Raw genomic sequence first — 72089 nt, 5'->3', positions numbered from 1 at the left:
AGTCGACAAAAATGCCTTTGTTGTGTGGACGGGTGCAGGGTTAAATCGATCTAACGCTGCTAAATTCGACCTAAACTCGTGGTGTAGACCAGGACTAAATGTTCTTTAACCTGATTTTTCTCTATTTTGGCTTGTTTTATTTCCCCCTTGTTAATATTAATTGTATTAAACAACTGATCATGAATAACTTTTTTAGTGAAGACAGAAACAAAATAGACACTAAAAACCCTTGCTTTTTTGATGTCATCTGTTATTAGCTCTCTTCCCTGCTAAGTGTAGGACACACACTTTCGTTCTTCTTTTTCTTGCTCCTAATGTGTTTATAGAATCTCTTCTTATTTCTTTTTATGCCCCTTGCTAGGTGTAACTCATTTTGTGCCTTAGCCTTTCTGACTTTGTTCCTACATGCTTGTGCTATTCTTTTGTACTCATTATTCACAATTAGTCCATGTTTCCACTTTTTGTAAGATTCCTTTTAGGTTTTCAGATAGTTAAAGAGATCCTGATGAAGCCATATTGGTCTATTACCATTCTTTCTATTTTTCCTTTGTGTCGGGATAGTTTGTTATTGTGCCTTTAATGCTTGAGAAACTGCCCGCTTTCCTGAACTCCTTTTCCCCTTAGATTCTCCTCACATTGGACCTTACCTACATGTTGCCTGAGTTAGTCAAAGTATGCTTATTTGAAGTCCTGTGTCTTTATTCTGCTGCTCTTATGCCTTCCTATCCATAGAGTCATTAAATCTATCATCTTGTGATCACTTTCACCGAAATGGCCCCCAGCCTTCAGATTTGCATGCAATTCCTCCCACTTAGTCTAAAATGACTGTCCCCCTGGTTACTTCCTCCACTTTCTGAATAAGAAAGTTGTCCCCAACATATTCCAAGAACTTACTGGACATTTTGTGGTTTGCTGCATTATTCTTTCAACAGATGTCTGTTTAGTTGAAGTTCCTCATTACTACCAGGTCTTGTGTTTTGGATATTTCTCTTATTCGTTCTACAAATGCCTCATCCACCTTGTCCTTTTGATTTGGTGGTCTATAATAGACCCCCACCATAACATCACCCCTGCTTTTTCCTCCTTTTGTCTATACCCAAAGATTTTCATCTGGTCTGCTTCTCACCTCTTTCTTTATCTCAGAACAAGTGCATTTATTCTTGGCGTAAAATGCAACACCTCCTCCCTTTTTTCCCGTTGGCCTTTCTTCCTAAACAAGCTATCAATATTGCAGTCATGAGATTTATCCCACCAAGTCTCTTTGATGCCAATTAATTTAGTTCATATATTAATACTTCCAGTTCTTGCTGTTTATTCCCCATAGTCCGTGCATTTGTGTATAGAAATTTAAGATGTTGAGCAGATTCCCCCACTGTTATCCCTCTTCTTGCTCCGATGATATTGTTGTAACTTTCATTCATCACCAAGCTCACCAGCTAGCACCATGTCATGATTTAGCAATGGCATCCCAGTGTGAGAAGATGAGAGACAATTGTTCTAGTTAATGGACATGACATTCAGTTTACATGCCACAAGTGTTACCAAACTCATCACATCAAAAATCATGTCAGGTTCAAGGTTGGGCTTGCAACACTTTGTGTCTATAGCTTGAACCACAACTTCTCTGAGATCACCACCTATAAAACACACATGTGCATCAGACTATGTTAGCACTAGCTAGTATGTTGTGTTTATAATGAGTGCATAAAGAGATTATTATACTGAATGTCTGTCAGCCAGTGCTCACTGGAACAACAACATATCTTTTGTAAATAGGTGACTAGTTAATAGCCCAGATGTGACTAATAGGAATGGGGTTCTCCCACACACTGCATTCTTATGGAAAAGTTCTATAGAATTTAATAAGAATACAAAATTCTTGGTTTCATAGAAATTACTCTAAAAACCTTGAGAAGATGAAACAATGAATTATACAGAGAAAGCCAATGAGTAACCCAACCAAGACAGTGTCCAGTGATAACAAAAGACACTACAAATAAAGTATTGTTTTGTTCAGAATCTAACTAACGGTAGGAACTAACTATCGTGGAAGATTAGTGAGGTTCAAAGGTCAGTTTTTTTTTAATTTGACTGAATAACAGCAGCCACTGCATTAGCTAGAACAAAAAAACGTATAAAGGTATCAGTTGTTGTGCTTCAGGACATAAAGTGATGGCTGCCTATAGTGAGGAACTAAAGTTCTCCCAATGGTAGAATAATAAATAATGAGTTGCCTGGAGGGGGTTCAATTTGCCATGGAGTATCTGGCACTGACCATTTTTCAAGATAGGTAACCAGACTGGAGGAGCAATGGTAGATTTGATTATAGTAATTCCCAGAATCTAACTCTAGGGAAGATTTGTATGGTCCAGTGACTAATTACAAATTATTTTGTAATTATACCAGTGATCTAATTTTCTCTCAGATCTAATAGTAACTCAGATCCCACAGCAATGGAACATAGTACAAAACCCTAAGGCAGACAGACTGAGTTTTTAATTCTCCGATTCTATCGTGAAAGCAAAGCTAAATCTCAAGAATATTGTTATGCCTTGCTATTCTTTCCTGGTTTGCCACCTTCAGTTCCTCGTCTTTTCACTCCTGCATTCATGAAGCAGCCTAAATTCTGATAGGAGTCAGTACAACTTTTAATTCAGAGAATTATACTACATAAAGTGGAGAACTGCCAAGACTGCACCAGGGGAAAGGATTGGGCCCAGACTAGGGAAGGAATCTAGTCTGTGAAAGAAGTTTATTGGAATGTCTTTGAGGGTGAGATATTACCTGTAATCAGTTTCTTAATGTATTAGGTTTAGACGTGCGTGTTTTGTTTTATTTTGCTTTGTGACTTAGTTTGTTCTGGCTGTTATTACTTGAAACCACTTAAATCCTACTTTTTATACTTAATAAAATCACTTTTGTTAATTAATAAACCCAGAGTAAGTGATTAATACCTGGGGGAGCAAACAGCTGTGCATATCTCTCTATCAGTGATATAGGGGGTGAACAATTCACGAATTTACCCTGTATAAGCTTTATACAGAGTAAAACAGATTTATTTGGGGTTTGGATCCCATTGGGAGCTGGGTGTCTGGGTGCTGGAGATAGGTAACCTGCTGAGCTGTTTTTAGTTAAAGTCTGTAGTTTTGGGGGCATGGCCCAGACCCTGGGTCTGTGTTGCCGCAGACTAGCGTGTCTGGCTCAACAAGGCAGGGTTCTGGAGTCCCAAGTTGGCAGGGAAAACAAGCTCAGAGGAAATTTCAGCACATCAGGTGACAGTCCCAAGGAGGTGTCTGTGACCAAACTTGTCACAAGCCCCTTAACTCCCAATACCAGGGGAGGGCACTGGGTTCCCAGCAATTATCTGGGACCTATAGTGGAGGGATGGTGGATGGGGTGATGGCAGCCCTGCACCAGGTGGAAATGATTAAGGATGGACTGATGACTTGCACTGTATGAGTTACTGCTGGACCATTTTCAGCTGAGTTAAGTTAATAAAAGTTGTGACCTAATTAAACCACATCCCTTGCATCCTGTCTCTCTTTCCATTTGTCCGGAATGATGAGTGCCGACTGTCTCAGAGCTAGTGTAACAACATTTCTAGCTTTGTCTGTGAGATGGACACCTTTCACATGTTTGGAAGCAAAAACACTATTCTGTGACTGTTCTTCATTAAAAAAAAAAAAGAAAAGAAAAAAAGAAAACCACTGACAATTGGCTCTTGAGACTTGGACACACGGCCGCGGCCATTTGTCATCATGTTAAATGTTCTTCACCCTGTTCCTGCTGTCTGTCTCTCCTCTATGCTGTTTGAATCAGCTCCAGTGGGAGATGCTTCTCCCAAGTTCTGCTTTCAGTGGGGCAATTTGCACAATGCCTGGTGTCTGTTCATGGCCTGCAGAGTGGTTGCAGCAAGTGTTAAAACAATTTAATATGAGAAAAAAGTCAGGGGAAGAAGAGATTGAACAGGGTCACAGATGTGAACAGCTGCTTTAAAAAAAATTGATGGAGGAGGGAGGGAGAAGGGTTTAAAATACGTAGAACTTCGGAGTTCTGTAGAAACGTTCACAATCACAGAATAGTTTAAAGTTTTCTAGGTTTTGGCTTGTATTTTTGTTTATATTGTAGCCTGGAAGTTAGATGCTATTTAGTTCGGAGTTTCCCTGTAACATCTGCATTGACTGTACCTACAGGATAGATGCTGTTTTGTTTGCAGATAGTCCAATGTGCAGACACTACACTTACTCTGGATCTTAGAGATGTTAAATTGTCCTTTTACCAAGAAATGGAAACCTGTGTCCTACTAAACACTGCACTACAGCAGGTACCATAGGGCCTGACTCTCAGTTATATGAAGGATCCTTTTCACACTCTGGCAATGTAAATGTGCCTTAAAGAGGGTGTAAATTACATTTATCTGCCAGAGTTCTGTAAAGGTTTAAGTGTATAAGGAAAAAAAACCAACTCTCTTCTATGGGTATGCAATAAAACACAAGCAGCTGGCCTGTGTCAGCTGACTCGGGTTCACAGGGCTCATGCTGTGAGGCTATAAAATTGCAGTGTTGACATCCAGGCTCAGGTTAGAGCCTGGGCTCTGGAATCCTCCTGCCTCACAGGGAGCCAGACCTTGGGCTCCAGCCTGAGCCTAGACGTCTACACTATAATTTTATAGCCCCGAGCCCCATGAACCTAAGTCAGCGGACACCTGCCAGCCACAGGTGTTTTATTGCAGTGTAGACCTATCCTAGGAGGCCTTAATTCAGAAAAACAGTTGTGCCCATGCTTAGCTTTAAATAAGTGTATAATCCCATCAAAGTAATCAGGATTGCTTATATACATATACTTAAATTCATGTTACAGAGCATTCTGGGATCAGGACCTATATGTTGTATACTTTCTGGGCCTGATCCAAAGCCCATTGAGTCAATGGATAGAGTCCCATTGATCTCAATGGGCTTTGAATTAGGCTTCATATTCATGAACTGATCATTGTCATGGAGAGAGCTGATTAGAGAGCTTTCTTTGACTAGTTCTCAACTCCTTACCCAGAGCAAGTAGCTTCTTTATATTGTTTCTTTTTTAAATAGAAACTCTCAATGTATATGTTTCATTTTAAGAGGAGAACTGGTAGTGCTATCAAAATGTATGAAATGTTTCCATCAAGTTTGTTGGAGACAGTGAGATGTTTTTATATTTGTTAAAAAATACTGTTTAAAACTTAGAGGAAGGTTCAGTTAGTCTGGGATGATTTTTATGGATTATTTTGTGAAAGTATATCTGAACATATTTAATAAAAAATGAAACTACAATATAAATGTAGGTTTGTAATTAATGGTCAGGGGGCTTTTAAAAATGAAAATTCACATTCTTGGATTTCAGGTCTAAATCTTTTTTAAAAAAATATTTGCAAATATTTTTCAAAGGAAAAATAGGATCATATTACTGCTTTGTAAAAAAAAAGATTATACTATATTTATTGCAGTTTGAGGCTAGATTGAATAGTTGTCTTGGAATTGTTTGGCCTACTTTGAAAAAAAAGTGTGAATTCTATCCCCTTTTCTCCAAAAGAAACTATCCTGCCTGGTTAAATATTGCTGTACATACAGAGATCTGCCATCTTATATTTTAAAAATCAGGACTAGGGTTTTGTATGTAAGGAGAGACAAGCAGTGTAGTGGGTGCTAGTCGAGACAACCGGAAATGTTGTGGAAACCTAAAGATCCCTGTGGTTGTAAACTTTGAGTGATGCCAGCTGGCAATTGTAATGAAGGAACCAGCTTACTATAAAATGTAACTTAGTTTAACATGACATTTCAAGTTACCTAGATTTTTTCTTTTTTAGATTACATTTTGTGAACATTAAGCTTTTGGAAGGTACAGAACTGAGAGCCCTGGAGACTGAAGCTTTCTATTTACTCAGAAAGCTGATACAACATGAGTAACAGCACAGAAAGTTGCTGACCCATTAGTGTGCCTCTGTCTAGACCTGCAGGACTAACATCTAAAGGTAACATGTTAGATTAGTCTCTATGCTTATTTAGTTCTTGGCCTCGCTGATCAGAGTGTCAGTTTTTCCCTATTCAGAGTTTTTTTTTTTAAATGCAGACACATGGCCACTGGAAACTGGGCTGAGACTACTCAACTCATTTTCATGTAGGACACACAACAGCTATCCGATATCAAAAACTTTTGATCTCCATTCTCCACCACCCTGTGATGCATCTCATTGCACAAATTAGAAGCAAAATGTTGAACGTCTATTCCATTCCCAAAGCCCTGAGGCTTCCAGTCCCCCAACTTTTGGAGGTCAGTATGAGTTTACTGATACACAGCCTATGATGCAATTGGCAGGGTTCCTGTGGAGCCCCCGGCCAGAACTTAACTTTCTGTGGCGGTGATCCTCACCTCACATGCAATTACTCCTCACATTTGAGAGATGCAAGTTTACAAAATCCTAGGCTCAGAAGCCCCTGGTTTTCATTTGAGCCTCAATGCACAATTTTGTTCCAACAAAAATTGCATTTGTGTCATCAGTGTCTGATTCAGAATTTTTTTAAATGAGCTCTGGTACCATAAAGAAGTCAAATAACCAGAATGAAAGCAGTAAGTTCAGTGATGGTATTGCTTACACTACCAAAGAACCTGCAGTTCACAGGACTCAGTATAGGTGGATCGACTCCTGGAAATCATTAATTTCCCCACTAGACTGCAACATGCACACATTATCATCCTAATATCTACCCGCACAAGAACCCTACTGTAGGGGCACACTAGCTGGGCTCTTTGATTCAAAAGGACAGGGACTTAACTCAAGCATAATTAACTTCTGATGAACCAAGAAGTTTGCTATGACTAAAACTGAGGTCAGGGACTTGACCTATTGGTACAGCAGTTCACAGTTTTCATAGTCTGGTACAAGGTTCTTAAGCAATGTGTAGCTGCACAGGATGTGTGGCTCATTTTTGGACACTGGTTCATAACCCCTGACTAATAGAGGACATGCAAGGCACATTGCTTGAACAATTGTATGAAATGGTGTAACAGTCCTACAGAAGGTATCTACAAAGCAGAGTTGGGATGACCAGGGATGTCTGGTTCAGGATCCTAATGTCACCAAAATTAAAAATAAAAGTTTTACTTTTAATCTGAACCTCCCTCCCTCCCTCACCCAGAAAGACCTGTTTGCCTCCTGTGACGGGTTGGATCACAGAAACCCCCTTGGCAGTTGCCATCCAATGTGCCAAGACTACTTTTATTCCTGTTTTCCCTGCCAGCTCAGGACTCCAGCACCCTGTCTTGCTGAGCCAGACACTCCCGTCTGCTCCAACACAGACCCAGGGTCTGAATCACTTGCCCCAAAGCTGCAAGTTTACCCGAAAACAGCTCACAGAAGTGTGCTTGTCTTTAGCACTCAGATGCCCAACTGCCAATGGGGTCTAAACCCAAATAAATCCGTTTTACCCTGTATAAAGCTTATACAGGGTAAACTCATAAATTGTTCGCCCTCTATAACACTGATAGAGAGATATGCACAGTTGTTTGCTCCCCCAGGTATTAATACATACTCTGAGTTAATTAATAAGGAAAAAAGTGATTTTATTAAATACAGAAAATAGGATTAAGTGGTTCCAAGTAGTAACAGACAGAACAAAGTAAGTCACCAAGCAAAATAAAATAAAATGTGCAAATCTATGTCTAATCAAACTGAATACAGATAATCTCTCCCTTAGGGTACGTCTATCCGGGATCGATATATCGCGTCTCGTTAAGACGCGATATATCGATCCCTGAACGCGCTCACCGTCGACTCCGGAACTCCACCAGAGCGAGCGGCGGTAGCGCAGTCGACGGGGGAGCCGCGGCCGTTGATCCCGCACCGTGTGGACCCCAGGTAATTCGATCCAAGATACTTCGACTTCAGCTACGCTATTCGTGTAGCTGAAGTTGCGTATCTTGGATCGATTCCCCCCCCCCCCCACAGTGTAGACCAGCCCTTAGAGATGCTTCAGTAAGCTTTTTCTCAGACTGGACACCTTCCAGGCCTGGGCACAATTCTTTCCCCTGGTACAGCTCTTGTTGCAGCTCAGGTGATAGCTAGGGGATTCTTCATGATGGCTCCTCCCTCCTCTTTGTTCTGTTCCACCCCTTTATATATCTTTTGCATAAGGCAGGAACCCTTTGTCCCTCTGGGTTTCCACCCCCCCTCACTGGAAAAGCACCAGGTTAAAGATGGATTCCAGTTCAGGTGACATGATCACATGTCACTGCAAGACTTCATTGCCCACTTGCCAGCACACACATATACAGGAAGACTCACAGGTAAACACAGCCATCTGCGGATAATGGTCCTTGTTAATGGGAGTCATCAAGATTCCAAACCATCATTAATGGCCCACACTTTGCATAATTACAATAGGCCCTCAGAGTTATATTTTATATTTCTAGTTTTAGATACAAGAGTGGTACATTTATACAAATCGGATGATCACACTCAGTAGATTATAAGCTTTGTAATGATACCTTAAAATAGACCTTTTGCATGAAGCATATCCCAGTTACGTTATATTCACTTATTACCATATTTTTCTAAAACTATCCCAGTTACATTATATTCACTTATTATCATGTTTTTATAAAACCATATAGACTGCACAACGTGTCACCTCCAAAACCAGACCCTGAAATAAATGGCCAAAATCTCATGAAAACAGCTATTCTCCTGAGATTCTGCTCCTTTTGCCTGACTCTGACCTCTCATTCTCTCTCCAATTCAGGCTCCCCTTACATCCCTCCCAACCTTTCTTCCCGGCTCCCATTCACCACCACTGTTTCCTGATAAGGTGTTCTCAGGCTTCCAGTCACAGTCTGCCTGCTTTTCCCCACCCCACAGTGTTTTTTGGGGGGACAGAATCTACTATCCCCGACCCCTGCTAATAGGGGTTTTCTGAGGTGTTGACATTCACATGTGAGTCAGCTCAGAGCAACAGCATTCCCTCTGTCAGTAGCCCAGCTCATGGGAAACAGGGTACTACCTGATCCCATATACAAGCAGCTGTTTGCTTTCACATATGGATTCCTAGCTAACTGGAGAGTAAAGTGCTCTTTTGCTTGTCTCACACATACTTCTGCACCCTCTCTCTCCTGCCACCATAGCTAGTAATAAGGAGAAACCTTGCTATTTGTGGATTTCTTGCTAGTCAAGGGTAGTTATACCTATCCAACCATGTTTTTGGAGAAGCTGGATAGGTAAGAGTGCTGTTAAAATGTGCAGTTGGGAGTTAAGTTATATTCTGGTAGAAGTATAAGGAGTGCATACTTAGGTTCTCTCCTGTGGGCCCAATACTAAAATCAGGGAATTAGCAATCACAATGAGTGGTGAGACTGTAACAGCTCTTCCTCAACCAGTGATGGCTGGAAAACAATCTGTCTCAGGCCATATTGGAGAGGAATGTAGGTGCCAAATACTCTAGGGCCAGATCATGCCCTCCCATGGGAAAGGGCTCTGTCTTCTGTCAGGAGCAATTCCATAAGAGGCTACTCCCTGGGAAGGCCAGAGAAAGGATGATTTTCCTACCCTTCTGGCCCATCCAGTCTCCACATGCTCCATCCACACAGACCCCAGACTTAGGGAGCACATGCTGCAGGGTATGGGGACATGCCTGGGGTTACAGGGAAATACCACGGAGAAGGCAGAGTCCCTGTTCCTCAGAGGAGGAGGAAATCTCGGTCATAGTTTGGGAGGAGCAAGGCATTAATTTCATTCAACTGTATTCAAAGTGCTCTCCATGGCTGCAGACAATACATAACCCTACTGTTGGCAAATGACAAAATGGGAGACCTCAGCCATATGTGACCTGCAGAACTGTCACAAACTTCAGAAATATAGCTCTGAGATGACAGAACAGATGAAGGAACACTTTACATCCAGAATATCCAACAATTGCAATTCTGTGTCTTCAACTACCTTGTCATGCCATGCCTGGATAAATATAGAACCACATTTATTCCATAGATACTTCATTGACCATAGTTAAGAGCTGCTTATTACACTGTTTGTAAGAATTTTTTACAGAAAGTTGCAGAATAGAGAAGAGGAATGGGCACATAGCTAAACTGGGAGGCAGAGGGGAAGGGGAGATCTATTCAGAGGTTTGACCAAATACCTTGAAAACCATGGGGCATCCTTCTGGAACTAACTGATAATGGGAGAGGATATGAATTAAGCACCAAAAGACATAATGCCCTGTTGTTCCTGCAACAGATATATAAAAAATATTTCCTGTCCATTGCCTATTCATTCTGAACCCTTCTCTTTATTACTCATAACCATTTCTTTGTCTTTTTAGATGATGTGAAATAATTTTGTTATAAGAAAAATAACAATAAGGAATATTTGTCTAGAACCTTTTGGAAGTCAGTACTTAATATCTGAAAGTCTAGCCTCGCCGCAGAGCAAACTTAGCCATCTAGGTCTTTGTTTGGAGCACTGACTCTTGTAAAAACCACTTATTCAAATCATGACAAAAATATTAAGCAGTGATTAACAGACTGGGGGGGAGCTCACAAATTCTGGTGGCTGTAGGTCATCATGTGTATTGATGTAAGGCAGTGACTTGACATTGCATCAACTTGTGTGATAGGACATGACATGGGGAAGAGAACAGTGATACGGAAAAACAGATATCAGAAAGGAGTCCATGTCCCCAAGTAGGCCCACAGCAAGCCAAGGAAAAGTGTGTGGTTGTGCATCGGGGTACGTCTACACAGCACACTAGTGAGGTGTGTGCAGGGCATGTGTATCTACATATTGCTGTGAAAATCAGGCTGTGTCCACACACGAGTGAAAGGTTCCAGTTGGAGGAAGGCAGCAGGGAAAGGCTCCAGAAATAGGGAGCTCCTGGACACTTTCCCTACTGCCTCCCCCCTGCCAGAGCCTTTCCTTACTGCCGCAGCCTTTCCCTATCATGGTGAAAGGCTCTGGCAGCAGGGAGGAACCGGGACACTATCCAGCTAAAAATATCACACTGCTTGGGGATGGAGAGCTGTGTAGGTTCCTACCCTAATGGTTCACATGTGTCTTTCTCTACTTGCGTATGCCATGTCTCACCATCTACACTGCAGTTTATATCCCTGCTGGGGGAGGTGTATGTAATCTATACGAAGCCATAAGGAGTGTGCCGAGTAGATGTACTCTTAGTGTGGAGCTGTATAATGGAGCGACTGTTGCGCTCCCAACTATCCTCCCCACTATGGAGTTCTAGGAGGGGAGAGGAAACTGGCATAGAGTCCAGAGAAAACTGAATGGCTGACTAGGAAAGAGGATGCCAGCATCAGGATTTCCATTTACCCCTGGAAGGAAGGAAAAACTGGAAGTGGTAAGCTCTCCCATCTTTTCCTCTTTGTGCTTCCTGGAGGGAACCAGGTGGGTCAGATCTTCCTGCAGAAGAAAGGAGGCTGATAGGGTACTCCCACCTTGGACAATTGTTTCTCTAACTGTGCCAGTATTACTCCACCTAAGGAGGCTTGGAACCCTATAAACTCTCCAGCCAGATACCAACTGGTCCTGCTACTCCCACTCTAATCTCCATTTCTCCAGCCAGTGAGGAGGAGGCAGCATGTTGCAGGGATCTCAGTTCCCCCAAAGCCTGGAGGGGAAAAGGAAGGATGGGACACTGTGCTCCTTCACATCCCCCACTTTCCGATAACAAGGAGAAAAAGCTATAACTAATTTAGTACCTTTCACCCCTCTAATAGTTATCAGCGCAATTGTTTTAGGTTTTAGTGGGGGAGGGTGTAAGTTCACCCTGAGGCAAAAGATCAAGATGACAAGTTCAGTTGCCCCACTGTTGACCTGCTGTCCATCAAAATCCTGCTTTGAAATGTTTGTAACCAGCTGATGCAGGTGGACAGAGATTTGACTAGTTGAAATTGCTAAAATGCAGCCAAAATTTTGGTGAATCTAACAGTGACACCTCTGAACAAGGTAAGGCTGCATTATAAACATAAAAAGCTGAGAGCAAAACTAATCATGCATATCAAAATGTTACAACTAAATCATTACCAGTTATTGTGCCCTGTGGTTAATATAAGGAAAGAATTTGACTCCCTAAAATTCCTTCACTGACTCAGATTCAGAAAGGGGATAAATGATCCATACTTTGCCAGTGAAATATGTAAAAGTAGAATATTTTAACATAAAAATATCTGATTACTGCTACTGACTGCAGCAAAAATCTATAAAGGTGAATTGTTCCCCTGTGTCTTTTTCTACCAAGAGAATGCAACGAGAAGATTTTTTTTAAAAACATCTTCTTTTTCAATCAGGCCAAGAGACCGATCTTCAAGTGATTATTGTGATTCTACAAATTCAAAACTTCTTTTCAACATCTTTTCACATTTCACAGACTTTGATTTCAGATTTGCACCTGGTCACAGCCTAAGGGCAAACAGAGAGGGTACAAGTCAAAACAGAGACATAAATCTGCAGTATTTAGACAGAAGAGCCAACAGTATAGTAAATTTACACATGCTCATGTTGCTTTTAGGTTACTAAATAAATATCAGTTATTATATTTGGGCTCCCTTTAGTATATTGGAGTTTTAAAAACAGAGCAGAACTGGATTTCAGCAATTGATGATATTTACATCAAATAAAGCTGCAGATTACTAAATCAACTTATAAATCTAAATAGTGAGCTAGACACATCATTAGTCACATTTGTGTTCTATTAAAGCCCCACTGTAGTACCAAAAATGAGTTTAAGCTAATTTCCTTTCTGGTGAAAATGCACTTTTAAATCTGTTTATATGAAACATTTCTGACCACAAATGTTAAAATCATTCCACTAATTAAAATAATAAGCAACAAGCTTTTCATATACAGTCAGGAATACACTGCAATCTTTTAAAAATGTATGGAATTATATTCTTTAGCTAAACTACTTGGTTCATGCAATGGCTGTAACATTTGCAGAGGCAGGTTAGTATTTGTATAAATAGTTTAACTTAAGGCTATTCAAACTTTTTTTTCTGCTGCTAATCTACATTTTGACTAACTCCAAGATTAATTTTATATCATTTCCTTGAGTTATACAGACTATAAACAAGAAAAATAGCCAACCTATTTTTTCCAGTAAAGTCAATGATTCAGATAAGCATGGTTAAAACAGAAGAAAAAAACTCTGGTAAATATATGTTTTAGGGAAGTTAAGAAAATAAGTAAGATGAATTACAATCGAGCTTCTGTGTTGTACTGTACAAGCAGTTTGGGATCCTAAACAGATGAAAAAGAAATAAAGCAAATGGAAAAAAAAAGGGGGCTGATAAAGATTTTGGCTATAATACAGGAGACATATCATTACCATATGATCTAATGTGGGTGTCAGCCTGGATTGTGTTCATTGAGGGAAACCTTATTTTTTAACTGTGCTGTGGAATAGAAGCAGGAGGGTTTTCCACCAAGTGACAGTCACTGAGCAGTAACCTACCCCCTCCTCCTTTCCACACCTGCAGGTCCTTTGCCGGGGCTGAATATTTAGTTTAATTACATCTCAGCTTTGAGAGCTCCTCTTGCAAATCCCTGGATTAAAAAGGTATGGTTTTCAATCATTGTCCTGAACTATGCTTCAGACTAATAAAACTTCAGTCAAGTCTAAAGCAAAAATGGTTGCATTTTACTGGGAGAAGCAAGAAAAATCCTACTAAATGTTTAGCAATGTTAATGTTGTACCCTGAACTTGTGTTGTTTGAGAACATGAGAAGCAGAATATGTTCTCAAGGACTGAGTACATTTCCTATTGTTCATTTGATTTTTGCTGTCTTTTGTTTTGATGTGTAAAAGTAATGCTATACTCCTTTTTTTCTTACTGTGAACTTTGGCAGCAATATATTCTGTGTTTGTAGGCATATATTTAGAGTATATAATATAGTGTGTATGTGTGTGGGGGAGGGAATGTATGAGTAGTTACATTTCTGGTTGCAAAAGACAGTGAAATTTTGCAGTCTTTCTTTCCATGCATTTTAAACTTTATTCAGAATATTTTCAACTTCAAAACAATGTGATGTACAGTTATACAGACTTGATGAATGTCTTTATAAAATTAGAAAGTGGTATGTTAACATATATAAACAATGGACTACACCTCTTAGAGAAGGTGGCTCTGAAAGAAAGAGTTGAAAAACAAAACTCCTACAGAGCTGGAACTCCTGTCAATGGACATTCAGGCTACTTTGAAATCCCAACTACTGGGTTTTCACACCTATTGTTTTGTATACAGAATAGGTAAGACACGTGGTCCAGGAATTTTTTTTTCATTGTACATTTCATTCAAGTAAAATTTTGTGATGTTATAAGAAACTCTTCTGACAGAAAGTGATCATTTTTTCATTAGTTTTAATGCAGGGTAACAAGACGACCACCAATACAGTGGTTTCTGGTGACGTGAAATGATGTAGCTTTTGTGGAAAAGTCTTCCTCATTGTGTACATATAATTAATGCAAATGTAAACAGTTTTGTGCTCTAAACCCAAATACCACATCACAAACCATTATAAATTCAATCTATCTTTCCCTCTTCCTTTCTAAATGAAGTGTGAACATTTATTAACAGGACAATTTTCTTTTATACGATTTTTAAATGGTTGTTGTTTTGTTATATATATATATTCCTATCTTCTGATTATTTTTCATTAATATGATTTTCCCCCACTGAGTCCTTAATGCAATATATATATTATCTAAGCCCCATAACATCCATTATGGCCCTAACCCTGCAGTTCTCACTCACGCAAGACTCCCATTGAACTCATTAGAAGTCTTGGCTGTGTAGTGATTACAGGATAAGGCCCTATGACAGTATTTAGCTGATATATATGTCATCAGTATATATTAGTGTGCATGAGTAAAATATGAAAAGTGCCTCTGTGTTGTTTGTCTGACAATTTATTTCCAGTAGAGGATCCTGACTCTGCTTTCTTTGAAACTAATGGATGTTTTACCTCTGGGATCAATGGGAACAGGATCAAAATATTAATGGGTCAAAAACAGTTTACTTTATACCCAGGAGAACCTCTTTAAAGCAGCCATAGAATGCCAGTATCATGACATTTCTCTTGTGTATCTGATTCACATGGCATATCGAAGTTAATGAAAATTCAGAACATTTGTTTTTGCTCTGCTAATATTTCTGTTGTTTACAATACAACGTTATGATAAATGGCAATAAATTAGGACTTTAATTCCTTATGCCAAGGTACAGAATATTTTTGGAAACTGTATTGTCATTTTACTATCCTCCACTCCAAAATTATAAATGTGCTGTATTAGATGTAGTAGTACTAAGAAAATTGTCATGGATTAATGCCACTTTGTTATAATTGTGCAGGCTCACCACACACAGTACTCCTTATTACTGGAATACCCGCTATGGGGATAAATTGGATTACTATTGATGGCACGCTACAGAATCTACAGGAAAGGAAAATGCTTCTAATTAAAAGCCATATTGCAATATACATAATCACACTGAATAATACCTTTCTCCAGGTGAACCCTAAGTCCCACTGAAGGCAAAGGGATTATTTACAGAGTAAAATATCCTTACTCATATTTGATAGTATCACAATCTGGTCATAGAATGGCTAAATTAGAGAGGCTTCAGTTATATTTTTAAAATATTAGCATATTTTGTATGGCAGACTTGTCATCTGCTTAAAAAAAAGGGTAAAATGTTTTGTGATGTTGCATTCTGGGAGTTACTCTATGCAAATTACGTAACAGAGGCATAGAGCTAGATACATGCGAATCCATCTAGCCTTAGACTACCACCAGCTCTCTAATAGTACCGTAATTTGAAGTTCTAATATTCTGAAGAGAGGCCTCAATATACAGTGCCTGGTTTCTAGTTAATTCATTTCAGAAATGAATTTTTGTATTGCTGAGTTACTGATTTAAACAATTAAAGGAACACTTATTTTTGTATATAGTTATAACTTCTATCTGGGACTATATTTACTAATGTAAGAAAAGGCTCCTAATCCCATGAGGGATTTTTCAAGATAACTTTCTCTGTATATTGCATATGGTGAAAAGAGAAACTATTCCGGGGTTAACTAATTTGTAATCACCTACCATAAAATATGAAAATTACTCTTAATATATTTCCCTCAATACTGAACAATGCATGCCATATATTCTAGAACTTGCAGAAACTAACTTAGGGCCCAGTCCTAAAACACATACTTATGTAGCTTTCCTCATTGAGTCCAATGGGACTACTCACATGAGCAAAGTTGCTCCTGTGGAAAAAAATGTTTGCAGGATCAGGCCCCTTAAGTCTCATTAGAAAATGTGCTGACAAAAAATAAGCAGGAGTTCAAATGCTTCCGCAGTGCAAAGCAAAAGATTTTTTTACACGATATAGTTATAAAATAACATACCCTAAGCCAAATAATTGGAAAGGAGGCCAAGAAGAAACCAACATGAAATGAAGCTTCATAATATTATTTAAACTGGGAAATAAGTACAACTTAAGCAGCTAAAAGTTTTTTTCCTAATCTCTAGATCTTGTTTCATTTCCCAATCAGCCTCAGTAGGCTATAATTTAAAACACATACAACAGGCTGGCTCTTAAAAAAAATTACAAGACATGAAATATGCATTATGGTGGATTTGAGAATCTCAGGTTCATCCCCAAAGGAACAAACTCATAGCTAACAACTGGTAGTGAAAGCACACACTCAAACTGCTACGGTGGCTAAGTACTGACAAATGGAAAACGTGGCTTATTGTGTTGACTGTTTTGTTTAATAATGTTGACAACGCTTCCTGTTCCTAATAAATGCAAACAGATGTGTTTACAATTACCCTAAACCTCCTCTGTAAAAAGTGTTTTTGACAAGTATTTAACATTCTCCGACCCATGTAATATAAGTGGCCTATCTGTAATGAACAGTCACACATTTATGTAATTGGTAGACATGCTGTGTATCTCCTTAGGAAAGGAGCTTTGCAGAAATGATAGTATGCTACCATTCTTTAAACCTTTGATTTGACTCCTAGGTTCACTGGTTCTGTTCTGAGTAGATGAAGTAAACCATGAAGGTGGCTGTCTTCTTCCTCCTGCTTCTACCAGTATGCTGGGCCAAACCATTCCACCAAAAAGGCTTATTTGAGTTTATGCTAGAAGACGAAGGATCTGCTGATCTTCCGACAGACAGTCCTGACCCAGACCCACCCGGAGCAGTATGTCCATTCCGCTGTCAGTGCCATCTTCGGGTTGTTCAGTGTTCAGATTTAGGTAAGCTGTGAAGTAGCTTCACAGAGAATCTGTCTATGCTTGTTTTATAGCTAACTGTTACTAACTGTTTATAGCAGTTACTTTAGATGGATGGCATAACTAGTGAGTCCTGTCACACTATAATTTGGTTGTTGTTGAAGATTTGCTTTATACAAAAAAACCTTGCTAAGGTTGTTGTTAACTAGAATGAACTGTATGAAGAGGTCTATAAAGTCTAGGCAAGCTGGGGATTTGTGGTGATGACCAGTGAAAGGTTTGTGCTGTATGTATATTTTCTTGCAAAACCACAACCTCTGCAAGCAAAATTACTTTTCCAGGCTCTATAATTTATGTATCTCACATGAATCCAATGGGCTTAGATGGTAGGGATGGGAAAATCTTAAAAAGGCTCTAAATTCTATAGGCCAGATTTTGCTATCCTTACTCACACAGAGAAACCATCCTATTTATGTTTATATGTAATAGGTGTAGGTATATTAGAATACTTGTGTCTGTTGGCTTTATTGTGTGGATGGTTGGATGGTGTTGGTGGCTTGTGACATACAGGAGGTCAGACTAGATGATCTGGTTGTACCTTCTGGCCTTATACTCAATGATTCTATGATGAGTCAATGATTTCAATGGGAATGTTTGTGTAGTAAAGGTTTTACTCAATATGTCCGAAACTGGACCCTTAATTAGACTGGAGGTAGTTACTTAGACAAAAAAGTTCAAACATTTCAAAACATCAAAAAACTTTTAGAGCTATTTATAAAACATTTGGCTACAAATTTATTCAGGTCCAGATTGTGATACCTTACTTACAATAAGTAGCACCTTTAATGGCACTATTTATGGAGTAACTTCAATGGGACTACACATAGCTTATTATTCAATGTGAGTAACGGTATCACAATTTGGCCCTCAAAGGAAATGAAAAGTTGTTTTCTCCAAGGCAATTGGTTAGTCTATTGAGTTGATAATGATTTGATCAAACTCAATAAAGTAATAAACACTTTCAAAACAACCAACAACTCAGCTATTTGAATGGATTGGTATGTTCTTATTGCTTTTCTATACTGCAGCTTTGTTCTTTGTAATTATCAATCATTTGTAGTATGGCAGTGCACAAAGGCACCACTCAGGATTGGGGCCTCCTTGTCTTGGGCATTGCTCAAAGGGTCCCTTCCCTGGAGAGCTTTGTGAATTATTGAGCATGTCACATAATTATGAAACAGTGACAGTTTGGCAAAGAACCGGTAAAGAGAAAAATTCTCCAACCTAAGTTGCAGATGTGAGCACAGACTAACAATCATCAGCATGTGCACCTCTCAGAGTACTGATCCCAGCAGAAAAGTCCTAGCACCAAGACAATAGGTATAAGAAGCACTTGCTAATTTGGATGTTTCACGTGCCATGAAGACCAAGGGTTCTCTACTGTTGTAAAACTGGTTAATATGAAGCTTGAATTTAGGGAATTTGGGGAACTGTGATCTCCCTCAACCTCTTCCTGCTCCATCTTATAAGGAGCCCAGGGATCTGCAGGAGGTTGGAGTCATTCACTCATAGGATCATGTCTGCACTTGTTCTGATTTCCTACTGTCCCCTCAGCTTACTCCCTGGTGATGCGGCTTCAACAGAGCTGTGGTACCAGGGACTCTCCTGAAACACAACTGCTCCTGGGTCCTGTTTTTCTCCCACCCAACCCCAGCAGGTTCCATGCTATTAAGGGGTCTCAGTGGGAAAGGCAATATTACTGGACACATTACTTTTCCCAGATAATCTCAGCAGGACTGATAGCAGAAGATGTGCATCCCATCCCAGCTTGCAGCCCACATAGTGTAGATACTGGGAAGGGTGAGATTGTGCTCTTGAGGTGGCTGACCCAACAACACACAACATCTTAGTTGAGAGGGAGGAGATATGCTCACAGAGGGATCCCTCTATGTGCAGAACATGGAGACAAAATCTGGCCCATTTTAGAGTTTAGACATTTAAGGATATTTAAGCCCTGGCTGGGATGATTTAGTTGGGAATTGGTCCTGCTTTGAGCAAGGGGTTGGACTAGATGACCTCCTGAGGTCCCTTCCAACCCTGATATTCTATGATTCTATGATACACATCTCAAATAACGGAAGCACATCCACATCCAGGGCTGGAACCTTACCAGTGTCCAGTAAGTGCTGGCACAGCTGATGAGGAGCTGCAAAGGAACTGTATGCAGCTCTCCAATCTTATTCCTAGATTTCCTCTATCTCTGTCCCAAGTGTATTTTACAGCAGTCTCTCAGCCTCATCTTATAACAGCTCTTTAGGGTAGGGGAATCACGGAGCTTCATGTGCACTGGCCATATCCTCTCCAGCTCCCTACGCTGCAGGAAAGAGTAAGGGTGCCACAGTATCTGGGAAGTAGGTTGTAAGAAGTCGCCCATACTGGGAATCTGCCCTCAACTGCTCATTTATCTGTTCTCAGTCAACCAAGCCAATCAGCAGCTGCCAGATGAATTGGGTTCATGCAAACATTGAATGGAATTGAGGTCAGAGAAATAACACATTGAAAAATCCACACTGAAACAATAAAACCTAACAATGAAAAATCCACCTCCACCCTAATCACTGTCAAAGAGCGATAGTATTTATATAACTCTAGGCTTTTTACCTAGTCAAATAAATTACATTATTATCACATTTAATCATCTTCTCCAAAGGGAGTTTATACAGAATGGCCACAAACAGTAATAGGATCTTTGGAAGAATATATTAAGAATTAACCAGTTCCACCCTTGCCCACAGGGAAAGAGAATGTCTGGTTTACATATACAACTAAATATTTGTCATGAAAGGAAAGCCATTAGAGAGCTCCAGACTTGATTCATCCAGAGCTGGTGCAGACCAGTGCACAAGCAGCCCTGCTGAGGAACGTCTGCCCCAGTACGGGAGTCACAGAGGCACAAAGCACTCACAATCCTTGCTCCACCAGGAGGTCCAAAGTTTGTTGTGGGGAGAGCAGCAGTAGGTGCTTGGGGATGAACTGGTCGAGCTGACATGCTGGACAGCCTCCATTGGAAGGCTCCTGTGGAACCTTGGGCAGAATTTAACTCTTCCCCCTCCCTCCTCACTGACAGAATTTCTGAGGGTTAGCAAAGTAAATACTCCTGCCAGAGGATGAATCTGCACCTGCTGGGACAAGGCTTACAACTTGCAAACCTCTGCCACAACAGGGGTTAAACAATCCCACCATCTGGATTAGAATATTGTTTTACACCTAAGAAGCAAGGAGCATTTATAGGGGAACTGTCTGAACTTGATTTATACCATATGGGATCCAGAGACCAACTCCATCCTTTTTCCCAGTACACTTTGTGTCTACAGCTGGGCACATTTTTAAAAAAAAAAATCCAAATTAAATAAATAAATACAACAAAAACAGGCATGGTGTTCCAATAACAGTCATGTCAGCTGTATTGTTGTATTTTTTTTTAAAAACCCAGTCACGCCCTCCTAAAGAGATCCCCAGGAATTGATTTGTTCTGCCTCGGAGCCAAAAGATGAATTGTAAGCTGTAAGCAGGTAGCTAACTTTCCAAACTCAAAAATGGAGATGAGAAATGCACATCCATTTGTGACAAATGGCACTTCAAGAGTGCGGCCCAATTAACAATTACCCAAATGCAACATGCCCCAGGGCTTTGAGCAGACAAGACCATATTGGTATCTCATTATATAGGCTCTATACGCTCCAGAACCTGCCTTCTCTTGTCAAAAAGCAACCGCAGCATTGCATGTTATAATAATCTTTGTCTCAATGTGTTGCATTCTATAAAACCTAGTCAACCTTTCCCCAGAGATTGGAGTCACCTTTGCAATTAGCGTTTAATCAGTGAGAGAGGATTACAGCAGGGCCTGCTCTTGACCAGGGCCTGCTCTTTTTAGGTATCAGTGTGCGTGTGTGTGTGTATTTATATAGGTATAGGGAAGACATGCCTTCATCTAGCCCTCCCTCCATCTGGCAAAGGGGGCATTTAGAGTCTCACTCCCCAGAAGCTGCTCCAAGAAGAGTTCCTCCTAGGGCTCTCTAGTAGGCAAGGTGGTGCACATGCTTATATTGCCCCCTCAGCAGGTACAGAATGGTCCACTAGCCCTTTCATAGGGGGACAGGGCCATGGCCCTGCATCATCTCTGCCCGTGTCTTGTGCCCAGGTGATACATGGAAGGAGCAGTCCTTGCATCCTGAGAAGTACAGAAAATGCATTTGTGCCCAGCTGCCGCACAGGGCACAAAGTTGCTCCTTGAGCCCTCTCTCAGGCACACCAATGGAGAAAATCTTGCCCTGAAATGAATAAGATGTACAAGGAATGAATGCACAGTCAGTGGTTAAAGCACAGGAAACCTGCAAATCAGATCTGGGTTCTACTTCCAGCTCAGATTGTAGTGTTTCCTTGTGTGCATCACTTAACCTTCCTGGGCCTCAGTTTCTCCATTTGTAAAGTGGAGATAATACCTGCCTCAAAAAGATATGTGTTGTAAGGTTTAATTCCTCAGTATGTCAAAGACTCTCTGAGATCACTAGACGAAAAGCTCACAGAAGTATAATTAGTGTTGTATTTAAAAAAAAAAAAAAAAAAAAAAAAAAACTTGATATAGTTTCTCTCATAGAAATGTATTAACTCTTTGACCTTCCATTCTGTACCATGGAGCCCTGACACAAATTAATTTGTCTGCTTGTTTCAAGTCTTCCAGCAACACCTAAAAGTCCATTCTATACTCATGGCTCAATGTGGGAATATTTACTCTGCTACAAAGGCTTCCAGCTGCATTGGCATGGATCTTGATTCAGACTTCTGTTTTCACTATACAATCTGTCAGGAGGAATGATATCACCTTCCTTGGTGTTGAGCCGGAATCTGCTGTAATGGGAGAAATATTCAAATACTCTTTAGGTGGCTCAAATCAAACAACTGCCACATTTACAGAATATGTCTAACTTGAAAAAGTTGTTTTCAAAGTCCAGATTTAGTTTGACTAGTTTATTTTCTCCTAAATGGGGTCATTTTCTGCCATGTATATTTAGCTTGAAAATCTCTACCTCTGTGTTTGAATTTTGACCTTCATTTCAGTAAAGGACTATTTCAAGACAAATACATAACCTGAATTTTCACTGGGCTTTTAAATGGCATGCACACAAAACGCATATGCATACATCTTCAGATAATGAGATTTAAAAAAAAATTGGCCATTTTATTTGTCTTCTAGCTTTTGAATCTTTAGGATATGCTTCCTTCCTGTTTTCATGATTTCTTCTGGCAACAGTAAGAGCTAGAACCTTACTCCCATTTTAAAATAAAAACTGAAATTCTCATGCAATCCCCTGATTCCAGAAGCCAGGGTTTTAAGAAAAATAACAAATATGGAGAGACTCACAATAAGTTCATGAGAGTTGGTAGCACTCCTGGGTAGTGATTTAATTGCTATCTAAATAGGTCTTTGGAACAGACCACCAATGGTAGTGGTGGATTCATCATCTCCTGAGGTCTTCCTATCAAAACTAGATGCCCTTTTGGAAGATATGTTTTTGTCAAACAAAAGTTATTGGGGCTCAATACAGGGATAAATGGATGAAATTTAATGGCCCGTAATATATTGGAGTTCAGACTAGATGAGCTAATGGTCCAATTTCCTTCTTCTCCACCCCCAACTTTAAACTCTATGGATCTATGAATATGGTCTTGCAAGAGATCTGTTGAACAATTGCAGAAAGATTCAGAGGATGATGAGAATTCACTGGAAAATGTGATCATTTCATGATATTTGTACAGCATGACTGTGGCACCACCAGCTGACCAGCACATATCTTGCAGTAAATATACCATGGATTATATTATTTGTGGTGATACCTATTGTAGATCTCTATGATCTAACAGTTTTTTATGCACGTCTTGATGTTGAATAAACAGAACACAGAACTCAGAACATTCTAAAAGTTTCTGAAGTCTAGAATCCATGAAATTCTAAAACTTCCTTGAAAATTGTCAAGAAAAATTGCTAGTGCCAGGCAAAAGTAAACTACATCCACATTGTAACTACATTGACATTGCTGATAATGTTTACTGCAAAGTAGGTCTCGTATATCATACATACTTGATTTGCTAATGTTCCGATTCTCCTGTTGATAAGCTTCTGCTTGAGAATTAATCTCTCTTTAAAAGTTAATTTTGTGTTTTCTTGTTCAGAAATGAGTTGCCATTTATTTGCATTTCCTGTGTCATATATGTGATGCCTGAGTTTTCTGTTTCAAGTTGGAAAAGCATATTTGAAAAAGTTCACTGAGAGGAAAAGAGTGAAATCCCCACTCTATTGAAGTCAATGACAAAAAATCCCATTGACTTCAATGGGAGTCAGGATTTGACTTTTCCGAATTTAGCTGGCAGTTTTCTGGATCATGCTATATTAAGGATATGTTTATAAAAATGTATATCAGGTTAAGAAATGTTTAATAGACATTTTAATGAAAGGTTAATCAATTGTTATAGAATCCAACAGGACAAGTTTCTTATAGCCATGATTTAGCCATCAATAAAATCCTCTACTAATAGTCTCATAACCATCTATAATGCACACTGCTCATGTGTGTAATATCTTACTGCATCTATTAATCATTTATTAACCCTTTATAAACTATATGTACTCAATATGAAGCATGACTGTGTCTAGACTGTACTGCGTAATGTCCTCCAAAGACTTTGAAATAGTCAAAGAGAAGCTACATTCAGAGTATCCATCTCAGTTTTTACACTGAACCCAATGCAAGCCAGGATGAGATTTTTAAAGTTTAGAGTCTTATTCTGGACCCACTGAAGTCAATGGGAAAGCACCCATTGATTTCAATGATGCAAGATGAAGTCTTTAGTGAGTACTGGGTACTCACACAGAGCCTAGGTCAGCAAGGTACTTAAACTGCGTAAGGTTGAGCACCAGATGAGTACTGCCTTTGAAGGGAAACTCCCCACTCCCAGTATCTTCAAAAGCGGATTGAACAAAGATGTTCCAACTTAGATATTTAGATGACAATTTTCTGGCTCACTGTATCCATTTAGGTGTTTCCCAGAAAAGATCTTTAGGGGAGCCTGCTACTTCCACTGCCTTTCAGCTGCGGCAGAACCAGGAAAAGACTACTCTAGACTAGGAGTTCTCAAACTGTGGGTTGGGACCCCAAAGTGGGTTGCAACCCCATTTTAATGAGGTCACCAGAGCTGGTGTTACACTTGCTGGGGTCTGGGACTGAAGTCCAAGCCGCACTGCCTGGGTCCGAAGCCAAAGCCTGAGCTGGCAGCGGGGCTCAGGTTACAGGCCTCCTGCCTGGGGATGAAGCCCTTGGGCTTTGGTTTTACCCCCCTCCCCTCCCAGGGTGGTGGGGCTCAAGCTTTGGCTGTGGGCCCCCCACCTGGGGTGACCAGGCTTGGGCAGGCTCAGGCTTCGGTCCCCCCTCCTGGGGTTGGGTAGTGATGTTTCTGTCAGAAGTGGGTTGGGCTGCAATAAAGTTCTCTAGACCCACTGTTGCTCTATATGTCAGTTACTTTATTCAGAGGTCCGATATGCTCATGCCCTCCAAGTGTTCATGGGGAAGTGGCTCAAAAGAGGGTAAGCAGGTAGTAGAGAACAGCTGTCTGTGTTTCATTACATCTGGTTTTGCCTTTTTCTTAACAAAAAGTTCTCCAATAGTACAATGGCTGATTAGGCAGTTTTACCAATAAATACTTTACACTCCATTTTTTTTTAATTTAGCATTTTCTGTGCTTGATGAGCTTGGCCTTGCAAACAGTGTTAAGAAATGACAAAATTGCAGCTCTCTCCAATTGCATCATATTTAAAGGTTTGTCCATTCAGCACACTGTATGCAACAGAAAATGAGACCAGATTAGACGGAGTTGTTATGACTTGATTGGCTAGACAGAGAGGAGAGAAATTAAAACACAGAATCCGAAGTACAAGGAAATCATTGTCTCATTCCAAGACAAATCAGGGAGACTACATCACAGAGGCCCAATCCTGAGTCTTTTAGAGCCTGAGGCAGAATCCTATATGCATGCACTGAATGGAGAAGGCACCTGGGAGAAAATTGTGTAGCTGACTGTTTACTGTTCGATTGAATCAGTTTGTGTTGCTTTGATTTGCTAATGAACTCTAATGAGTGGATGCTGTCAGTTTCATTCCAATAAGAAGCAGAGCCCCATGGCCTATAAGTAAAATGGGAAATTTACCAAAAGACACGGAGTGTGAAAACTGAAAGCTCTTAACAGAAAGAGAACCATTGGCATTTACATGCTATATAGCTACAGGTTGCTTCCATATAATTTCTAAATATATGTGTGTGTCTTATAGCACTTACCACCAGCCAATCCGAGAGCCAACTTTTGCAACTCTCTGAGTTGTGGGAGTCAAGAATAACCTCACTTTTCACATTAAATGTGCTTGACTGTTGTCATTGTGATGATAGCCGAAAATATATACATTAAACACTGGGGCAGAAAGCTTAGCAAAGTATTTTTTTCCTAAAAGTTAAATTTTATTCATGGTCCCCACTATTCTAGGACTGAACTTTAAGGCCTTGGAAATTAATGACTTTCAGTCCCTCAATTTCTGGAACAACTTCCGGTGAGTTCACAGAGCTGCCATGGAGGAGTGTTACATGGATTTGTGCCACATCAAGTTCCTCCCAGCTGCCTGCAGATAAACTAGCTCCTTTGAGGATTAGCTCTGGCTAAAAGGAGGGGCATGACAGGCAGCATGATAGCGGACTAAGCAGAGGACTGAGCACTCCTTTGTTAGCTGTGATGCCAACTTTATTAGTTCGGTCAAGTCATTTAGCTTTTTCTGCCTTAGTTCCCCCCCCCCGCCATAAAATGGGGATAATCAGATCTACTCATCTATCTCCTAGGGGGGGTTGTGATGATTATTCATAATCAGTTAATGTTTGCAAAGTGCTGAAGCTCATAAGTGGTAAGATGTAGCGCCACAGAGGGACAATAAAAGAAAGAAAGATGAGAATGTCGCCAGCAAAAGGGACAAAGCCAACAGAAGGGCAGCAAAGAGAAACTGATCACAGCACATAAGAGAGAGAAAGGGGTGGGTAATATAAAATGGTGTGACTAGGAAAGGAAAGGAGAGGAGAGGAGATGTTGCTTTTCAAAGGAAGACGATGAGAGAAAGGAGACTAAAAGAAGAAACCCGACAGAAAGAAAGAAAAAATGGTCTGGAGATGTATGAAACAGGACAGAAATAAGAAAGGAGAGGGGATAAGGAAATGGAAAATAGGAATAACCAAGAAAAAGAAACAACTTTCTGGTTACATAAATATTTTATTTATGCTCCTTACATTTCCCAGAACCCCTGTAGCTACAGAGTCCCAATACCAATGTAAGGATGATCCTCCAACAGCAGAAACAACACATCTTGGGGAAATGACCCATCAATGGCTATTTTAAACATCTTCTCTGATATATATATATATATAATATATCAGAGAAAATAACAGCTAATCTGGAGATCTATCACTAAATAGCTTGAAAAAAAATAGCCCAACAACATGCACAAAACCCTCCAGCAGAAAAGGGGAGGCTCCTAGTGGCCACTTACAACCCCACTTTATTTGGAAAACTGTCTTTTGACATTTAGGAAAGTGTTGGTAAATATGCCAATATTCTAGCACAGCAGTTTGCTTCCATTTTTCTTGCATTAGAATGGGCTGGTGATACCCCACGGATCCTTCCCATTTTATGAACAATGGACAAGTTAAGTGTGGGAGCCCCTCAAAACCCTACCAATGACATGCCACAACAACCCCCCCCCCCCCATAAAACTGGTCCTGTGCAGAGGAGCATGATCATGGCAGACAAAAGTCAGTTTGGTAGAAAGCAGAGAAGAACATAAAAATTGTTATTCATGCCTGCCCCCAAATAATAATGCTGACTCTGGCAGAGCCTGTAGTAAAAGTTGCAAAACAGTTTACAATCTCTGTTTCCAGATGCTTAAAACAAGAGCTAAGAAAAGATTGGGAAATATTGTCCCAGCTATTCATTCAAATTTTAATTTCAGTTTGGCAGTGCTCACATCCCAAACACTGGAGTGCTCATGCTTTACTAATGTAAATACTTGTGAGAAGGGTATTTTTACATTTAACAAATGAATATTCTCAGAAATGACATCAACTGTATAAACAGTTGTCAAACTCAAAATGCACACTGTCCTACTTACTTACAGGAGTCCTGGGATATCTGTTTCCTGAGTGGATGATTTAGATCACTAGCTACCACCAGGCAAAATGAAGTATCGTCAGCTTTTGCACATTTAACATGAGTCTTGTAGTATTTGACTTTTCACTTAAAGCCCCAGCTCCTGGAAACACATGATTTAATGAAATCTCAGATTCTCGTGTAAAGTAAATTTCTAGCTCTCTTAACTCTGGAGAAAACTTGAAAAACGTGACCCAAGTGAGACCCTACAGGATCAAAAGACAAGAAAAATACCTCAAACTTTTTCTTTTTTTGCAGTCTTATGATTTTTAATTTTAAGCAAATCTCATGGTCCTGACTCATGTCTTTTGAATACTGCAGCTGGCAATACTGGAAGTGTGACTACTGTAATTACAATTAAATATACATTCTGAAATGCATACCATGTTGGTTAGTTAACTATCAGAGAAATAGGTCAGAATGTGTCATGCCCTCATACAGGTGCATGAATGTGGGAAAGAGCACTCAAGGAGAGACCCCTTCATTCAGAGCCTGCGCAAGCGCCTGTATCAGTTTTTAATCACTGCAGTACCTGAGAACTTCATATTTGACTGTGGCACATGCAGTTTCACCTTTGTCATTCTCTGTGTTGGGAAGTAGCAACGTATAAGTAAATGCAGTATGACAAAAAAGAAGAGAATGCTATTTACAGCTGCTTTAGCAGAAGGTGGCATTTAGTCTGTTGCACATGTTTTTCCATAGGGAGGCTCAGAGTCTCTATTCTTATTTTAAAAAACAAATCAGAAAACAATGGTTTGGGCAAAAATAAAGCCAAAGTGGATCTTCATGGACCAAAAGTCTCATAAGCTGAAAAGTGAACACACTTGAAAAAGGTTTGCAGGTCACCTTTACAAAGAAGTTGCTGGTAACACTCTGATATATTCTCAAGGACACTTCAGCTTTTTGGGTGTAAAACAAAACTAAGCCAATGGATAATCTTAAAAAAAAAAAAAAAAAAAAACCCACACAATTAGACTCTGAAGTCACTTCAGCACCTCTGCAGAGGTTACCCAATAGCACAAGTGACTTAGTAGCAGACAAGTGACATTTTATTTTTACAGAGGACAAGTATGGGAGGGGAGTTCTGGATATTCCTCAGAATAATTTCTTATTTCATGTATCACAGGAAGCAATTAATAAATTATTGCCATTTGCAAATGCCACACAGTACAGAACATATTTTCAGTACATTTTGAAATGCATAGTTTGAGAATTCAAAAATCATGAAGCAGACTTCCACCCCCAAAAAAGCAATTCCTCAAGTTCAACTATTTCCCCCAAGTTAGGCATTCCATTCCCCTTCTCCTTGCTCCATTCCCCATCTCAAACTCTCAGGTCCTCCAGACTCCACTTACTGCATCATTAAGGGGAGGGGAGGTGCTGGTTAGCTCAGTGGTGCAGTCTTCCATATTCTCTCCCTGTTGTTGCCAGGGCACTTCCTGGCTCTGCATGTTCTCAAAGGACAGAGCTGCCTGCACAGGAAATACAAGCAGCTGCTGCAGAGACCTACTCAATCAGGAGAGCAGCCTCTGATGACCACAGCTGGGAATCACAAGCGGCTCAGCCCAAATTCCTCAGCTGTCTACAATCTAGAGCAACATTTTAAAAGAGCCTTAAATGATGACTGTTGTGATAGTATTGTGAGTGTTAGTAACACTGACACCTGAACCACAACATTCATCTCTGTATTTGGATTTTGGCCTCTGCTAGAGTTTGTGGTAGAGAGTTTATTCAGGGATTTGGTTCAGGCCCATCTCTGTTTGCAATAGTGCAATTTATATTATTAAATATATACAGTATAAAATACATCATGTACCATATTGCTCAGTTACAGTTGTAATAGAACTTTATGATTTGTACTGTTTAGGGTTGCCAATTTTGGTTGGATGTATTCTTGGAGATTTCATCACATCACATGACAATCTTTAATTGAAGATTAATCTTTAATTCCTGGTGATGCCAGGACAATCCTGGAGGGTTGGCAACCCTCACACTGCCGATTTATTATTTTGAATATATGGTCTCAACATTGCAACAACCGAGTTTGCATTAAGACATTAATATACCAGAGAAGGCTCTGACCTCAGACTTCAGATATCAATAACTCTGAATTTTGGGATGTTGGAAATCCAGATCTGGATCTGGCTCTAATTGTAGCAAATAATGACGGTCCTTCTTTATAATGAGCATAAACAACATCTTGGCTGAAAACACCCTGAACATTCAAAACCCACATGCTAACTTTGTTGCTTGAACCCGTTTCTAGCATATCAGTTTATAACACATACAATGTATATGATCTTTTATATACAATATGTTTTTTGAAACATGCCATGGACCAGCAGGTTATATGTCACATCAATGACTTTCCCTTCCTTCTGTGTCCGCTACCCTGCCACACCCCTGGAAAGATGAGATTGAAGGCCCTTTATACAGAGAAAGGAAGGATGGTCTTGTGGTCAAGGTGCTGGCCTGAGCCTTGGGTAGACTTGGGTTTAGTCCCTGGCTTTACCACAAAGATGCTACGTGCCCTTGGGCAAGTCATTTAATGTCTGTGTCTTGGTTTCCTGAGCTAAAAATAGAGTTAATATTTTCAAAGCTCAGAGGTGTTGTGAGGATAAATTCAGGAGTGTTTGTGGAGTCCTCAGACACTATGGTGATAAGAAGTGCATATGTAAATAGGGGCCCACATAGACAAGTTGTTTGATCTATACCAACCCCCACAGACAAGAGCCATGATCCCCTGTCAAGTTATTAATTCCTCCCCCCAGAAAATGATCCATTTAGATTACTGAAGTGTTCATGGGAACTCACACACCTTTTGTTTTCCAGCACCTCACAAAGCCTAGGGTGGTCCCTGATGAGTTGTAGGAAAGGAATGCTAGTGATCTCACAGTCCAGGAAGACATGCCTCAAACACATTTGATAACGTTTACCATCACCAGAAATTTGTGGTATCTTTAGAAAACAACTGTATATTATTTCCTCTGTTTACATGTGTGTATTAATGTAATGGTGGGAGAGCATGGGTGAAATGTAGTATGCAACGTTTGAGACCAGTTCAAGAAAGAAAGTAATTAGTGGTAGATAAACCTACCTACAAAATCTTCCTAATGGTCACAAATTAGTGACATGAAAATAGAAAATAGAACAGCTGCGGTAGAAAGTTAGAACTTGCATGGAAATAACACATATTGCGGGAAAGTGGCTGAGTGGTTGTAGTGAAATAGGATTTTGATTTGACTGAGTTGTACTATATGCAGTACAATTGGGTACTATTTATTAGCAGTGCTCAGCGAGAAGGAGATAGGCTTCATAGCACACCACGTATGGTTAGTTGCATTGTGAAGAATGTACATATGTGCTGTGTGTGAGGCAAGGGGTGCTATGGAGTACTTATCTCATGAAGGGCTTAACCCTGCCGGTTTGACCCCATTTAAGTCAATGGGAGTTAAGGGCACTCCCCCGCCGTCCCCAGCACCTTGTGGCATCAAGCCCTCAAACCACATTGTGTATAGTGCATCTACAGGATTCTTTGTCTCATTCACTATGAATATTTTAAGGTAGGTTGTGAGAACCCACCTCCTACGGAACTTGTAAATTACATCTGATGGGGCAGACTAACGGTGTCTGCCAAGTACAATATTGTTGTACAGCACTGAGTACATTCTCAGTGCTGAACAATTTAAAAATGAAATAAAGTGAAGGTTGAACCTGTTACATGTGCATTACAATTTGGGCTTTAATTACACAATCATATAATCTCCCTCAACATTCTTGTACAAGACCACCAGCCTATGTCCTGGAGCAGCAGTAATTAAGTAAGTGAAGCAAGGAGCTGACCCTGTCCTTTGCTGCTGGGATTGCCTTTGGCCATGGTATTTGCCTTTTACCTCTTTATTACAATTCCCTGTGGTTCAGTCATGAGATAGAAATTTCCCCGTTTACAGATCTGATCCAAGGCCCATTGAAGACAATAGAAAGACTCCTATTGACTTGAACAGTTCTCCTTCAAACTCCTTAGAACCTCTTCAGCAAGGCCGTCTGAAGATAGTCTCAGTCTTCAGCAATTCCAATCCTGGAGTCAGTAGTTGGCTGCTTCCTCAGGATCCAGAGAAATAGGGAGTCTGTCTCCAAAGTGGTACAAGCTCAGTCCTGCATTATTCATTATATGGGCTGCATTGAGCCCATAGTGCTGTCTCCAACTTCCACTATTTATAGCCTTTTCCCCACTGCGCTTCAGTTGGCTGAGCATGACCATGAACGTGTGGATCTTGGTAGTTTGCTTGCCCTTAATGAAAACCTTCTGCACAGCCCCAGAGACAACTATTCAGCATGCCTTGTAACAACCACTCCTCTAGGTGTTCTGGGAATTTCTAAGTGCTCTGTGCTGCTCTCTGCACATGCACACAGAGTATTCAACAAAAATCCCTGCTTCCTCCCCACTGCTTCTCCCCACCCCTTTAGGCTTTTATCAGTTGCTCCAGTAGAAAAATGTAGGTAACATACACTATACATTGTGTATAATAAGTTTTGTGTTTTAAGGATGGGAATTATATATATGTTTATACATAATATATATGAAACAGACTTTTGATGTTATTGTACATTTCTCTGTTTAAAAGAAAAGCATAGGAAACATTTACAAATTCATTTTTATATTGCTAGTGCCAAAATTACAAACAGATGTTTGATGATTGTACCAAGGTTTGCATCACACGTGTCACTTATGATTCATTTTAATTAATCCAAAAAGATTTCCCATTTCTCATTCATACATGAAGCTTGAAGATATAGATCACCGATATTTGAAACTTGAAGTATTCAGTCTGAAAATACACCTCGAGGTCTAGTCTCTAGCAAGTAACCCCCTCAGTGGTAATACAAGCATACCTAGAGAGCATGTTCCCTGGGCATCAGATAATATTACAATTGTATGGTTTCTAGTGTGCCTTAACTGCTTAAATCACACACACAATTTTATTTAAAAATATATAGAAGTCCTTTATAGGCTACCAATATTACTAGGAATACAAATGATTTAACCATTTTAATATTTGTGTAAAAACCTGATAAGCTCTTTGTTTTACAGTAAACCCCTCTTATGACAAAATTGTTTCAACTGAAAAGTGCTATTTTAGCATGTGTTCATAGACATCAGAGTTGTCACTACCATGAAGGCTGTCTGAAGGCAAATTTGTATCTGAACCAAGTAACGTGGTTAATGCACTGAGGCCCTCATCCTGCACCTTCAAAATCAATAGGAGTTTTGCCATTGACTTTAATGGTAGTAGGACCCAGCTCTATGTTAGGGGTAACGTTTTTAGCAGCGAAATGTGGAGAAGCTTATGCCGTATTGGGCAGTTCCATGCCCTGAACACAGATGGAAGAGTATATGATGCCAGTTTGATTCTTGCCAGTGTGACAGGGAGTGCTCACCTCCTCAGTGCCTCTTGTTGCTGGGGTGTGATGCTGCAATCTTTTTTCACTTGCTGCTGGTGTCCTCTGAGGGTTGCTGATCTTGCTAGGCACATCTTCAGTGGCTCGGCCCTCTGGCTACATCACACAGTCAAACAGACGAACCCCTTGCAGGCTATTGAAGTCCAAAATAAAAAGTATTTCAAACCCTAGCTCAAGCTAGACTCAGCCCCTCCTTCCTGAAGGTGCCTTCTCTCTTCAACCCCTCCTGGGCGCCTTTAAATCCAGCTCTCTGATCAGACTTCTAAAGGAGCCACTTAGGCTACTTCACTACTGCCAGTGGGGGAACTCAGGCCCATCCACTACTCCAAGTCCCAACCCACGGACCCTATATACAGCAGCCACATACCATTGCCTCCAGTTCACTGCTGCTATTCCCTGGGCCTTTTCCCACAAAGCCCCGTCCCTTTTACCCACTAACTTAAGGTTACAGATCTTAGGTTCTCTCATTCCCAGGGCCAGTAAATCAGCCCATCACACACTTCTGGTCTGGTCAAGTCAGGTCCAAGCCGAGCCCCCTTCCTCACCTCTCTGCTCCCAGCCAAGGACTGACATGCACAGCCTCTACAGCTCCTTTTATCTGAGTCTATTGGGCTATGATTGGCTGCTTCTATGCAGTCTCTCTAGGCAGGGCTGGAGGACCCAACTTCACTGATCTTTTCCTGGGGTGGGGTGTGGTAGGGGCCCTCAAAGGGCCAGTTACAGCCCATCACAGCCAGTCATCTTGTTCTCAGAACATAGCACTCATAACTCATCTCAAGCAGGATGGTTCTGTTGTACAAAAGCTTTTGGATGTTAATGTAATTAAAAATCCATTGATTAAATGTATATCATGCTTAGTTTTGATAAATATCAGAGCTAAAATATTTAAACTTGGTTGCCTAATATTAGGCAACTTTCATATGGATTTAAGGGCCTAAAGTTAAAAAGCTCAAATCTGAAAACTTTGGATCGTATGTTTTACGTTTCAGGTTGGCAATGATCAAACAATGTCTTGATATATAACGCAGGGTCTTTATAAATAATACGCTTAAAAGAAGCCCAGGCTTAACAAAAATAGGTGCCCAAAATTAGGCCCCTAAATCCATATTTGGACACCTAAATAACTAGCCTGATTTCCAAAGTTGCTGAGCACCCAATAGCTGCCATGGAGGTTAGTGGGACTTGCTCGGTGCTTAACAGTTTTGAGAATCAGGCCACTCATGTCCCTAAATATGGGTTTGGGAGCCCAACTTCAGGCATCTATTTCTGAAAATCTTGGCTAAAGTTTGTAATTAGTCCTATGTGGAACATTCATGGTAGTACAAGGATGATATACAGCTATGTGACCCCCTCCATGATCTGGCACATGCTGGATTTGTGAAAGTAAGTGACATTTTGGTTCATAGGGGCTGAAAGTGAAACACTCCTACCCTGTATGTTTGTTAAGAAGTAAAAGTTAGACAAAAAGGCACCTTTAACTGAAACATCCACAGGATCAGGGATTCCCACTTCTTGTTGGCTATGATGGTCACCATTAACAGTGCATATTTATTCACAATTACATAAGAATGGCATAACCACAGTTTATTTTCCTAGGCTAAGAATAGGGAAAACTTGTTGTTTTAAGTTGAATGAAATAACTGTGCTATCTCAGATACCTCCATTTGTGGTAACTATTGTCTTTACAATGGTGGCCACTCTATATGAATATCTGTAGCTCATGTTCCATGCACATTGGGACTGAGATTTGTGAACACATCAAACCCACACCAGTGCTGATGTGGAAATTCTGCACAGCCTTAATTCAAGAGTTAAAAGAGGAACATAGAACACATGAGGTCTTCAATTATCTGAAACTCAAAAAAGAGTCCTACAAAAAGTGAAAACTAGGTCAAATTACAAAGGATGTCTATAAACAAAGAACACAAGTATGTAGGGACAAAATTAGAAAGGCCAAGGCATAAAACGAGATTAAACTAGCTAGAGACATAAATGGTAACAAGAACACATTCTACATATACATTAGAAGCAAGAGGAAGACCAAGGACAGGGTAGGCCCATTACGCAATTTGGGGGTGGGTGGGGAGGGAATAATACCAGAAAATGTGGAAAAGGCAGAAGTGTTAAATGACTTTTGTGTTTTGGTTTTCACCAAACAGGTTAGTAATGATTGGATGTCTAACACAGTGAATGCCAGTGAAAATGAGGTAGGATCAGAAGTTAAAATAGGGGAAGAAAAGTTAAAAATGACTTAGAAAAGTTAGATGTCTTCAAGTCACCAGGGCCTGATGAAATACATCCTAGTATACTCAAGGAGCTGACTGAGGAGATAACTGAGCCATTAGCGATTATCTTTGAAAAAGTCATGGAAGATGGGAGAGATTTCAGAGGACTGGAAAAGGTCAAATATAGTTCCCGTCAAAAAAAAAAGGAAATAAGGACAATCCAGGGAATTACAGACCAGTTAGCTTAACTTCAGTACCCACAAGGATAATAGAGCAAATAATTAAGCATCAATTTGCAAACATCTAGAATATAATAAGGTGATAAGTAACAGTCAGCATGGATTTATCAAGAACAAATTGTGTCAAACCAACCTAAAAGCTTTTTTGACAGGGAAACAAGCCCTGTGGATAGTGGGAAGTTGTAGATACGGTATATCTTGACTTTAGTAAGGCTTCTGATACTGTCTTGCATAACCTTCTAGGGTGACCAAATGTCCCGATTTTATAGGGACAGTCCTGATTTTTGGGTCTTTTTCTTATATAGGATCCTATTATCCCCCATCCCCATCCCGATTTTTCACACTTGCTGTCTGGTCACCCTAATAACTTTCTCATAAACAAACTAGAGAAATACAACCTAGATGGAGCAACTATAAGGTGGGTGCATAACTAGTTCCCAGAGAGTAGTTATCAGTGGTTCACAATCAAGCTGGACGGGCATATCGAGTGGGGTCCCGCAGGGATCAGTTCTTGTTCTGGTTCTATTCACTATCTTCATCAATGATTTAGATAATGGCATAGAGAGTACATTTATAATGATTGCAGATGATAGCAAGCTTGGAGGGGTTGCAAGTGCTTTGGAGGATAGAATTAAAATGCAAAATGATCTGGACAAACTGGAGAAATGGTCTGAAGAAAATAGGATGAAATTCAATAAGGACAAATGCAAAGTACTCCACTTAGGAAGAAACAATCAGTTGCACACATAAAAAATGGAAAATGACTGCCTAGGAAGGAGTACTGCAGAAAGGGATCTGGGAGTCATAGTGGATCACAAGATAAATATGAGTCCACACTGTGACACTGTTGCAAGAACAGCAAACAAGCAGGAGTGTTGTACGCAAGACATAAGAAGAAATTCTTCTGCTCTACTCCAAGCTGATAAGTGGAGTACTGTGTCCAGTTCTGGGTGCCACATTTCAGGAAAGATGTGGACAAATTGGAGAAAGTCCAGAGAAAAGCAACATACATGATTAAAGGTCTAAAACAGAGGTGGGCAAATTACAGCCCGCGGGCCACATCCGGCCTGCGGGACCGTCCTGCCAGGCCCCTGAGCTCCCGGCCAAGGACGCTACACCTGGCCCCTCCCCCGCAGCCTCAGCACGCCATGCCGCCAGCGCTCTGGCCCGCTGCTCCTGCCAGGTTGGCTCTGGCTGGGCAGTGGGCTCCTGCTGCTCTGAGCAGCGTGGTAAGGGGTGGGGGATTGGATAAGGGGCAGGGGGTCCCGGGGGCAGTAAGGTAGCAGGAGAGGTTGGATAGGGGGAGGAGTCCCGGGGACAGTTAGGGGCAGGGGTGTGGATAGGGGTCAGGGTGGTCAGGGGACAAGGAGCAGGGGGGGTTGGATGGTTCAGGGGTTCTGAGGGGGGCGGGAAGTGGGAGGGGGCAGATAGGGGGCAGGGAGCCAGGCTGTTTGGGAAGGCACAGCCGTCCCTACCCGGCCCTCCATACAGTTTCACAATCCCAATGTGGCCCTTGGGCCAAAAGGTTTGCCCACCCCGGGTCTAAAACATAATCTGGAGGGAAGATTGAAAAAAATGGGCTTGTTTAGTCTGGAGAAGAGAAGACTGAGAGGGGACATGATAACAGTTTTCAAGTACATAAGATTGTTAAAAGGAGGAGGGAGAAAAATTATTTGCCTTAACCTCTGAGAAAGAAGAAATGTACTTAAATTACAGCAAGGATGGTTGAGGTTGGACATTAGGAAAAACTTTGTAACTGTCAGAGTGGTTAAGCACTGGAATACATTGCCCAGGGAAATTGAGGAATCTCCATCACTGGAGATTTTTAAGAGCAGGTTAGACAAACCCCTGTCAGAGCTGGTCTAGATATGAGTGCAAGTCCCTTCCAGTGCTATGATTCTATGAGGCTGTACATTATAGGATTCAGGTGTGTAGGGCACTCTAGTCTACTCTACCCACATATGCCCTGCCTCACCATCTACACTGCTATTTATGCCTATGCTAGCTAGGCATGCAGTGTGTGTACTCTACACATCAACGCAAGTATAGATTTACCCTATATCGGAATAAAGTCTCCACAATGGTTACATAAATTATCTCTCTCTACTTGGTTTCAGGCATGGCCACTCATTATCCAAAGTTTGGCAGGTAGTGCTGGAAATGTATGCAGTTAGCAAACAGAAACATTTTAAAATAACAGTGATTGTTGTAAAGCTCAATTAAATATATTACCAAAGGAATGCCTCTTTTGATAGTTTGCCACAATTCATCAAAGTAATCTCTCTCTCTCTCTCTCTCTCAAAAGAGGCATTCCTCCATATATAAAAAACCCAAGACTTTTCCCCTGAAACTTGATTTCAGGATAGAAACACAGGCTCCAAACCTGCAAACATTTATGCATATGACTAACTTTAAGCATGTGCTTACGTGTTTACAGCATCAGGGCTTGATGTTGCAGAGTATTTTTTTTTTTATTTTAAAAGAAAAAACGTGAAAAGAAAAATTGTTCTTCATCAGTTTGCAAACAACATAATAACCAGAATGTATCACCATATCAGAGACATACCAACAGAGTGACCTTTCAGAGACAACTCAGGACTGGGTCAAACTAAAAACAGCCTTTTAAGAAGTTCAAATCCTTTTTGAGGAGATTTCACGTATATTTTATATTAGTTTACAGTATTACTGATAGAATGTTTGTTCTAAACAAGTTCACAGTTCTACTTCTGTTAGTTGTGCAAACATAGACATTATTAGTATTTATAAATTATCTCTGCCCTCTCTTGTACAATATTCTGCATTTTGTTAAAACCAGACTCAATAGTTAGGAAAGAAAATAGGTAACTTTTATATCTGTTGTGAGGTTTTCATCAGACTAAGTCATAGTATAAAAGGAAAATTGGGTAAAGCTTGTAATATTTAACACTAAGTAATTTTATTTCCATTACTTCATCAGAGCTACATATCAGCTATTCAGAAAATGATCCCAAAGAGAGTCTTTAATTTAAATTGTCTGATGTTCTTTTGGCATTCCTGCATTCTGACATTTTGGCATACTGAAACCAAGAGATCTGTTCTCCATAAAACTTGGATGTAGCTTCAGTTTAAAGAAAAAAATATTTTTTTGTTTTGTTTTGTTAAGGTGGAATTGAGATATTGTCAACTTTACTGCAAGTTTGTTCAGTCATTCTCAGCTTCAATAGCCTTGATATTTTGTTTGAATATAGGAGTGATAGAGGTGAAAATGAAAACTACTAGCAGCTTTTGAAATTAAGTTCTGATTTTTTCGCCCATTAAAATCTAGGGTAGTTTTTGCCTTTTACTTGAATGGGGGCAGGATTGGGCCCATCTAACATTTATTGGAGATTTCATTTACTTGAAGTAACTGTAATTAAGCATAGTTTTACCTCTAAAAATTTAGCATAATCTAAGTGGTAGGAATGGTTTCTGTTCACAGAAGCCATGTATACAGTGAAAATAACAGACAGAAATCTAGGGCCTGATCCAGCTAACCTGACTCTTCAAGCAATTTACTAAAGCCAGGGCAATTAATTGGATTAGAAAGGGTTTGTGAAATTTGAGTCCCTTACACTGTATAGAATTATAGCTTTGAAAAATTCTTTAAAAATGGTGGAGTGGAAATGCGAATAAATGTATTTTGACATGACATGACAAAATTAAAAGCATGGCCCCTTTTGACTGGATGGGGACAGAAAAACTCTAGGAAAAAATTTGCTTAAAGCCTCCTATTAAAATGAATCCTAGAGAGGGTTGGTTTACTGAAAAATTAAATGTTGCCAAGAAAAATCCTGGCCCTTCTTCAAAGCTGGTTAATGCTTTTGGAGCTGATTGCTTCTCCTCTTCTCCCTCCACAGGCCTGGATAAAGTGCCAAGGGATCTTCCCCCAGACACAACTCTGCTCGATTTACAGAACAACAAAATCACTGAAATAAAGGAAGGAGATTTCAAGAACTTAAAGGATCTCCATGTAAGTGAATAATGAATTGACGGTTGGTGAAAATGGGAGGAGGAGATGATGCATTTTAGAGCTGTAATTTAGAGAAAGAAACTTGAGACATGTTAATGCTGTATCTTCTATACTTCACACTTATACTGTGCAATCAAGCAGCAATACCCTCTTTGCTTCCCATTCAGTAAGTTAGGAAATGCTGCTGCTAAGATCATATTATTTGCCTGATCATGTCACTGCCCCTCTTTGAATAACTGGACTGGCTCCCCCTTCTTCACATCAAGTTTGAGTTTCTTGTCATCAGCTTCAAGGCCCTTTGTAACTCTTTCTCCACCTGTTTAGCCAACATAGTTTCATTTCAAGTTGTTCTGCTTTGCTAACAATGCCAGCCATGATGCCCTATTTGTCCACTTCCCCATCTATGCTCCATTTGTCCATACCACCATCTATGGGACTGCTTATATTCCTCACAGAACATGTGCTTATGTGCTTTGCTGGATCAGGGCCTTACTGAAGTGCTCTACAAGACCCCCTCCGTCTTGTCATTCAAGTTCTTTCTTACTATTTCTTTATTACACTTCTGCCATGATGCCTACATAAAATAAACCAATGGAGATATCCATTTAATAAAGAGAAAAAAATCACTAGATAAAATCTTGGCCCCATTGACATCAATAGGGTCAGGATTTCACCCACCATCTTTGTTAAACATTATGCTGTGCATTAATCCCCAGTGAATAACTCTGTCATCTTATTTCAGAGGGGTAGCTGTGTTAGTCTGTATCAGCAAAAACAATGAGGAGTATCAACAGAGGGAAAATTACTTTTTGTAGTGACCCAACCATTCCCAGTCTTTATTCAGGCCTAATTTGATGGTGTCAAATTTGCAAATTAATTCTAGCTCTGCAGTTCTGGGTCACTACAAAAAGTAATTTTCCCTCTGTTGATACTCACACCTTCTTGTCAACTGTTGGGAATGGGCCACATCCACCCTGATTGAATTGGCCTCGTTAGCACTACAAAAAATAATTTTCCCTCACACATTCTTGTCAACTGTTGGGAATGGGCCACATCTACCCTGATTGAATTGGCCTTGTTAGCACTGACCCCTCACTTGGTAAGGCAACTCCCATCTTTTCATGTGCTATATATTTATACCTGCCTTCTGTATTTTTCACTCCATGCATCTGATGAAGTGGGTTATAGCCCATGAAAGCTTATGCCCAAATAAATTTGTTAGTCTCTAAGGTGACACAAGGACTCCTCATTGTTTCTGTCATCTTATTGATGTCCCATGTTTTCTTGTAAAACCACCTTTATTTTCTTGTTTCCCCCTTGTTCCCACATGTCTAATTTAATTTGTAAACTCTTCAAGGAAAGGTTATGTCTTCCCTTTAATTCTGAGAGCCCCCAAAACACATTTGGGCACCAAAAGAAAAAAATACATAAAACTAATACTAAAAATTACCTTAAACTGAGTTATTTTTATGTTCATAATTAGCTATTAATATAAAAGGGGGAGAACTTTGTTATCCTTCCTGAAAAAAACCAAACTAGTTATATAATGTGCCAGCTTGAGTAGTCAGCATCGTTACGCCCAGTAAGCATTGCTCCTCACCTTTGCTGGGCCGTTTAGCTTTTCTAGTTATAGATTTTCACCTGCTTCAATTAAATATTTCTAAGGGTCTTATTAAAAAAAAACATCTACCTGTCGAAGTGTATCTCAGAGATTATGGTGATGACATACCTCTGTACAGCTTGTGGATCATCAGTAAGTTATATAGCACAGATATTTCTCTAACTGTGATGCCTGGGAAATACTGATATTTGACTGGCTCATGCCTCACACTTTATAGTGTGGTGTTCAAATGGTGTTGGTACACTGCATTTACTATATAGTAAGGACTCATATACACTACAGTCACAAGCTACATTGTTCCAAGGCCTAAGCAAAGCCACAGTCCCATGCAGACTACTGCATGAGGCAACCACCTCTATTTAGACTGCAAGCTGTTTGGGGCAGGGCTGTTTCCTGTTCTGATTGTACAGTGCCTTTAACAAAGGGGCACTGTTCTCGGTTGGCTGCTCCAGAGTTGCCAACTCTTGCAATTTTATCACAAGTCTAGGAATATTTGTTGCTTTTCTTAAAGCCTCAGCTCCTGGAGAGATGGGATTAGGTGAGGATCTCAGCATTCATTCAAAAAAAGGTTGTGAAGAAAAGTTTGAAAATGTGACCCGAGTGTGACCTAAAGACTTAAAAGACAAAAGTTAGATAAATACAACTCCAATATTATTAATTTTTAAAAAACCTCATGATGTTGAAGCCATATCTCATGATTTTTTTGGTGCCTGAATCATGAGTTTTGTATGCTTGGAGTTGGCAATATTGCATCTAGGCACTATCATAATGCAATACACCTCTACCTCAATATAATGCGACCCGATATAACACGAATTCGGATATAACGCGGTAAAGCAATGCTCTGGGGGGGCGGGGCTGTGCACTCCGGCGGATCAAAGCAAGTTTGATATAACGCGGTTTTACCTATAACGCAGTAAGATTTTTTGGCTCCCGAGGACAGCATTATATTGAGGTAGAGGTGTAATCTAATAAATTGCTTAGGAAATTAAAGAACTTTCATCAATTAAAAAAACTGCTTTTACTTGTAAGTCCCCTAAGAACGTGTTAGAGATTTAACATCAGATAAGGATACCATCATCGGCTGGCAAAAACAGCCGCGAATAATATTATATTATCATTTTTAAGAATTATATATATATATATATATATTATATATATATAATTATAATTTGAAGAACTTTTTACAATCCACTCCTAATTTTAGTGAACAACAAAGAGAGTCTCTGAGGTGGTAGTTTCTACATTGTTGTCGCATCATATGTGTGCAGTTTGCTAGTCCATATTTTGAAATCTTAACCACTGCCTTCTTGCTCTGGAGCTGCAAACTCTTAAGATAAAAATCCTAGCCCTGTTGACATCAATGGCAAAACTCCTATTGACTTCTATGGGGCCATCATTTCATCCTGCATCTATCCCATTCAGGTAGTGATTTTTGCTCAATGCGCTGACCTAAGATATATTTAAAAATGAGAATAATGCTCTTTTTGTTCTGTTTTTGTAGCACACCTAGCACGACGGTAATGCCAATAAATAAATAAATAAATAATAAAATAATAATAATAAATCTTTCCACAACATTGCTAATAGATAGGATAGCTGAGTCATTCTCTTTGTTCTATTTCTGTGCTTTGTCAGAACCAATTAACTTTGCTATAAAAGTTGGAGGGACTGATTTTCAGTTACACTTAAGCCCCTTTATACCACTTTGCATGGTGCCAAGTATCAGAGGGGTAGCCATGTTAGTCTGTATCCACAAAAACAACGAGGAGTCCGGTGGCACCTTAAAGACTAACAGATTTATTTGGGCATAAGCTTTCGTGGGTAAAACCCCCCACTTCTTCAGATGCATCTGAAGTTTATGCCCAAATAAATCTTAATCTTTCAGGTGCCACTGGACTCCTCGTTGTTGTTACACCACTGTGGCAGTGTCCAGGGACCCTAGAGTGAGCAGAAATGTAATTTACACTATCACCCATAAAACAAAGAAAATGGGAGTTTAAAATAAAAAACTTTATGGGATTGCTTGTTCTGTCAGTGGTTGAAGTGAGAATCCAGCAAAACTCTAATGAAGTCATGGGAGTTGCTAGAAGTTTACATGTCAGTTCAATTGAAAGCATATGCTCTGTTTTTACTCATTTTAGGTTTGCTTTCTTTTTCTTGTTTCAGTGGAAAGGGTCATTATGAATGATTCATTTAGCTGTGACTACATTTAGAGAAACATCATACAGATGTTGGAAATATTGTGTTTTTTTGATCCAGTATCGGACATTGCAACTCACAACATCCATATTAGCATTGATAATAGCATTGCTTCCTATTGAAGTCTGCTATTGGACAAGAAATCAATCTGTTTCTAGCTGAGCATTAGAAAGAAGAAACAATGAGAGGCTTTACATATTATAATTAAAGCTGGATTGTCACCATCCAGCCTCCATTTTGTTTACATGTAAAATTTGCAAATAACACAGACTCAGTAACTGTTGTCCTTATTATCCTATTTGCACCTGAAAATCCCCGTACATAAAGTGAAGGCACGATAAGAATTTGGCCCTAAGGAAATAATGCACTCAAAAAGGTGCCTGTTTGTTATCAACTCCTGAAGTAATGTTACCTCCTTTCCTAGTTAGTAATCTGTGCCTGAAGTGAAAGACAAAATTATCTCCTGCACATACCATGGGCCACTAAAAGGGAAAAGGGAGATGGTGATGGAAGCACACTTTCTGTGACTTATATAGAGAACTGTTGTTAATTGTCAGCCACAGTTAAATGGGCTTTGAGGAAAGATAATTCTATCTTGGAAGTGTCTATGATACCAAGGTTTAGTTGTTCCTCTTTATTTTCTCCTCTCCCTCTGACTCCTTTCTGCACTAGTGATGGTCTGTGCTTAGGTATCCCAATGTCCATGCCAAGCCACTGCTCAAACTGGGCATTATGGAAAAGTAATTGTATGCGCCAACTTTTTCTCTAATTTGTGTGTGTATGTTTAAGATTTATCTTTCTTTCAGACCAGCAATAGAAAGTGAGTCTCACACAGATCTCACATAACCATCAATATCTCAACCTTGTTCAAGCATTGCACTAATCTGTTACCTTTCTTTTTTCTTCCAAGTGGCTCCATGCTAGGCTAGAGTAGACCAGGGTCAGACATTTTCAGCACCTTGTCATGAAACCTGAAGTGTACCCATCTCCCTTCTAGCATTTTTGATTCTGCACAAAACAGCAGAGTGCATTTGTGATTGTTTTTGAGCTAAATGGATATAATCCCCCATCGTGAGGTTGATTCTTTTTCAGGCTAGTTGGCCCATGTGGTGTGTGTTTGGACATCATCTCCCTCACCATTAGCGCTGCCTGAAGATGTTTTCCCTCGGCTTTTCTCCTTCAGTTCATGTTTTCACTGACCCCTAAACTCTCACTAGGTTGTTGGGTTTTTTTTGAACTTTTGTTACAAGTAAACCATATGAGGCACATTCAGAGAAAAGTCAACATTACCACTCCAAGGCTAATTACTTCTTTTTCTCTGAGTACCATATAGAATAGAGTTATTGTGACATGGAGAAGAACACATGGTTATGACATTGCTAGGTGCTGTACAGGTATCTTAATCTCAGAAATTGTTGTTGCTCTGAGGCATGCCAAAGCTTCTGTTGCAGATTCTGTGCTGCACGATATAGTGAAAAATAACGTATGTTAAATGCCAAAGGCAGGGGTCTTCAATTGGGGTGCTCACCCGGCTGTCAGGGGGTGGTAACCACCCTACCTTTCCCTTCCCTTATTGTTAAATGGGGGGTACTAGCTAGTCTTTAAATCATGATTTGATGACTCCAGTAACTCAGCCAGGGGTTATGGGTCTATTACAGGAGTAGGTGGGTGAGGTTCTGTGGCCTGCAATGTGAAGGAGACCAGTCTACCTGATCTTGATGGTCCCTTCTGGCCTTAAAGTCTATGAGTCTATGAGATGAGGGGCAAAGTCATGGTAGAGAAAAGGTTAAGAACTACTGGCATATGGAATATAACTTTCACAACACCCATCTTCTTTCCCACAACATAAATCTTTGTAAAAAGTGCCTTTTTATAACTAGCCTGATTTGAAAACTGAGCAGATTTTGTGAAAGTTTGCAGAAATTTCCCAAATAGAACATTGTCATACTCAGCACATAATTTTCGTAAGCAGAACACAGTTCGGCCGAAGCAATTTTGACTAGAGCCATTACTAACAGTTCTGCTCCTAGGGGCTCTACAGATTCTGCTATTATCAACTAGATAGTTAAGATCTGGGATAAAGAGAGTTACTGTGCCTGTCTAATTCTGGCCAAAACTACTTCCAAGACACTAACAGGGAATTTTAAAGAAGCTGATAAGGATATAATTTAAGTAAAGGGCAGCAAACTTAAAACAGATTAAAAGAAATATTTGAATGAATTTTTTAGTTAATACATGTTACTCACTAATGTAAGGTAGGACTTCGGATAAACTTTAAAAAAAGCACCTAGGGGTACATCTCCACCGTACCCTTCTTGCAGCGACAGGTAGCATACATCAGTGGTCTCCACACTTTTTTGATCGTGCACCCCTATCAGTAAAAAAATTTTGAGCACTCATGCAGGGCCGGCTCTACCATTTTTGCCGCCCCAAGCAAAAATAATAATAAAAAAAGCCGCTCGGACTCCCGCCCTAACTGCCAAAGCAAAAAAAAAAAAAAAAAAAAAGCCCCCTGAACTGCCGAAGTGGAGCTGCTCCGGTGGCGCTCCTCCTGCCGCACACCCCGAAAGATCCTCTTGCGCACCCCTGGGGAGCGCGCACCCCACTTTGGAGACCACTGGTGTACATCTCCGCATAGCCCCCCTTGCATGGGTTTAAACAGCAATGTTGACTGTGAGGCACAGCTTCAATAAGTACCGTAAAGACATGCCTGACGGGGCTGGGTATATACTCGAGTACATGCCCTACGTGGCTCTCTACTTGCCCAAGCTCTGCCTCCTTGTCTACACTATTTTTAGCAGTGTACTCTCCTGCTGCCTCCTCATTGCTGGAGCCTTTCCCCTCCTCAGGAAAAGATTCCCCCAATAGGGAAAGGCTCTGCCAGAGGGGAGGCAGCTGGGAAGAATTCCAACAGCTCCCCACAGCTGGCGCCTTTCCCCACCACAGGGAAATGCTCTGGCAGTAGGATGTCAGCTGGGAAAAGATTCATCAGTGGGGAGCTGCCGAAGCCATTCCCCCCGCCTCCCCACTGCTGGAGTCTTTCACTGGCATGTACTACACACCACAGCATGTACTCAGCCTGCTCTTCACTGCAGTATGTAGCCACACGTACCAGTGGGTGTGTAGTGTAAATGTAGTCTTGGTGTGCCTTAGGAGCCTAATTTCCACTGAATGTCAATGGGACTTAGGTGCCTACGTCACTTAGGTGCTTATACAAATATCACCATTGGTAAAAATCAACAAAAAATGTACATTACTCGCAATAACCCTTGTAGTTACTCTGGTTACATTAAAAATGATAAAGGGCATTAAATCCTCATGATTCAAGGCATAATATTCACCACTAGCTGATGTCAAGAAGTGTTGTTCCCCTTGTGCTCATGTTGTGTGGCTAGCTGCATTATGCTGGGGATGGGGTTTACAGCGTCCTTCAAAAATTGTGACATAGGTTATTTTCAGAGAAAGGTCTTTGCATTAGACAGAACATTGGCCTGTTCTACTTGCAGTTCTTATGACTTATCTGTGTCAAGAGAGTAAGTAAGAATTATGACCATATCTTTGATATGACCATTAAAATTATTTTGGGCAACGATTATTGTCAGTGAACTAGTCTGTTGAACTATGAGTGACCTCCTCCCAACAATCTGGTTGCTGCTGGCTAGTACACAAAATTAAAAGCAGATATATACAGCTATGTGTGTACTCTGTGGAGCCATTTGTAAAATATACTACTTGATTTACTTAGGGTGAATTGAAAGGGGAATACATTTGGGGAAAATATACAGTGCACACACACATATACACACTGTTCAAAACTATCATTCCACTTTTCTCCTCTCACCTTTCAATTTTCACTCAGAAGAGGTTGCTGCCACAGACACTTATATCCTTTCGGGCACTTATTTATTGCCTAACTGATTGATGAAAGACTCAAACGTTCAGCTTTTCCCCATTAGATATACTGGTAACTGACAGAAGTTTAATTATGGGAGGAATAAGAATAGGTGAGAAATATATTGGAATGGGACCAAAATACGTGGGCTATCAAAACATGTGGAGTGAAGGCATCTGTTTTTTTTTTCCATTCCTACAAATAATATGGTGCAGTAAGTGAACAAGAATGCCCTAGAACTGTGCTCTGCTAATAAATATAAAAATAATGATACTTTACATGTTCATAGCACTTTCTATCCAGTACTCTCAAGGCATTGTACAATCATTAATTCACTTAGTTTCATAACACTATGTGAGGTGCATAAATAAATGGGTGGAAAGATGGAAGGAACCTCATGTGGATTCACTGTGACATATAACACTCCTTATCTTAGATTTATTACAGTCCTCACATTAATGATTGGCATAGGAACTTCTTGTCTATTTATTACATTATTGTTTGTTAAACAACAACAGTGTGATCAGTGCTGTGAGGGTTACAAATTAAGACATGATCCCTGAACTATTGGATTTACAAACCAAAATGCTGATCTTGCAATTGTTACTAAAGTGAGCTGTCCTTACACATGTGAGTAATCCCATTGACTTCAAGGGCCACGCTATGTGATTTGTGATTTGAGTCAGACAAAAAACTAACAAGTACAGACTGGAAGACCCAAAGGATAGTTATAAAGTCATACGTTATTAGTAGGCTAGATTGTGCCCTTTCCTTATGCAGTCATCACAGATTTTCTTCCTTGGAGAGACTGGGTAGAATGTGGGGAGAATTGGCTGGCTGCATGGTGGTAGGGGCAAAATACTGCAACCCAAAATAGGTATTGCAAATTACTCCCCTCTCCTATTCCCATCCCCATCACATCCAGGGAGCCCTAAGTGACACCATTTGGCCTATTGTTGTTATTACTACAGAGACTGAGGTGGTGATGCAGTTATGTTTATGTGAGTTGCCTCTTCTCCACTGGTGTCAAATGAAAGGATTATGTTTTGTCCTTGGAAGTAGACATGATTCTTATGGACACCAATGGGAGCTGCACATGCACCAGAGAGCAGGATTTGGCCATAAGTAGTTGTGTAGGTATTTTTGTAGTTATTTATCTTGTGCTAATATGTGTTGTTCTGATTTTTTGAAATTCTGCATTGCAACACAGCGAATCAGTGGGGTTTTTTTTAATTCTTCAATCTTAATGCAACTTCATCCTAAATTTATGCTCACAATGGAGGTAACAAAATCTCCTGCTTTATTATTTTACAGGCATTGATCCTTGTGAACAACAAGATAAGCAAGATCAGCCCTACAGCTTTTGCTCCACTGAAGAAACTGGAGAGACTTTACCTTTCCAAGAATAACCTGAAGGAACTTCCAGAAAATATGCCTAAAAGCCTTCAGGAGCTCCGTGCCCATGAGAATGAGATCACCAAGCTGAGGAAAGCTGTCTTTAATGGACTGAATAGTATGATTGTCGTAGGTATGCATCATAAGAGATTTTTGCTAAAGTAACTTGATGGAGTATATATTTTCTAGATATTACTCTTAACCCACTGTACTTGAAATATCTTTTACATGGGTAAGCCAAGAAGTGTCTTGATAGTCTACAGCAATTGGCCAAATTATCCATGATTCACTGAAGGAAAAAATGCTCTTTTGCTTAATACTTATAAATGTAAACTACCGGACAGTTCACAAACATGTTTTGTTTGCAGAACTGGGCACCAACCCACTCAAGAGCTCAGGGGTTGAAAATGGAGCCTTTCAAGGGATGAAGAAGCTCTCCTATATCCGTATTGCAGATACCAACATTACTACTATCCCTAGAGGTAAGAAAGCTATGAGATTTTAGGAGATTCAGGCATGTGAAATACACCGATCAGTAAGACTTCAAGGTCATGGTCAAATTCCACCAGAAGACAATCAGAGCCTTTTGAGTTAAATCTGGGCACTTCCAAATCTCGACTGGGCTAGTACAAGGGTTGTGCAATTTGATATTCCATTAATAGAGCTCTGCATGAGATTCAGTTACAAAGGTAAACCAGTTTATTTTGGCTTTCTTCCAGCTGAGAGAGAAAGTGGGAGAAATGTTTGTGGGCCTGATTCTGATTGAAATTACACTGGTGTAAATCAGGAGTAACCCCGTTGAACTCAGTGGCATTAGATTGGTGTAAAACCAATGTAAATGAGATGAGAATCAGGCCCCGTGATTGTGAGTGAGTGTGATCTTCAGGGTCAAAGAAGCATTCATCTGCAAAATGGAAAAGTTTACAATTTTTTGAATAATTCATTGTATATTATAGTAAAAGATCTCTAATGTAACCTATGCAAAAAGGATTTAAAAATATACAAAATGGCTCCAAACTGCAGGAAATGATGGTAGCTATATTAATGTTTTGCCCAGTAAACTGTTGCAAAAATGCACACAATTTCAGAAAGTTAATACCAGAAGTTTTTTATTTAGTATTATTCTCCCCCTCACTTTCTGTTATGGCTGTTCTTGTGTACATACTGCCTAAGATAGTCAAAATATTGTGTCCTGGGTGTTTTTCTGTAATAAATGGGATTTGCAGACTAAAATTCATATTTAAATATGCTCTATACAAAAGTAAAAAGAAAAACAGTATTTTTCATTTTTAAATTAATTCTTTTGCCACTGTTGTTAACTATCAAAGACATCTCGGTCCAAATTTAACACCTGCATGTGTAAATGTGTGCAGGCTGAAATTCACCTCTGTGCAGAGTCCCCTTTAGCTGTTTTGAAGATTTATGTGGGATTTAGTTGGTGAATGCTGGTCCCCAGCACAGGGTTAGCAGTTCACTTTGAGTGAAATGTACTTGAAAATCCTCTGTTTTCAAGTTCTTGTCATTGTGAAAGTTCTTCTTTAATGTTTAAAACAAATACTTTTCAAAGTGCAAGTTGCAAGATTCCTGATTCTTCTCTGATGTGTCCATGCTCCAAAATTAATGGGCCTGATCTCAGTTATGCTAAGGCCCATTCACACCACTCTAGCAATATAGAAGACACATAATAGAATTGAGAATCAGGCCCATTTTTATATTCGAGTTATACTGAAAACTTTTTTGGGACACCTTCTATTTCAGGCCTTCCTCCATCCCTTACGGAGCTTCATCTTGACGGCAACAAGATCACCAAAATTGATTCTGAAAGTCTATCTGGACTCGCCAACTTGGCTAAGTAATAACGTTTTCACATAACTTACAAGTATTATGTACAAACAATAGCTGCAATGCACACAATAGGAAGAAATCACTCTGTAGTTAAGAAGGGTGATAATCTTTGAGCTTGAGATGTGCCAAACCATTTAGCAGGAAAAGTTAGAGCTTGTCTACATGGTGTGGCAATGTCCATTAAGGGAGTGAGATTTCTAAAGCACACTAATGTGTTGTGTGTTAACTGGCCCATATGAACCCTGCTGGTTGCACTCAAAGTTCCCTAGTACACTTTAACTTAGTGCTGTTTGAAAGAGTACTAAGTCAGAGCGCAATAGGGAACCATTAGTACGCACCAGCAAGGTCTACATGGGCCAATTAAAGTGGAACATGTTAGTGAACTTTAGAAATCACACCGTCATAGTGTATATTACCCACCGTGTAGACGAGGCTTAGTGAGAACACAGGGACTTTGCCACTGAGTAACTCAAACGTTTTTGAAATCTAAGGAATTTACCAGGCAAAAATATTGTTACCCTGGTATGAATGTTGAACAGACCTAGCAAAAACCTGTTTTGGAAAATGCTCTCAAATTTTGAGGATTAAAAAAAAGGAAAATTTGGAAATGTAGGAATGCCAACGTTTGTGATATGCTGTGCAAAACTGTCCACTAGGGACTATTGCTACAATTCAGCAAAGCACTTACACCTGTACATCAATGTAGGATGAGAGAAATAGATAGGAACATAGCAATTACCGTACTGGATCAAACCCATTGTCTATCTAGGCCAGTATCCTGTCTTTGACAGTGGCCAGCAGCAGATGCTTCAGAGGAAGGTGTAAGAAGAACCTGACAGTAGGTAGATGTGGCAAAATACATGTCAGGACAATGACTCCGTGAACTGATTGAAAATATCAAGTGCAATATTTTGAATAAGCGTTGTGCATATGATTCTCACTGCATTGTGTACTCATATACATCAGTACAGACTGCATGCAAAGTAGGTGTAAAATGCTGCACTTATGGTTTGGTAACACTTTACGCCAACTCTTCACTCCCTTTACACTGTAAATGACTATACAAAGCCATGAGAGTCAAGCAGACTAGGGGGTTTGTGAGGTAAATCTTGCACTGCTCTGGGTCAACAGCACAATGCAAAAGAATCATACTCTGTGCAGGAAGGTGGGCTTTTTTTCTTTTGAATAATGGTATTTTGGGGTTCCTCTAGATGCAGGAAAATGTAGGGTGATGTCTATTACTTCAGTCGAGGATGCTAATAAACCAGTAGAATTATCCATGGGTTACCTCTCATTAACCATCCCATCAGAGAGTAATATGGGCCCAGTAATGTGTTACTTATCAAACTGGGGCTTTGGAAGTTATAAGATTATGATACTTTATATTGCTTTATGAAGACACATATTTAATTTATCAAGGCCTTTTTTGTCATTGAGATAACTTATATGTCTATCATTCATCTGATTGACTGAATGCAGGCAGAGAAGAGAGACAGTTGGAAAATGTACTAGAAGCTAACAGGAGCTGAATTTGCCTCTCTATTTACATTAATTTGGCTTGGAATTAAATGCACTGAAGTAAATATAATTGGTTCAAATGAAGTTTCTTGGATATTTTAAATGTGGATAGTCCCTTTATTCTTTCTTGGAATCAGTCTCTTGGAAAAGCTTTTGGGGGCTTGTAAAATCCAAACAGAACTTTTCAGTAATGAAAATGTTCAGTCCTCTGCTGTACGTCTCATTTTGTCACCGTGTGTTATCACAGATACACCTTCACCCAGAGAGCCATACACAAAATTCTGATGCCTTATTGGAAGGCTCCTGAATTTTTTGTAAGCATGTGAGAAAAATAAAACTACTTATGAATTAAGGACCAGGAAGCAATACTTTTAACTGCAACCATTTAGTCTAAAGTTAGTGGTTTGTGTAACAACCTTCATAGAAATGATGAAAAAAAAAACCTTCCAAAACCACCAAAACAAAAATCCTAATATTTTACTTTGTAGTATGGGTCCTGGCATTCCCCTTTCTTCCCCACCACTGTTGAGCTATCCAAATATTTCCAACCAAATCTGGTCCAGAAGAGGAACTACACATTCCAAATTCCTCATTCTGAAGAACTACAGTTTTACTTCCTTTTCACCTGTTCACTTCCGATGAGTATGATTATGGCTTTGGCCAATGAAAGAAGTGGTGAAGAGGCCACCACTACTTCTTTAATCAGACAGCAGGAGCTCTTGTAGAGGGCAGAGGTCTTTAGAAAGACACTCAGTTTTTTTCTGGGGCTCTAGATTAAATCTACTGGCTTGGTAAGAGGGTTGTGCCAAGTTCATACTACACTACAGCACGCTGCAGGATTATCAAACCATGAGGCTCAATCAACCTGGTTTTAAATTTAGATTAATCATGGATTAGATTAGTGGGGATGGGACAGAGAGAAGAAGGCTGAAGAAAGAGGAGGGAAAGCTAGGGCCATTGGAACAGCATCCCCACGGGTGTGTTGAATAAAATACAAGAGCCAAAAAAACAACCAGAAAAATTGAGCTACTTTCATTTAAGTGCCTAAATAAAAATGTAGGTACTTTATTGTAGCCACCCAGTTAGGCTAGAATTTGACTTCGCTTCTGCTGGAACATGTCATGATTAAACAATTTAATAGCTTCCTTAAGCTGCAGTTAACATTTCAGACACAGGCCAGTTCAGTGTATGTTTGTGTTAGGACATTTTGGTATGGCAACTGTTCAGCATGATGACTCTTCCTAGTTCTACTGTTTACACTGTGGTGAATCCTTGACCACTAGTAGAACCGCAATTTTTTTTTTTAAGTTTACTTTTAAGTCTCCTAAAACACAGTTCACACAAAGCTACAGCAAAAAAAACCCCTCTAACTTGACAAATGATTCTGTAGATTGTATATAGTATGGAGTTCCACAGGAGAGTGCATGCATTAGGTACATGACTGTACTAAGGGCTATCTCCCATTAAAAGTCAATGAGAAGTCTCCCATTGCATACAGTGGAAGTTGTATCTGGGCCTAAATGCTAATTTTCAGATTTGTGGTGTTTGTGTAATCCATATGACAGCAACATGGGAAAGAGCCAGCAGAGGGGTTAGAGCAGGGATGGCCAACCTGTGGCTCCAGAGCTCATACTGCTCTTCAGAAGTTAATATGCAGCACCTTATATAGGGACCGACTCCAGGGCTGGAGCTACAGGCGCCAACTTTCCATTGTGCCGGGGGGTGCTCACTGCTCAACCCCTGGCTCTGCCACAGGCCCTGCCCCCACTCTACCCCTTCCTACCCCTTCCCCTGAGCCTGCAGTGCCCTCGCACCTCCACCTCCCCCCCAAACTTCCTGCACGCCACAAAACAGCTGATCAGGAGGGGTGGGGAGGCGCTGATGGGCGGGGCTGCTGGTGGGCGGGAGGCGCTGGGAGCAGGGAGGGGTGTAGCTGATGGGTGGCTGCTGATGTATTACTGTGGCTCTTTGCCAATGTACATTGGTAAATTCTGGCTCCTTCTCAGGCTCAGGTTGGCCACCCCTGGGTTAGAGACTAAAGAAGCTGAACACATCCTTTTGAATTACAATATAAATGTTCATTTCTATTTTTATATATTGTTTCTTTCTTAGTCTTCACAAGTTATTCAGTGATGAGACTAATACAGCTAAAACATCTGTAAAACATTTAAAAATATAAAAAGCTATTATATTAAGAACCATTACCCAACTTCCTCCCCTTCTATCCCTACAGAAAAAAAGAAAGAAGATGAAAACCATACTCTGTTCTAACACTAAAACTATTGTATGACACTTTTTCATCTTTGTCAGTATACAAAAATAAAAGCCAATTCTGCTGTTCCCATGGAATGCTCTTTATCTTAGACACGTCTGTTTAGAAACTTGTATTTGTATCCAAATTATGTTTTAGATATGTGTTCATTAAGATTTTATACAATGTTTTGCCAAAATGACCATATTTTTGACACGTCCCCAAACATCCTGTGTGACACACATTGCCAAAGTTTTCTAAACAATTCCAATACGTTATTTGCTCTTCAGGCCAAGCTAATTACATGAAATGAAATCCTGAAGTCTTTACTTAGTTTTTATGCACTGTAATCATTGGGAACTTTGTTTAAGTAAGAACTTAAGTGAAGTTCTTAGGATTTGACAGATACCAAGTTTCTAGTAAAGGTAAGGGATCTTTTGACCTACATTAAGGTTGATTCTTATAGAAGTAATATTACTGTTATATCAGTTATTTAGGGCTTAATCCAAAGCCCACTAATGTCAGTAGGAGGCTTCAATAGGCCTTTGTCAGACCTTTAATAGTTTTGTAGAGTTATACTAGTTTTGTTTGTAGTTTAAATATAGTGAGTTGTACTAGATGTTAGCATTACTCTTTCTTTGCATGTTTCTTTTATTAAAGACACTCTGCACAAGGGGTTCTACTCTTGACTGGCATCAGTTCTGGGAACTTCTTTATGGTTGTAAAGCCTAATCAGATGTGTTCAGTTGTGTTGTGCGGTTACATATTAGGTCCAGAATCTGGCTTCTGTACCTGGTATAAACTATACAGCATTACCATAGCAGATTGTTGTGAAACCATCATTCTCTAGTAGTTTTCATCTATAGTAAGTTCTACTGTTGTTAGAGGTTCTGATTTACATCTATAAAATTCTTGGGCTGTTTCTTGGAGTTGTATAGTTAAGAAGTCCCACAACGAATATATTTTCCTGAAAATTAAAAAGCAATGCTTTAGGTTAAAGGATAAAGCAGGCTCCTCCCTACTAGGTATATTACAAAAGATTATTTTACAGGATAGCATTCTTGCTGAAGAACAGACTATTTTAACTTGGATTACCAGATCCTTTAGAGAAGGAAACTCATGAATTTTAGTGATTTCAGACCTGAAGGGCAACAATACGCAAATACACATAGGACCAGATTTTCCAGTCTGGACACAAATTGTGCTAATAAATCCAGAATGTGCATACTATTAAAAGGAAGGATGGTTATGTGGTTACAGCCCTTGGCTGCAACTCAGGAGCTCTGGGTTCATTTCCTAGCTCTGACACAATTACTGTGTTTTGCTGGGCAGGTCATTAAATCTTTCTCTGCCTGAGTTCCCCATTTGTAAAATGGATATAAATACATCCGTATCTCCCAGGGATGCTGTCAGGATAAACTGATGCATGTTTGTGAGATGCTCAGATACACTGTAATGGGGTCACGTAAATAGAAAGAGAAATTTATAGTCTGGAGCCTCAATATTCCACATGTCATGCAAGAAGATCATAAGGTGAATTTTAGGAAATCAGTTTTGATAGCCTGGTGCCTACTATAGATGTGAGTGTATACACAAATACATGCTGTAGCAATAGTAAGCAAGTAACTCAGCAATACAAGGTGAAGTGGAAACAAATTGAATTATGCAATGATAATTCTGGTAGCTCAAGTCATGGAATTTCCTGCTCATCCAAATGTATTGTGGCTTTGTGATTCTGTATCCCATTAGCAATACATAAGGCCATCCTGCACCATTATGTGATAAATGTGAAAAACCACATACTTTGTCAAGAACTGCAATGGCAACCACCTGTGAGAATGTGTTGTTTTGCTAATGTTTACTCAGTGTCATTTCCTCTTGCAGACTGGGTCTCAGTTTCAACAGTATCAGTGCTGTTGATAATGGCTCTCTTGCCAGTATACCTCATCTGAAAGAACTCCACTTGGATAACAATGAACTTGCCAAAGTACCTGGTGGGCTGGCTGAACACAAATACATCCAGGTAAAGTATATCTTATGGACTCAGATGTGCAATAATTGAAAGGGACTGAAAAACAGGTCCACTACTATTGATCTTTGAACAATACACAGTACTGGCCATCCTATCTTTTTCATTTGTGCCCCCAAACTGTGACTTGAGGCAAGCCTCATATCCACTGTTTGTTAGTGATTGACTACATCAGGGGTTCTCAAACTTCATTGCACCGTGACCCCCTTCTGACAACAAAAATTACCACACAATCCCAGGAAGGGGGACTGAAGCCTGAATCCGACTGAGCCCTGCCGCCCTGGGTGCAGGGGCCAAAGCCCAAGCCTCACTGCCCCAGGTCCACAGGCCAAAACCAAATTCCAAGAGCTTCAGCCCCAGGCAGGGGGCCTGTAACCTGAGACCCACTGCCCAGGACCGAAGCCCTTGGGCTTTAGCAGTGGGACTCGAGCTTCAGCCCTGGACCCCAGCAAGTCTAAGACAGCCCTGGCGACGCCCACAGTTTCTAGGGTGACCAGATGTCCTGATTTTAAAGGGATAGTCCCGATTTTTGGGTTTTTTTCTTATATAGGCTCCTATTACCCCCCACACCCTGTCCCGATTTTTCACACTTGCTGTCTGGTCACCCTAACAGTTTCAGAACCACTGGACTACACCATTGAATGTATGTTGGTATGTAAAAGAAAGTGTAGCATATTAGAGGATTGACATTTCAATTCTAATTTTGAGTGTATGGACATGGAGGTACATAGTCCCCTTAGTGCGGAGGTCCACAGACCCATAAATGTGTGCAATGGAGATAATAAATTTGATGATAAATTTATCATGCACATTTCTCTGCTTTTTGCTCACTTATTTGGGATGACCTATATCATAGTTGCTTTACCACTCAGAAAATAACTCAATTCTTAAAATAATGCTAATAAAAATACAGATACCAAACTAACAACCTCAGGTATTTTGTCCCTCCATATCCAAGTGAGTTATCATTCTGAACCCCAGCTATGTGTATCTTGTACAAGAGAAAAATATCATCAAGCTTGCCTAAAGCATACAGCATCTGTCATAGGGTGACCAGATGTCCCGTTTTTAAAGGGACAGTCACGATTTTGGGGATTTTTTCTTATATTGGCACCTATTACCCCCCACCCTGTCCCGTTTTTTCACAATTGCTATCTGGTAACCCTCATCTGTCATAAATAATGGAATTATACGTTGCAATCATTGGTGGAAAAATAGTGCCCATGCTGTAGTCAACCTTAAAATCTTCATAGTTGCTCTTGGCAAGGAGTTAAAATTATCACAATATTGATGATATTCCCTATATTGAAGCAAAAGACCAAATAGAAAACAGTCTATATTCACTTTGAAAAAAAACCACACTCTCTCTTTCCCTGTCTGTGCCTATCCACTTTTGTAACAAATATGTTGGCCAAAGGAATTATTATGATTGAAAAATGTCTACCATCAATAATGATTATATCACAGTGCTATAGTTTTGCTTTAGTTTTTAGGTTGTAGTCTCTTATTCAGCTAGATACTTAAGCACAAGCCTAACTTTAAGCACATGAGCTGTCCCAAATACTTGCTTGAAGTATGGCATGTGCTTAAGTATCTTTCTAATTGGGCTCTTAGATTAGAAGTGACACAGCTTTATTTGACCAAGTTATTAGCAAGGATACTACAAATCCATTTGCCACGGAAAAATGTGGGAAAAGTGCGGAATTTGCATTTTTACAGAGAATCTTTAGTTTTTACATTTTGTGAAAAAATAAAAACATATATAGTAGAACCCCATTTATCCGAGCCTCCATTATGCAGCACTCTGTGTTAACTGAAGAGGGGCTGTCAACCCCGGGCGGCAGGGATCAGGCTGTCAGCCCCGTGTGGCAGGGCTGAAGCTCTCCAGATTATCCAGATTTTTGATTACCTGATCTGGCCCAAGTCCCAATTAGTTCAGATAAACGGGGTTCCACTGTATCAATAAAACATTGTGTTCAATAAAGATTGTATCTAGGGAAACTAAAGTTCAGCATTTCATTTTAAGTGTGGAAAAAGGTGTCTTTTTATGTTTTTTTAATCAGAGATTATTTTGTTTTAATCACAGAAAACTAGGATCCCTAGTTATTAGCCATGGCAAAGTTCAGTTACATTTTTAGTAGCTCAGGAAAATGAGCATAAAGTATCAAATGAGAATGTATTTAGAGGAGCAGGTAGATTACTATGCTGTGATGTACTGTACAATGTTTACTGATGTTCTGAGATATCCAGATTAGTTACACACTTCGCCAGATTAGTCTGATTTCTCACTTATACAATTGTATATATTTCAGGTAGTCTACCTTCATAACAATAAAATTGCTTCTGTTGGCCCCAGCGACTTTTGCCCTCCTGGATACAACACCAAAAAGGCTTCCTATTCAGGTGTGAGTCTTTTCAGCAACCCTGTACAATACTGGGAAATCCAGCCATCTACTTTCCGATGTGTCTATGAACGTTCGGCAATACAGCTTGGAAATTACAAATAGAGCCAGAGAGATGGGGCTCGGTTGTATTTCAGCTACAAATACCTGTTGTCATAAGCCTGTTTAAAAATTGTTAGCAATTGAAGCCAAATACTGGAAACTTCACTGAGTGGATATCACCCATTGATGTAAAATAAGTGATTCTGTATAAGTGTATAAGACAAAACACACCATCAAAAGAATTGCCAGCTGTACTCTATTTAGACTTATTTCAGCCTTCATTTTACCAGAATGCTTTCTGTGGTATCTTTCAGTTAGCTGAACACTACAGGTTTTCACATTCCATTGTATATGAGATTCGGGGTACATATTTGTCAAATCTTTTGATATTAAAAACAAATGATAATGATTGAGGGTTGTTGGGTTTTTTTGGTTTTTTGTTTTTATAGCCACTCATGGAAATTGGTAGAGTAAAAAGGAGATGAGACTCTATTTTTTATTCTTGGGCACAGTTAGCCCCTTTAAACTTAAATCAAGCCCTGGAGGTTTAAAAATATCTGCTATAACATGTTTAAAGCCTAATTCTGAATGTATCTATTTAGCAAAGGCAATATAAATTGTTGCTAATGTCATTATTTTGGTAAAAAAAATAAAACAAACTCATATTGTATACATATTTCCTTTTCTAAGTGTTTACAAATCTACCTGAGCAATTCTAGTCAAGGTTAGCAAATAAGAGTTTTGTTGGCCTAAAAAAATAAATAATTTGCAGTACAAGACATTTGTCATATATTCCTGTTCTTCACTACTTTTGGATCATGATGACTACCATTATTTGGGGCGAATCCAGCACACCTTAATCACATGAGCAGTCTCATTGTCTTCACTGGGCCTACTTGTGAGAGTGAGGTAATTATGATTTAGCCTTATATATTAATCCACGTATAGATATAAAAACTAAACATTTCAACATTCTTCACTGATTCTGTATTGTACACTAGTCGACTCTCTTCACTGTTTTCAGTTTTTAACTATTTTTTTAAAAAGTCAAGTAGAGATATGCAGCCTGCCTATCTGAAGAAATGAAGGTATTCATGGGACTTGGAATATCAGCTAACTCATACTTCTGGGAATGAGAATAAATCACTGGCCAGAACTGGGACATCATTCTTGGAAATCCCTTCTTCTTCTAAGAGTGGTTTGAAAGCAATCCATGTATTTGGGTTCTCCAGTTGGTATGAGAGGGTAATAGGCGTGGCAAAGGAAGGCTGCACATTTCTACTTCCATTGTCTAAAAAGTTCTTTTTATACTCATTCCAGTTGTCATGTTAAAAGAACCTTCCGAGGCCACTTAATTCTCCAAGTCAATCTTTTCAATTTGTAAAACTTGTATGGCTTTTATATTAAAGAATGCTGTAATACAGGCAAACTCCCAATTCCTCGTCTTTATTATGTAGGTTATGTAATCAAAACAGACAAATTGTCAGAATTCTAATCCTGGATGGGTCCACAAAAATAAAAACCTTCTATACTCAGTGACAGCTAAAATGAGCACAAATTGTCTCTTATTCCCCAAAGAAATTAGAAAACAAAACAAAACAAAAACCACTTTCCTACACAGCAGTCTTCTACAAATTTCTTTTCATGAGAAACAAAATGTTCTTTTTGTAGCTGTCACTACTGTAACTAGCAGAAATGATAAAGACCCGTAATATTCATAAGAGATGGGGACAGAATTTAATTGCATACTTATTTCATGTTTTTTCCATGCATTCAGTCAAATAATCTCCTTATTTAGTTCTGGGTATCTGGGAGTTTAAGATCAGAATCTTTACTTGGCAGGATGTCAGCCATCAAAGTGTATTTTTTCTATAGGAGCTTTTGGGATATTTGACATAATTCACTGGGAAGTGGTGCAGAAAACTACAAAAATAGCATTTCAGCAAAAGATACAAGGATCGTCAACAGCCATAAAGACTCCACACAACTAATATGTACATTGTTTATATAAATGGCCACAACTTTTGTTAATGTATTACGTAAACATCTAAATCTGTATGTAACCAAAACTTCCCATTTCTCCCTACCTGGCAGTAGAACTAGTCCAATCCAGTACCTTTCTTTCATGCTGTGGTCATATGTCTCATATGGCTGAGATCCTGTTATGTACCACATCTGTGGGATTCAGTCCATACTTCACCTCTGCATACAAGGAACTGGGTCCTTACAAGATGAATGTATGATCAATGTTAAAGCAAATGCTGTCCCCAAAGACTACATCCCTCGTACGATCCAACCACTGCTAATATAATGTGGCCTCACTGCCTCTCAGACCTGTTCTTTAGGTTGGAATAAATAAAGGCCATGATAATACACCCGCACTCTAGTGGGCTCATGCCAAATTAAAGCTGGTCCAAAATGAGACAACACTTGAACACTTGACTGGTGTATCATCAAATATATGAACATCCCCAAATAATTCTACTTCACTGGCCAATGGCCCTACAGAGCCTAGAACAAGCTGAAAATAACCCCCAACACACTATGGTCGTCAGCCTGCAATGAGGAAAAATTCTTTCCTGACCCCAAACCAGTGGGAAGCCCAGCACTATTAAAAGCACTGTTTTCCCATACAAATCACAACCAGGTTGCCTCACATTAGAGGAAATGAAAAGAAAAAAACCATATATCAAACAGGCAGAAATGAGTGAGAGAAATGGGCAAGAGCAGAATGCCTTCTGACCAGGCAGGACAATATAATCTCCTCTCGCCCGCTTCCCCCCATGAGTTGTGAAAAGGTAAGGTAACCCATAGACAACCTCTGGGATTCAAGCCCACCAGTAAGGGAAGAAAATCCATGTCTCCATGGAGAGGTGGGTTATAAGGAAACACTATGATCCTCTCCTCGGGCAGACCTGCATAGTGGAGGGCATTTTTAGAGAATCAACAATGAAACTATATGCTTACAATTGCTTTCATTTGCCACTTCAAGCTGGGTGAAACAGCAATACTGAGGGGGAAAAGTTTAGAGCCAGATCTTCAGCTGGTGGAAATCAGTGTAGCTCCATTGAAGTCAAAAGAACTACACCAATCTACACCAGCTGCTTATTTCATTCAAAAGTTTTATTAAATAAAATCTGGCCACAAAAATCTATACTAACCTCATTGTCCTTGCTAGTCTTTGTTTCGCAGGCTCTCTCTCTCTCTCTCTCTCTCTCTCATTAAAGGAATAGCTATATTGAAAAGCTCCCTAGAATCTGCAATAAAGAAGTTGTAATAATATAAGTTAGAGATACAGCAAGCCTTTTGTATTATCAGAATCTAACAATGGTCGTGATTCAGCAAAGCCCATAGGCACACACCTAAATGTGAGCACATGCTGAAGTGCTCTGCAGAATCAAGGCCAATGTTTCCAATCATGGTGCAAATATATATTAATTCATCTCCATTCATAAATTTCTGTATAACAGTTAATGAAAAATCTATGTAAGAGATTGCGAAGGGAAACCTTCTCCCTTTTCTTCGTACTGAATCGCCAGTGAAAGACTGGAAATAAGAAAATTGCTATCGGTTTCTAATGTTCTTGCATCTTCCCAAATGCTTATTTCAGTCTCTGGTGACAATACTGTAAATCTGTTCCATTGCTTCTGTAATCTACTTCCAGTAATTTTTAACTATGCCTCATAGGTTTAAGATTTTCAGAAAATACACACACATTCTTTCTTAGCAACACCAAATATCCACAGAGAGTGTTGCACTTTGAATGTCAACCATAGTAAGTGGAGAGTAACTGAAAAGAAAAATAACCAGTTAAAGATACACAGTTTGTAGATTATAAAGGCAAAAATGGCCATTATGATCAGTTGCAGAGCTGACTATTTTCTCTTGAAGTGCACCAGGTCATCTGCAGATGATATAAACTTCCAGACTGATATATAAACAATATTGACAGTTCTAGTCTCGGAGTCTCAGGAAAGGATCAACTCCAAATTCCCTGAAGTCAAATCAAGATACTACACAGACCATGCTGTTCCAATTTCCAGCTTCTGAAGACTCTCTTTAGTCCCCCTTTGATTGTTAGTCTGTGTCCAGAATCTTCCAATCTCAGAGTCTGGCAGCTGATCCTAGTCCCAAGCCCTGCATGTTCTGACCTGCCGGTGAACCTTCTCTCATAGCCTTTCTCCGTTTATGCTTTTGTTTCTTTGCACAGATAATTTTACCTAGTTCAGACGTGCTTATTAGACACAAATTAACGGAGGGATAAAGAGCTAACCCTCTATTTTAGATTAATGTTAACTCTTTACCACTGTAATATCATTAAAACAGCCATGAAAGATTCCCAAAGGGTTCACGACGCACAACTATTCTGAGGTGCCATCTACTGACAGTGAGTGTTGCACAGTTTATTTTCTTCCTCTACTTCACCTACTGTTAAGCCAGAAAAATATTAAAAATAATAATAAAAAAAAGGGCTGAGCAAAAGAAAAAAATGGCAGCAGTGGCACAAATTAACATACTTATTCTGTTCACTGTGTGTTGACATTGTAATCAGAAAGCACAGCTAGGAAAAACCCAACACCTTCTCAACACCTATGTTCAGAGATTCAAAATGTGACCCTTGATCTCTATGTTCTTTTTTGTCACCCAGGATTTTTCTCATTTACAATGTGATTTGCACACAGAAATTTGCACTGCAATCTATGCTCTGACAGCAGGGCTGAATTACGCTCTCCGTCATTTCATTGAACATTAGCAGCCATATTTATACAATGGTCAATGAGAAATGATTTCAGTCTTTCCTTCCCATTTTAAAGGATGAACAAGTGCATTAGCTGGCTTTAACTTGCTCTCTCCTAGTTATCCAATAATAAGCAAAGAGAAATTAAAGCAGTCACATCACTGAAAAGCCAGCACAGCATTTGACCAGGGGAAGTGTGGCATTAGGAAAGTGTACATTAAGTGCACCCTCTTTATAAACAAACATTTTTACACAGAAGGAGAAGTAAAACTAGTTGAGAAGCATGAGCCATAAAGTTGTCTAATTGTGAATGGAAGACATCCCCATCATCCCACAGGATCAACTGGAACAGAGTAAAGAGGTCTGTGTGCTACCCCACTGGCTCTGGAGAATGCCAACCACAGTTTTAGAAACTGTTTTAAAAAGGAACACAAGTAGTTGGTTTCATGCCATGGGACAGATTTTATCCTCCTCCCCCCCGTACTGTTGAGCACTTTATAAGGCCTGTTAATGCACTGCAAGGGGTTGAGGAGCAATCTTGGGGTAGGTGCAGTGTAGAATGCTTATTGTAGCTCTACACTAGTTTCCCTCACAAGCCCCGCTCTTCTGTGTCCGAGAGCTTTCAAAGGGTGGTTCTGGAGGACTTTTGTGTGAGGTTATTCAAAGCTGCCTTGTCATTTCTCTTATTCAACATATTTACAAGGCCACTGGGGGACATACTCAGATGATAGGAATGTGGTGCTAGTAATATGTGGATGCCCCTTAGCTTTATGTCTCAGAATTCAGCAAACCCAGATGCTGCACTATTAGTGATTTCTCAGTTCCTAGCCGAGACTAGGACTTGGATGAATGAACCTGAGCTGTCTGAAGTTTATTCAACAGAAAATAGAAGTGATGCAAGTGAGCTGGAAGAGGGATTTGGAGGGTATAGCAAAGGCAATTCCTGCCCCTGTTTATTGTATTGTCACCCTTTACAAATAATGTTACTAATATAATACAACAATAGAAGTTATACAGTATCATAAATATTAAAAATATAGTATTACAATAACAAATCCAAGGAATATATGCAGACAAGAAAAAGGGACATTCAGATTCTGAAATCCATATTTAGAGCTGCACAAAGCAAAACAAAATACTATTGCAGGTGATCAGATTAAACATTTTAACAAAACTACAAAAAAAACCCTTACTTAGGCTCAAACCTACAAACACTTCTGCATTTGCCTAGCTTCATTGATTTCAATTAAACTATTCAGTGTGTTCAAAGTTACTACTGTGCATTCAGAGTTGCAGAAACAAACCCACCCATTGTTTTCCTTGTCAAAAACTAAATGCAGCTTTTGAAGGGGGAAAAAAAACTATATCTTCACTCGGGCATGATTAAAAGCCTGTTGAAGTCAATGGGAGTTCTTTCATTAACTTATTGCCTTTGGATCAGGCCAGGGCCAAGGTAGGAGAAGACAGTAGAGACAAAATGTTACCAGTTTTGTCATGAAATGGGTGAGATCTTATTTGGTTAAAAAAATTGGTCTAGGACACTTTTTTTTTTGGTCATTAGAAGTTGGTGGAAATGGCAGAAAGCATGATTTTTTTCTCCTTTGTACTAATTTGCACATGCTCAAAGAGTGTGCTTTCACAAGTGACAATAAACCAAGCTAAATACTAATGCTTTTGTCCAGCTCTTCCTGCATTATTGATTTCCCATGATTAATATATTATCTTTATATTTCGTATTTAGTCCAAATAGATATTCATTTTCAAATCAACTAAATGTATTTTTAAGAGAATTAAAGAAGAAAACTAAGGATTTTGCTATTATTTTGACAAAATTCAACTTTGGACAAATTGGATTATTGCTACCATATGGAAAGTTTTAGTGAAACCAATTAGACTAGTGCGTTTCCATGCTCCGTCCTTTAGAAAAGGTTCAAATTCCAGCAAATCCATATAAGCACTGAAAATAGGGACCATATGTGTCTGCTACTAAATGTTATCATGTATTGTGAAGGTACTTTTAACAGGAAAACACTCAGAAGAGCCAATTAAGCTAATTATATAGTGTTCTGTTGATGATTCCTTTTATCTTCTTTTAATTTTAGATTAAAGCTTTCTTTCAGAGGAACCAAAAGATTATCCTGGATAAGCTGAATTCCAGAGCATAAAGGAAAAAGATGGGGTTTAAAAATCACTCAAGTATGGGTCTACATCAAAAGGAAAAAGGGAATCATGTTGAATATTGCTTATCTGTGTAGGGAACTTTAGAGAACTGTCTTGTTTCGGAAGGCTCACTCCTGAAAATATTTAATCACTCAGTTTGTCAGTGCACATCTTTCTAATGTGTAGGGAGAAGTCAGTATGTTGTAATGAGATCTCAAAACATAGAAGTGCCATTGATATTTCTGCTAACGGAAAGGGTTTCACAGACCCCAAATCTCAAGGCAATTTAACATCACATCGTAGCCTCGCCAAAATTAAGCAAACGTGTCAGCCCATTGGGTGTCCTTTCCCTCCAATCCCTCACTGCTCACACTTAGAGCTTTTAAAATCATGCCAACCATTTTTAATGACCCACAGAATTCATATTAGGATGTAAAGTGTATCCTGTTCAGTATGCTTAAGGTCATGTGAATTCTCCTTCAGTGGATATATGTACCATGGAATAGGTTGTAAGGGATTAAATGGGAAGGGCCCTCATTACTTTCAGGGCCGCCGAGAGCAGGTTCGGGCCCTGGTGAAAAAATTTGTTCGGGCCCCCCAACAAGGTTGGACCGGCTAAACAAGGCCGACGAGAGGGGAGGAAGCTGGGCCCCGGGCCCCCTTCCGGACCGCCGGGCCCCGGTAATTTGTACCGGCTTCCCCCCTCTCGTCGGCCCTGATTACTTTCTACACACTGACTTCATCTTTTTCAGTAAAAGGAAAGTATTACTGGTAAAGACAATATTTTGAATTCACACTGTAGAACTCTGAAGCACGACACTGAGAGGTGATTTTGTTCAACTTTTAAATTGGCATGTTTTGTTGACACCGAGGACAAATACAATTGCACAACAGGTTTAGATTATTTTATGTCAGCCAATACTTTTGTGGTAAAAATCAAACAATTCAGAAACTGGGTTTAGTTCAGGTGAGATGCAAAAAATTTGGAAGCTTTTCTGAAAGTATTCAAACAAGAAAATTGGTATTTTTGTGTTCAGTCACTATCTAAGGATTTAATATGGCATGCCATAAAGTGCCTGAGCACATGATAGCTGGATAAACTGCAAATTATAATATCTCATTTACAATATTCCCAACTACAAGCATTCAAAAATCATCTCAGGAACTCCAAAATGAAAAGATTGACTTAAAAATCATGAGGGTTTTGTTTTTTTTCAATATATTTTCGGTCTTTTTATTTGCCTTCTGAACCCTTAGGGTTCACTTTTCCAATTGTTTTTCTGCAAACATGAGGAATAGAAACTTATTTTAAAAATACAATAAATAAATCTGAGATTCTCACATATTCACAGGAATTCAGAAGCTGGTAAACACCAAACACCAAATATCATGAGACTTTTGATAAAATTGTGAGCGTTGGTTACACTGGCATTAGTTACACTTTTTCCACAATTTCATTTCTACAGCCAACTGCCATAAACTAGCATCCTCTTTAATGATGAAGACAAATTACCAACTATTTACAATCTGCTTAATTAAGGCTCAAGCACTCACCCCAGTAGGCCACTGGGTCTGAGACCCTGGCCCTCTATGTTTGGTTATGGGCAAATAGGGAGTAGACAGCCCCAAAACTTTCAGACGGGGGGACAATATCTTCCTCCTCCTCCCCACAACTGAGCCTAGGCAGCGGAGAGCCAAGGAGGAAAGGGAAGGCCAGTTGCAGCTTTAGAAGTGCTGCTGTGTATGCAGTGAGCAGCAGAAGATTTCCCCCTTGTGTGAAGCTGCCGGAAAGATGACACCAGAAAATAGCTCCACTCACTAGCTGAAAGGCAGTGACAGCACCAGACCCAGCCAGCAGGGGGAATCAGAGGGAAGACCCCAGTTTCCCTCCTGCTGGCAGCGCTCACAAGTAATGGGGGTAGGGTGACCAGACAGCAAATGTGAAAAATCGGGACGGGGGGGAGGGTAGTAGAAGACTACATAAGAAAAAGACCCAAAAAATCGGGACTGTCCCTATAAAATCAGGACATCTGGTCACCCTAAATGGGGGAGGGGAGGAGGGAGGGAATGAGTCCCTTCACCACAGGCCTGGGGCTTGTGGGAGGAGGCAGAGAACACCTGCCCACTCCTCCACCCAATGGAGGGAAAGAAGATATTGCTAGGTGGGGAGAGAGAGCCTCCTGTTGAGAAGACAGGCACAACGTATGGTTAGGGTGGGACACAGAGCGCTCTATAAACATGCACAGACTCACATGGGCATGGAGTAAAATTTTCAAAAGGCTCCAGGGCCTGAAGCACACACACTTTGATGGGGTAAATATAGGACATGGTGCAAAGCAGGGGCTTTCAGGAGGTGCTTTGAGGATTGCACTCATCTGTGAAGCCAGCTGCTTGTCCCCCCTCCAACAAACTTTGGGTCAAAATGACTCCACTGCTTTGATGTGGCCCACCACTACACACGCATACTGCCTGGCAACACCGCTCCATTGGTGCAGCATAATCACACACTCCCAGGGTGCTCTAGTGCAGAGATGACTCCTTGCAAAAGAGTACAGTTTCTGGTACTATCAACTTTCCTCTGATGTTTGCACTGTGTGCATGAGAGTGGGCTTCACAAGTGCACACCCCATTCTCGCCCTGCCGCTCCTTCAGTCTCAGGGAAAGCCTTCTGCCAGGTCCCAGGAAGGGGGAGGAACAAAGCTGCAGAGGAGAGGAAGAGCATCCCCTTCTGCACAGGAAAGGAACAGCCATACCTGGAGGAACCCCTTCACAGAGAGACCAAGTGAATTCCAATTTGGCCACTGATGGTAGAAAACAGTACTACCAGCTATGCCCAGGAATATTAGATCGCCACCATGCCAAAAACGTCTTAGCAAATGCCAAGTGTTAACTGTTATCTCTCAATAAAAACAAAAAACAAAATCAAGTTGACAAGCAAAACAATCTCAAGAATACAAAGACTAACTGCAGAGTGAGGAAGAACCAATGTGCTCTTGTGAGATATGCATAAGGGATTTTATTACACCAGCACGGGCTAACCAATGTTACTTGGGTCATCCTGTTAACATTATCAGCTCTAGGCAATCAATTGTGAGTTAAATGATAGTGTCTCGCATTCGTGCTGCTTTAGTTTTATCAGAATTTCTTTGAAAAAAAACCCATAATTTTCATTTGAAAATTAGCCCTATGTTAAAATCTGGAATATGACATCTCAGTTCAGAGATATTAAATATTGGCTCAACAAATATTGGAAGTGGTAAATCCAATTCCTTGGTCATTGCTCTAGAAATATAGTCCAGAGTTGGAGGAAAGTCTATTCTATTAATTTGTTTATTTATATCCTATAACTTAAAAACAACAAAACATGCGTCTGACGAAGTGGGTATTCACCCACGAAAGCTTATGCTCCAATACATCTGTTAGTCTTAAAGGACTCTCTGTTGCTTTTTACAGATCCAGACTAACACGGCTACCCCTCTGATACTTAACAAAAACAGTGTGACTCAAGTTTTACATCATACTAGTCTATATAACCATGTATTGCTAATTACCCTCATCTTCCCTCCCTGTTTCTCAGCACCAGCTCTAGTATCTTATCTTAGATCCTAAGCTTTTCATGGCAGTGATGGTGTCCTTCTGTATCTTTGAACCACATCTGGCACAATGGGGCCACATCCTGAGCATGACTTTTTGGAGCTACTATAATAAATATAATTAGTAAGATCAGTGTCTCAATCATTTAAGCAGAAATCCATTGCTCTTGTATTCATTATTCTTTTATTACTTTTTAAAAGAAAACTTTGTGCTTAGTTCTGTTCAGAGATCAAAAATAAAACAGGACAATATGACATAGAGAATGCAGAACAAGCATGAAAATACACCACTGTATGTAGGAGCACAGCAAATGGAAATGAATGCAGGAAAAAGACAAAGGAAAATTGTATCACTAGTGTTGTCGAGCTATGAGTGTTTTGTGTGGGAACAGTGGGTTTCTCACTCACACCAATTCAGCATAGGGAGTAAGAATAGGCACAATTCAGGTTGATTTCTTTCTTAAACAATTTGTTTAAATGTAAAATTCCAATAAATAAGGTAGATTAGAGGTACGTCTACACAGCAATTAAATACCCCCTGCTGGCCTGGGTCCGCTGACTCAGGCATGCAGGGCTCCAGCTGCAGGGTTAAAAATTGCTGTTTAGATGGTTGGGCTCGGACTGGAGCCTGGGCTCTGGGACCCTCCCACTCTGCAACCACTATAGAGTCTTGGAAGAAATGCTGTATTATTAGGGCTGGGTGGCAGTTTCTTTTGCAGGGCGAAAGTTTGCTGCCTGCCTTAATTTCTCTAAATAAAATAAACTCTTGAGGCAAAGTTGCTCCCTGACAGCTAGGGACTGATGTTTTGGTTGAGATTCTTGAAAAAAAGGTTTTACCTGCACACTATTTGACCACCTCTCTTCAAAGAGTGGTGGATATAGAGCAAAATATAGGTTACACTAAGAAAATACCCAAACACAGCATCAATGATTTCTACTCCAATGGAAAACCAACCTGCAAGCCTCCAAAATCTGCAACCAGTTGGTAGAGGGGTGAAAATAATATAATAAAGTAACTAGAAGGATTTCTCTTGTGAAAACACTACTGGTTGCTGTAATGTATAAGGAGCATTTCATGAACCTGTGACAATGTCATCACAGTAAAGTCTTTATTTTAGGATCTTCTACGGTGTCCATCACCATAGTATCTAAGAATTATATAGGGAAATTAGATCTACATGATGAGCTCAAAGGTTGGGTTTTCTCAAAGGACTCTTCTACCTTTTGTAATCCCCACCCAGGCTTTAGGAAGACCTGCTAGATCATATTATATACATCTGTATCTATATCTATATCTATATAGTGTGTGTGTGTGTGTGTGTGTGTAACAATCTGGACCTGATCCAATGTACACTGAAGTCAATGGGAGTCTTCTCAATGATTTCAATGACATTGGAATGAGGTCCTTGGTGGGAAAGCCACAAGATGCATGGTCTTTTCTGGGGAATCTCTGTGGGACTAAAGGAGGAATGATGTGTATCCATCTGCTTCCACCCCTGACCTACCACACCGCTCCTAGCTCACCCAATTCTTCCCACCTTATGTGGATAGCTGTCCTCCCGAGAGGGTGCTGCGAGGTCCATAGGCAGGTGGAAGATAATGCCACAGAAGTGGTTGATTCCCTTTTTCCATGTGGGCAGAGAGATCTGTGTGCAGCTTGTCCCTCTTTGTATAGATATGAAGGGGAGAGGGCAATCTGGGTCTGAGTATGTTCTCAGGTATACCAGTTATTCCAGTAAAGCTTGTGATGCAAATCTTGAAGTCCTCCAATTGTTCTCTATTCTTCTTGAAGACAAACTCCTATTGACGGCTATGAAATTTTGCTTGAGTACAGTGTAAAAACAGAGTGAAGATGTCAGGATTTGATCCAAGGAGAGCAGAAAATTGGTCTCTACATTTTAATCTGACCTTTAAAAAAATCTATTTATAGTTTGTTTTTTATAAAAAGAGAACAAATGTAACATTTTACTGAGTAATAATTTTAGTTATATTTGTTTTTTCATATTTGGTCTGGTTCTGTTTCTATGCTATTTCCTTTCAGACACTGAGCTAGACACTCAGCTGACATATACTGGCATAGCTCCATTGAAGTAACTGGCACAAAGACAATCTAAACAAAGTGAGGATATGATCCCATATATTTACTGTTGCAGCTAATGACATCAGGAAACAGTTTAGAAGCTTGCCTCTCCCATTGTGCCCACAAACTGAGAGAGCTCTTGTGCCTGCAATTATTTGTGAGTTCAATTAATGTCTCCATTAATGCTCCAACGAAGTACTTGATTGTACTCACACTTCAGGTACTTATCTGCCTGCATTAACTGTACCTACAAATTATTACAGACAAAACCTCCTAATCCCTGGTTAAGGTTGCACTGAAAAGTTGACCTTCAGTGTGAAGCTTCTTGACTTCTTGAAAATAATTTCTCTCTTAATTCAGCAGAACTGCAACTGGTGACATTAACCAAGATTAAAACAATTTTCATAGTTCTGTTCTGTCCTTAATCACTCTACCAGTTAACTTCATCACTTCCTTTTTATACCAGTGTATGAGATGCAAAAACCAAAAAGAGACCCTTACTTCCAGTAAAGCAATCTCTCATTGCACAGATAAAATATATTAGAAGGAGCTTTCTCCCTATTCAATCACTGTTACAAATACTCCTCTTAGAGGAGCAGCACAGAATATCACTTCTGGGTTCTATTTCTGGTTCTGCCAACCTGCTGTGTAACTTTGGGTAAGTCACTTCACCTCTGTGCCTCTTCTGTTCCTGTAACAGAGTGGCATCCACCTCTCATGAATGCCCTCTTTTGGTCAGGTGCATCTGTTGTCTTTTCTCAGTTTCCTCAGCTCATGGTGCCCCCTGTCAGCCGCTGTGTTTATCAGGCGGGTCTTTGGTGACTCAGCCCTCTGGCCAAGTCACAC

The 72089-nt window shown here is 39.9% G+C and overlaps 1 protein-coding gene across 4 annotated transcripts; it reads left to right on the top strand.

Annotated features, from left to right (window-relative positions):
- The first annotated feature begins 17095 nt into the window (after nucleotides 1-17095).
- DCN (decorin) lies at nucleotides 17096-58735 on the top strand. Of its 4 annotated transcripts, XM_065415569.1 has the most exons (7): nucleotides 17096-17297; nucleotides 39363-39475; nucleotides 48505-48718; nucleotides 48954-49067; nucleotides 50344-50437; nucleotides 56084-56222; nucleotides 58541-58735. In XM_065415569.1, the coding sequence occupies exons 1-7, from the start codon at nucleotides 17096-17098 to the stop codon at nucleotides 58733-58735; spliced, it is 1071 nt and encodes a 356-aa protein (XP_065271641.1). The 4 variants fall into 4 exon arrangements, with proteins under 4 accessions (XP_065271641.1, XP_065271649.1, XP_065271657.1 ...); XM_065415577.1 differs by lacking the exons at nucleotides 39363-39475; nucleotides 48505-48718; XM_065415585.1 differs by lacking the exons at nucleotides 39363-39475; nucleotides 48505-48718; nucleotides 48954-49067.
- Nucleotides 58736-72089: the final 13354 nt, after the last annotated feature.

Source organism: Emys orbicularis, chromosome 1, assembly GCF_028017835.1.
Source record: "Emys orbicularis isolate rEmyOrb1 chromosome 1, rEmyOrb1.hap1, whole genome shotgun sequence".
NCBI lineage: Eukaryota > Metazoa > Chordata > Testudines > Emydidae > Emys > Emys orbicularis.
The sequence above is the reverse complement of the archived record's forward strand: the minus strand, read 5'-3'. Positions and strand labels throughout refer to the sequence as shown.

Coding starts and splice junctions, on each gene's coding strand:
- DCN (XM_065415569.1), top strand. CDS start 17,096: ATGAAGGTGGCTGTCTTCTTCCTCCTGCTTCTACCAGTATGCTGGGCC. Junction 17,298..39,362: donor TGTTCAGTGTTCAGATTTAG/GTAAGCTGTGAA, acceptor CTCCCTCCACAG/GCCTGGATAAAGTGCCAAGG. Junction 48,719..48,953: donor GAATAGTATGATTGTCGTAG/GTATGCATCATA, acceptor TTTTGTTTGCAG/AACTGGGCACCAACCCACTC.